The 52,562-nt window shown below is 41.9% G+C and overlaps 1 protein-coding gene across 5 annotated transcripts; it reads right to left on the reverse strand.

Annotated features, from left to right (window-relative positions):
• Positions 1-11,569: 11,569 nt before the first annotated feature.
• Positions 11,570-47,780, reverse strand: LOC139408547 (phosphatidylserine decarboxylase proenzyme, mitochondrial-like). Of its 5 annotated transcripts, none has more exons than XM_071152558.1 (8): positions 47,683-47,780; positions 44,224-44,294; positions 39,691-39,866; positions 15,483-15,719; positions 15,146-15,293; positions 14,764-14,913; positions 14,284-14,444; positions 11,570-12,784 (listed from the first exon to the last, which is right to left on the reverse strand). In XM_071152558.1, the coding sequence occupies exons 1-8, from the start codon at positions 47,745-47,747 to the stop codon at positions 12,509-12,511; spliced, it is 1,284 nt and encodes a 427-aa protein (XP_071008659.1). In that variant the 5' UTR covers positions 47,748-47,780; the 3' UTR covers positions 11,570-12,508. The 5 variants fall into 5 exon arrangements, with proteins under 5 accessions (XP_071008659.1, XP_071008658.1, XP_071008660.1 ...); XM_071152557.1 differs by lacking the exons at positions 39,691-39,866; positions 44,224-44,294; positions 47,683-47,780 and adding exons at positions 22,494-22,659; positions 28,998-29,606; positions 33,579-33,725; XM_071152559.1 differs by lacking the exons at positions 39,691-39,866; positions 44,224-44,294; positions 47,683-47,780 and adding exons at positions 22,494-22,659; positions 29,180-29,606; positions 33,579-33,722.
• Positions 47,781-52,562: the final 4,782 nt, after the last annotated feature.

The following is a 52,562-nucleotide window of genomic DNA, read 5'->3' on the forward strand; positions in this document are numbered from 1 at the left end:
GCTCCTCCTTGCACAAAGGCGGAGGTAGCGGTCCTGCTGCTGGGTTGTTGCCCTCCTACGGCCTCCACCACGTCTCCTGATGTACTGGCCTGTCTCCTGGTAGCGCCTCCATGCTCTGGACACTACGCTGACAGACACAGCAAACCTTCTTGCCACAGCTCACATTGATGTGCCATCCTGGATGAGCTGCAATACCTGAGCCACTTGTGTGGGTTGTAGACTCCGTCTCATGCTACCACTAGAGTGAAAGCACCGCCAGCATTCAAAAGTGAACAAAACATCAGCCAGGAAGCATAGGAACTGAGAAGTGGTCTGTGGTCACCACCTGCAGAACCACTCCTTTATTGGGGGTGTCTTGCTAATTGCCTATAATTTCCACCTGTTGTCTATTCCATTTGCACAACAGCATGTGACATTTATTGTCAATCAGTGTTGCTTCCTAAGTGGACAGTTTGATTTCACAGAAGTGTGATTGACTTGGAGTTACATTGTGTTGTTTAAGTGTTCCCTTTATTTTTTTGAGCAGTGTATATATACCCTATACCCCAGTTTAGTACCCCAGGGGGTACCCCAGTTTGGTAATACCTGATGTAGATGATCTAGCCATAGTCTAGGACAAAAGGTAATGTTGACTGAATGATCTGCATTCTGCTATTTAGTTATGCTATGCTTTTTAAAATATATGCTTTTTAAAAGAGCTTATCATCTATCCAAATGCCCAGATATTTGTTAGCATCAATTTGGGCACCATCCAAGATCCCTATGTTTAAATCATTAGAATAATTTTTGTGTGCCCAATTTAAAGTAAAACGTTTCTGTAAAACAATGAAAGCAAACTGTAGTTCAGACAGAGCCTGATCAACAGTGGGGGCAATGGAATAAACAACAGTATCGTCTGCATACAGGTGCAGGTAAAAAAATGTTTTACAGACAAACCAATATTGTTAATGTATACAGTAAACCAGGGGAGCATCTTTCACTGGGGATGGGGGGGTACATGTTTTCCCCGCATTCTGAAATTAAATTTTTGTCCCCCCCAGTTTTATCATTGCAATGTGATTTTTAAAAAACAGTGTGCTTTAGGACCATGTGGACGCCTCCGAGCAATCGGGTAGGCTGTTTGGAGTGTTTATCCAACTGGATAAAAAATGTAATAAATTATGCCCCCCCCACACACTTCTAAAACCAAAGTTGCGCCCCTGCAGTAAACATGTAAAGCCTGTTTAAGCAATACTTGGAATTTTGGTATCTACACAAGTTTCAATCTGCCTTTCACCAGCTACTGAAATACACTGAAACTGAAATACTGCTCACTCATGAAACTAGCAAAAATTCTGCACTGGAAGTACCTGTGATCAGTTCTTTCATAATAAAGTTTGTGAGGCTCATTCGGGAATGCTGTTAATCCAGTCAGTTGTGCAGTACAGGAGACAGTAAGGTTTGATATGGCCCGAGAGAAGTTGTCCGCAACCAACCACTGATCTAGGATGAGATTAACCTACCTCCCCAATCATCATTCCATCAGGAAGGTGTCAATATCTGATTCAAGACCAGTGAACAACTTTTACATATCCCCCTTGATGACATTGGCCAAATTTCAAATGAGACCCCATTTTCCATATTGTGCGCTGCTTGACCAGCAGTCCCCTGAGTAGCCCTTCATTAAGTAGTGCACTTTATGGGGATTAGGGTGTGATTTCAGATGCAGAGAGAGATTGAACTAGGCAACTCGAATCACTGATGATTATGGTGACCTATGTTGTTTTGTATTCAAATGTCAAACCTGACCTCATCTTCATTCCGACTCCTGCCACATAATTTGACAATACAATCAAGGCCCTGCCTACTGGCTTTGACATCACAGAAATTCATAACATATTCTAGAGGTTGTAGTTACGCTGATGGACTTATCTTCCATACTTCTCCACTAAATGTTGGTAAATGTTATCTTTCTGGGTTGTATGTGCACAAGCAAAACCAACTTCCCTAACAATGTTGTGTTGTATTGTACTTAGATTTCTGTGAAATGTAGAGATCTTTAGTGTATGAGGTTTTGCATGTCACGAGAAGTACATTGCATGATATTTCTGTGATTATTTTTAGCTATGACCTAACTCTATTTACACTGTCAACTATCCATAGGAAGTAAAACAAATACACTTACCGTCTCATGTTTCTTCTCAGTATCACTCACACACACACACACACACACACACACACACACTCACTCACTCACGTAATAACCTTTCTACTGTTGACCGAGGGGTGGGGACCTACAGATGTAGGATCTTAATTTGAGCCAGTTAGCTACAGCAGGAAAATAATTGTTTGGATTATAATTAATGGACATTTTTCAAAAGGGAAAATTCAAAGTGTAAATTACAAACTTCAGAAGCCTTTTTAAACTTCAAATGCACTTCAACTTTTAAAAAATTCTCCTGCAACAGGGTGATTCAATTAAGATCCTATGGGCAGAGAGCACCTGAGGCTGGGAGTGCCAGTTATTCCAGTCAGTACCTTGTAAGGCCTGCCCTCCTGTCACACCAGTTCCCTTCCAGCAGTGTCATAGAACACTTACATATGCCTGAAGAATCACAACCTCTAATGGAATGCGTGAGCTGGAACAGGTGCATGAATTGTTCTATGACACCAGTGACACTGAGCAATACACTCAGAACTGTTATTGGTCCTCTGACAGCTCATTCTTATTGAGGACCAATGAGGACAGAAATCTGTAAAGTGACTTGAATACATTCATTTAAACCCGCAGACACAGTAGTATGATGGTATATTGTTAACAAGTGATATAGTTACTCAGCCTGGTCTCATAGACTAGACATAACATAGTAAATGCAAATTCGGCACACTCAAATTATTATGATATGTTACATTTGGTGTAGGGTGGTTGGTAGGGGTTGATGGGTGGGCATATAACGCAAATCTTGGTGGTTGCTCAGGGTGAATGGGTGGGCGTATAACTCGAACGGGGTGGATGGGTGGGCGTATAACTCGAACGGGGTTGATGGGTGGGTGTATAACTTGAACAGGGTTGATGGGTGGGCGTATAACTCGAACGGGGTTGATGGGTGGGCGTATAACTCGAACGGGGTGGATGGGTGGGTGTATAACTCGAACGGGGTTGATGGGTGGGCCTATAACTCGAACGGGGTGGATGGGTGGGTGTATAACTCGAACAGGGTTGATGGGTGGGCGTATAACTCGAACGGGGTGGATGGGTGGATGGGTGGGCCTATAACTCGAACGGGGTTGATGGGTGGGCGTATAACTCGAACAGGGTTGATGGGTGGGCGTATAACTCGAACAGGGTTGATGGGTGGGCGTCTAACTCGAACGGGGTTGATGGGTGGGTGTATAACTCGAACGGGGTTGATGGGTGGGTGTATAACTCGAACGGGGTTGATGGGTGGGCGTATAATTCGAACGGGGTTGATGGGTTGGGCATATAACGCGAACGTCTAGCAACCCAAAGGTGAGTTTGAATCTCATCACAGACAACTTTAGCATTTTAGCTAATTAGCAACTTTTCAACTACTTACTACTTTTTAGCTACTTTGCAACTACTTAGCATGTTAGCTAAGTCTTCCCCTAACCCTTCAGCTAACCCTTCCCCTAACCTTAACCCTTTAAAAGAACCTTGGCCAGCTAGCTAACGTTGGTCACCTAGCTAGAACTCATAAAATATAATAGGTTTTGCAAATTTCTAACATATAATATGAATTATAATCCGTAACACATCATCACCAATAATGTGAATAATTGACTGTAGAAGTGCTAGATTAAATTTGACCCCGTGATGAAGTTCTTATTCATGACTTGCATCTGAAACTCCATCTGAAATCAATAGTTTCACCCAATTTTGACTAGGTCACACATTTTTATCAGTCGGGAAAACAAGACACCATGTTTGGTTCCTGACTCAAATATTCCCCAGAGCTTAGTCTCATGTCCTTGTCTTTCTTCCTTTCAAACCGGTCTGATAAGGTGGCTGATGAGAGCCAGAGGAGCTTAAGGCTGGAATTGAGTGTTTACCCACTGTCTTTATGCATGTCTACCTGCACAATGATTATTTGGAAAACATTAAGCATTTACCTGTGAAGGGAGTCTTGTATCTTGCAGTAGTGCCACATTTTTACAGTAACCAATATTTTATTTGACTGGGAAAACGAGCTACTGAATAAATACCACAATACAGGTTTGATTGAATTGAACACTAGCTGATTCCTAGGAAGTGTAGCACTACTCCCACTCTGAGAAATACAGCAGGTTCAACCTACACCAGTTCTGTCGTCACTGTTGTGTGACTGTTACACCACAAACTAGTCATGGGTAGAAAGAAGATTGCAGGAGTAACCCCATAAGACATTGCAGTACACACCATCATGAAAAAGGCCCATACTGTATTTGGACTGAACGATAATTACCTAAGAGTTTTGCCTCACCTTAGAGGTAACCTGGCCAGGAAAATCTCTGGGGCCTGCAGTTTTTCTTGGTTAAGTCACATTATCTTGTAAAACTCTAACAATAATAGTTATTCAATGTAGTTAACACAGTTGATAACACAGCCACACAACTCAATCAATTCACTATAATTCATCCCTTCTTCTTTCTTATTTGCACTTTCTTATTACAACAGTATATCATTCGTAGGTCTTTGTTATTATTCCTTGCTGTTTGACAGTGGCCTTTAAAGTGTTGCTCCAGAGGTTTTGAATAATTTCAGCCAGTAGTTCTAAAAGTAGTGCTCACGAGCCAAAACGGGTCCCCAATTTTTTTTTATAAAATTTTGTACGATGTCATTAATTTTGTGTGATATGTTACGAATTGCAAAAAAATAAGAATACAAGAAAATGATATTCTGATTCGTACAATATGTTATGAATTTGACTGGATCTTTAACTTTTGGTCCTAGTCACCTGAGTAGTTGCCACTGCTGACTGGAGAGAAAGTAGCAATTTATACTCATGCATGTGTTGCCATGTAATTCTGTTGGGGGCTTAGGGTCTAGTGGTTGGAGCGTTGGACTAGTAACCAAAAGGTTGCAAGATCAAATCCCGGAGCTGACAAGGTAAAAATCTGTTGTTCTGCCCCTGAACAAGGCAGTTAACTCACTGTTCCTAGGCCGTCATTGAAAATAAGAATTTGTTCTTAACTGACTTGTCTAGTTAAATAAGGGTAAAAAAACAAAGAGAGGCTTTCACACATGGAACCAGTTCATGATGAGGTGACCCTGATATGCTGTAGTAGCTTGCTAAAAATGAAAGATCATTTCTATAAGCTAACGATGCAGAGTAGAATTTTAGTAATGGTTTCACAAGGCTAAACTATGGATGGTTTTGTGTAACTCAAACAAATAAGACAGCATGTGTGTGATCACATTACATTTCAATTCTCATCCAGTCAGATGAATTGATGCCTCTTGTTTCAACTCTTTTTGTCCAGGAGGGACAGTAAGGTGCTGTCTACCACATACACAGAGAAGAATGACTGGGGTTGGGGCTGGGCTGCAGGACCTGTGGCCTGGTTTCCTGGGACCTAGTTGCACAAAGGCAGCATTGTAAACCCTCAGCAGCAGAGAGACCAGCCCAGCAGATGGATAAGCAGGACGGAGTGGTGTGTTATGGGTTGGGGTGGGGAAACTGGACTGATCAGTAAGGCCCATGAAAACTGAACCAGCTTCTAAGCTAGCTGCCCCTCTAGTTTCACCTCACTGGTTTGGCCAAGTCTGTCAGTGCCAAGCCAAAGGTCTGAATGTCATCTTTTGTGACGGGTCAGTTTAAGAGAAGATGTAAAGTGCTATTCACATTCTAATTCCTTGACATCTGTCTACTGTACCTCTTGTCATACTCTCTAACACTTCCTGAAAACTGGCTAAGTGAATCATTCACTCAAGGCTGTCCGTTTCCCATCATTCAAACACTGACAGACAAAAACAAAATCAGGCACAAAGACATTAGGGTATAAATAAAGCAACAAATATTTCCATAGCTAAATATAGCACAGTCGTGTTCGACAAGAAGAAAAAAAGCAAGCGTACAAAGTCATAAGTGAAAAGATTATGTGAAAGACCTCTGTTTCAAAGGTAGATTATGCCATGCTGGCTGTGAGGGCATTTTGCCTTCAAGAAGAATCCATTTCGGAATTGAATACAATTTAAACGATACCACTGATGAATCCTTCAATAACTATACATGTTTAGCCAGTAACGGCTTTTGGCTTTTAAACCAGCTGGTAACACTAGATTGGACAGTGTCTTCAGACAGTGTCCCTTGATTGTCTTAGTTCATATACCCAGAATCCTATGTGGCCGGGGAGTTGTAGGACTATTTCCTGATCTGGGCCTATGTTGCCGGTTTACTTCCGTCGGCAGCGAAAGCAGCAGGTACGACAGCGTCCAAACTCCTCTTCCGTGTCCTCCTTCACTGTGTAGGAGGTCTGGCCGTCATAATAAGGGGTGTTTGAGGCGCCACCATCTCCATTGCTGGTACCTTCTGAGGGGAATGGCGACTGCCCCCCGGGTTTGAAGGCACCGTAGGGGTTAAGGGAGTAATTGCGGTTGCTGTAGGTACTGTCCAGAGCGATGGGGTTGATGATGATCGTGCTGTCCTCTGCAGAATGTAGCTTGGCCCGAGGGATGGTCACGTCTCCATAAGGGTTTTCCAGAGACGAATTCATTATGACTGACTGATTATGGAAGGCTGAGAGTACGAAACACAGGCAGATAGAGTCTGTGGCTGTCAATCTCTTGACAGGCTTTTGGTTTGATGTGTTGGATCTCAGACAGGGTATTGAGGCTCAGATCTGAAGCTTTGCTGTCAACGTTTGTTCTAGTTTCCTCTGGTGACTTGAACTGGCTCCAAGAATACTCCTGTAAAAGACAGATTTAATCATTTTAATACAACTGTAGTTGTAAAGAGAATCCTGAAACTACAAAAGCTCTGGTTCTGTTCTGCTTGACCTTCACGAAATTCGGAGAAAAAAGTATTATCACAATGCAGTGAAATGACACTTGGATGTATCTCTTTTTCATTTTCATCTCGACTGCTTCATTATTTTCCTGCGTATTCCTAATCGTTCTCAATTTACGGTTTATCGATACCTCCTCATATTGCTAAAATTCGATCCCATTCTCTTTCCAAATAAAATTAATGATCATATGTCATGTCACCTTTATATGGATGACTACATCTTTAAAAAACACATCCTAACACCAACAGTGAAGGCAAAACTTCACCAATAAAAGCACTGATTGTTTATGCTTACCTTTTTAACTTGTGGAATCCCTCAGCAGTCAAGTGTTATATGATATCCCATGTAAAGTCCCCTGGTCTTCTGACGTTTCATATAATCCAGTGAGCACTTGAAGGTTGAATGGTTGTCTCTTGCAGATCTTTATTAGTGTACTCCCACTGTGTCTTCATTGGAAAAGGGAGCCACACCTGTAGCGATGTGTGTCAGAGTGAGGACTGAGGTGGTGGTGGCCACACACACACAGGTGCAACCTTGACTCAAGGATAGACGCAACATAGTAAACGTAAATCGGTCTCCCTCCATTTAGTATGATACTGTATGTTACTTTTCGTATGGTATGTATCAGTTTGTGGATGTCTATCATCCATTTCATATGATATGTTACGAATTCCACTTTGTTGTGGTTAAGGGTACGGGTTAAGGTTAAGGTTAGGGTTAGCTAACATGCTAAATAGTTGCAAAGTAGCTAAAAGTAGTTGCAAAGTTGCTAATTAGCTAACATGCTAAAGTTGTCCTTGATGTGATTCAAACACACAACAATTGGGTTGCTAGACGTTTGCGTTATACGCCCACCACTCCTCCCTTTACCAACCTTCCTTTCCCCCCCCCTTTTTTTTACTTTAGTAACATTCTGTCTTATGCAACCATACCAAACGTAACATATCATACTAATTTGAGTGTCAAAGATTTATGTTTGCTAAGTTACATTTAGACTTTGAGGCCAGGCTGTCAAGTGAGGAGGAGTGTTGTTGGTGTACCTGGGAGTCACCTGATCCAATCCCTATGTGAGCAGAGCAGCTACCTGAAACCCAAAGAGGGCGTGGTGATGACTGGCTGCCTCAGCCCTGGTTTATCATTCCCCTAGCTGCTCAAAACACAGGCGTATTTGTCATGGCAACCAGGGCCCATATCCACAAAGCGTCACGGAGTATGAGTGCTGACCTAGGATGTCCATATAAGCTCATTCATTAGGATCTAAAAGTCAAAACTGATGCTAAATCAGCACATCTACTCTGAGACGCTTTGTGGAAACGGCCTTAGTCTCTCTTTCTCCCCATGCCCCTCTTCTCTCTTTTTCTCTCACAATATCTCAATCGGTATCTGTCGCCTGCTGCTAACACCACCCATTGCAAATATTCACTTAAAAGCCCTAATATAATGTAACTGGTAAATGACAGTGTAAACACTCAAAGCTATAATCACACAGGTTGGTCATAAGGACAGCAACAAAAACCCTATGACAAAGATTTGTGTTTGTTATTTTTAGTCTGCATTTGTTGTATTTAAGAGTTTTTTAGTTGCAGGGAGTGGTTTATAGAAAATAAAAATAGAGAGCATTCTGTGTTTAAATCATGATATTTCAGTCAATCTGAACAGGACTGCCGACATAGCTGCCTAAATGGGTGTTTAGGCATAGTTCCAGTGTTAAACATTAACCTGGTTCCATATGAAACACATTCCTGCAGCCATTTCCTCTGCTTTCACCCAGAACCTTTACATTTGCATGTGTGTGCACTCAGCAAAAATTCCTCATACCAACGTTTGTTAAATGGATCAAAGTGAACGAGAGTTTGCTTCCAGACAATTCTATGGCCTTTTGTTTTCCTCGTCAACCCTTTTCACTTTAGTTAATAAGGCGTGGTACCTTTTTTGTGCATTTATGTTCTTAGCCTGCATATATTTGAGTCGTTTTTCACTTTCTGAATTGGCCTCAACCATGTAGACAGACATACATTGCACTTTTTCCCCATAGGTCGGTGCAGTACCCTCATTTCACCAGTGAGAGAAAGTAGCACAAGGAGCGCGAGCTTAGTTTAAATTGCTTCACCAGTGTCATATTTCTTCATCCTTACTATCAACAATAGGAATGGGGGTAGGGGAATCTGATCCTAGATCTGTGATTTACATTTACATTAAGCTAATTTACATAGCAGGGGATTGCTCCCATTACCCAATGTGACATTCCCCCCAACATTATCAGCATGGAGTAGCTTAGCTCTGGAGGTCATCTCTAATCCTATAAATATGTGAAGTACATACTTTCTCGTCACGCACACATATACAAAAACACATTTTTAAGAATACACAATTTATTAGACATGTTTTCTTGCTTTTCAAACAATTCAGGTTAAAATCTATGCAGTGTTGAATGATTCAAGTATATTACAATGTACATATAAAAACAAGTGTGCAACAGGCAGGCACCCTGGTGTTTGGTTTCTGTATGCAACACTTGTGGAACAACGATGTAGCCAAGGGGAGTTTGTGTCACTGGCATCGCCCCGGTCTGTCACATCTGTGACCCCCACTCCTCTGAGGCTAAAGTTAAAAGGTCCTTTACCCACAGGTCAGAGTCAGGTGAGGTCTCTACCCCCTCATGCAGAGAATTAATCCAGCAGCAGCAACACAAAAAGCACAAATGTCCACATTTGTTCAAAGCAAAACATATAAAAAAAAATACACTGAAAAACTAAAACCCCCAAAATACATTTTTGGCACTACTATAAAACGAACAGAACTACATAAAAAATGTCCTTTAAACCAGCTCAGCCCTGGGTATCACAATCATAATACATTAAGTGCATGATACATAGTTAGTATTGATATCAGCATAATTTAAGCTTTACAGTCTTAAATAAACTTTTGTTAACACTGTCATAGGCAGATAACTTCCAGTAACAACTTATTCCAATTGAACCGAACAGAAGAAGACAAAAGTATCAGTTGCCAGTATCAGTTTGCACATTCTCTCCCATGATCCTACCACCAGTGCTGCACATTGTCATAGGTTTGTTTTGGGAATGACGGTCAGAGGGCTGCACTGTATATTAGCATAAAAAGGTATGGCTCCATTCAGAGGAATACGTCAGGATTTAGTCCATTAATGGATTGGGTTAGATTAACACACGTCATCAATCATCTCAACATCATATGTTAAACAATGTGACATACCTTTTAGCAGTCATTTAGGAATGAAAGTGCCATGTGAGTTATGCTGGCATGCTAAACTGTAACACTACAATAGAACTCCATTAGAAGAGATCCACCTGGTTTGAACCCCCTCCATGTAGACACCTGTTAGCAGTGCTTGACTTGGAATGAAAGTAGTGCAGGAGCTGTCTTGTTCCAAGTCTATCCATTAGGTCATGTTCACCGAAATTCACAACAGGTATGCTACAGAGATTATTTTAAGAGTTCATAGACATTTTCCATTACTTCAGAAGTTTAACCAAATGTTCATGACTATTATTATAGCCTACATGAAATAGTAAGCATTATTGACACTGGAAGACTGCTGTGTCTGATCCCATGTAGGCCTTCAATCTCCTGCCATTGTGCCCGTAATCAAGGCACTTAACCCCCCACAAACTTGTCAACATGTGTTCAAACCTCCATCTGGAGAGCTCTTGGGTGTGCAGGCTTCGCTTTTGCTCCAGGCCTGAAACACTTCTTATCAAGGTTCTGTTGAGCAGCTGATGTTTATGCTACAATGTGGTTAGACTAGGCCTTGAAGAAAAGCCTGCACACCTAGTAGCTATCCTGGAGGATGGTTGCCACACTTCCTATAAAATATTGCAACACTACAACCAAATATCTTTGTTTTTAATCAAATGATTCCCTCATTAAATTAATCAGAGATCAAATGGATAAGGTAGGCTACTATACATGTTTATATATAAGGCTCAAATATTCATGCTTCAGGGGAGATCTATGCACAGCAAGTTATTTGTCAATTGTTATAATTGTTTTACGTTACCTGCAGCAGAAATTAGCACAGACACACACTGAAGGGTCATTCCGATAACGGCTGATGTCCATTTTTAAGTGTGCCTTCATGAATTACATTAGCAAAAATCATGAAATGCCTTTTCATGACCTGATAAACCCTCTTTTGGCAAAAGCCCTTCATGCGCATTCAGGCTGGCTCATTTTCAATAGGCACAATCTTGAACTGACATCCTACTGGCAAATAAACGTGAGCAAAGCGGAATCAGAAAATGAATACCCATTGGCCATTGCTAGTCAACGCAGATCCTGCCTTGCCACTTTGATCAAACTTTTTTGTCTCGGTGTATGAATCTAGACCGGTGACAGGCTACTTTGTTTTATATAGGAGCCGGTACGCAATTTATCAAACATTTGAAGTGTCGGTAAGGCCTCCGGGTAGCTCAGTCCCAAGTCAAGCACTGCCTGTTAGGCATCACTTACAGTAAAACAACAGCGATAATTGGCATCAGGCAGGCAACGCTACTAGCTACCACTAATGGTGATTAATAACGCATTGCTGGGATGGCAGAGATCGTACATCATGGGCTTACTACAACAGGGTTGTATTTATTAGGGCAGACTGAGGCAAAACATTTTACAACGGAAAGTCAAGGTATTCAGCCTGTTTTCTTCTGGCAGGTGCCTAATGAATAAGACCCAGACTTGTCTGACTGGGAGGAGTGGTGCCAGTCTGTACATCCATGACAGGGAGGGAAGAGTCCACATAATCACCCCCAACACAAGCACCTTTTCTGGGGATGGCAGAAGAGGGAGAGACCAAAGGAGAACAGAAAGGCATTCAGTATCAGAATGAAGGGAAATTAGAGAAGGAAGAGGGTAGACGTGTGGCTTCTGGTACATTCCTTCTTTGTGGTATGTGTACTGTAGGTGTGTGTATACTGTACATTGTATAGGGAAGCCTGTCCACATGATAGAGGCTGTGTGTGACAGGGGTTATCTGTATGTGTGGAGATGTGTCTTGCTAGCCTGGTCCCAGATCTGTTTGTGATGTATTGCCAAAGGCCATATGAGCTGGGCTACACAGCACTAGCCAGATCTGTAATCAGGCTGGTGTCTTGCTGCTTGTGTCTGAAATCTCAGGAGGAACTCCTAGTTGAAGAGGATACCCCTGACAAAAGGCAATATGGGCACAATTTAGTAACATTTTATTTTTTTTTTTTAAAGCTATGTCGTTATTCTTATGGAAAGTAAATGTAACTAATTGCTATAAACTATCTTTATTTTGCTGGTCAGGTATGTACACTAGTCGTAATCAACTGTCCAACTGACAAAATAAGTCAATTGTTAATAGAAACTCTAGTCGATGAAAACGGGGAGACCCCCTTGGTAGTAATGCAACAGTGGTGACTGACTTTTTTCTGTAAGTCCATCAGTGTGTGAATGAGTGTGTGTCTAAGTCAGCCTGTGCACCACCGCTCAAATCTGTACACACGTCAGTGTCCCCATCAGTTTATTTTAGTCCGTTTTCCCCCAGAAAGTGTCTCTCTGGTTGGCCATCTCGGCTCACAGTCCCCAGGGGTTCTCCGTAGCGGATCTTCTGGCCGGCCTTCAGGTTGAAGCTGAAGTCGTGCGGAGCCTCGAAGAGAAGGACTATAGTGGAGCCCAGGTTGAACTCTCCCAGGTGCTCCCCTTTCCTCATGCTCACTCCCTCCTGGTTGTTGTTGGACAAGTAGCTGAAGTCGTTGTACGAGCCTTTGCTGTAGCGTGGGCTGTTAGTGCGCAGCTCCTGGATACAGACAGAGAGAGAGAGACAGAAAGGATACAGTTTAGTAAATACATTATAATAATGATCCAATGCATACAATGTCAAGTGTTTTGAGCATCTGGTGGAAAGGATTTGATCTAAAGCGACTTAGTCACGCATATATTAAGTACACGTGACACATGGGGGAATCAAACCCATAGCCCTGATGTTAAATGCACCCTGCTCCAACCAACCCTTAACACTGAAAGGATATCTCATAACTGCCCCATTTATCCAGTGCCCATCATGTGATGTGTAAAACATTTGAGGAGAATAGGTAAATTGGACTAAGCCCCATTAGACGATGAGCAGCATGATAGCTGCTGAATGAAGTCATATCCTCCTGTTATGATGTTGACGGTCTGGTTGGGAACAGCTTGTGCCACTGGCCCCCCTCCTCACTTTTCATCTTTCTCGTCTCCCTCCCCCCTCCTAGTTGTCTTCCCTCCCCTTCCACCTCCCCCCTCTCCTCACCCTTCCTTCGCTTCCCCCTTCCTGATCAGGCTCTTCTTAATGACGGTGATGGAGTTGGCTTACAGTTAACCGCCTCACCTACATATTAAAACGACCACGTCATCCTAAGCCTCTTGTCTAATCAATGGAAGTATATGGCTCCTATGGGAAATCAGTCAGTTTAAACACAGAGTAGAGAGATTAAATAGGCCTATCCGGTGTGTGTGTCGGCAGCTTAGGGAAATGGCCTGACGTACAGGTAAGTGGGAAGCAGAGGGAGCTGAAGGGAGTGAAAGCTCATACTGCGAGAAGAAGTGTAATAGGAGTCAGAGTGACAATGGGTCAGAACCTCTCTTAAGTCAGCATTATTTCTACTGTATGTACTGTTATGTCCTAATAATTCATCTTTGAGTAAATACTATGGCACAGTACCAGAATAGGCTCAGACCAGGCCCCCAGTGTCTGGTCTGGACCAGCTCTGCTGGTTGGCTACTGCGTAGCTACCTAGTGGTGTCAAAAGTCCTGGTCTGCCCTAGAAAGCCTATGTAAATTACGATCGTCAGAACAGCCAAACTATTCTTTATTTTTACGTCTGTTTTGGGCTCTAAAATGTGTTTATTATGATCAAGTTCGATCCCCAACGTGAATTATTTTAAAGTTCGCTACAAATTGAGATATTTAGTTAAATAGTGATCCATTCTGACTACTACATTTGTCGTCACACAGGATCACGTGCTGACACAGACTAAACACGGGCTGGCAGGTTACGAGGAGGCTCTCACCCTCATGCACTCTTTGCGCGTCTCTTGGGCAGGATGACCATGATCCTTTGCTAGTTATGCCCACTTTCACCATGATCCTTAGCAATATTTTTGTGCCAGTCAGCAATATGGCGGGCTTCAAATACTTCTATGAAAATCTCACGATGACGCGTGGATGACGTCTGCGCTATCACTATCTACTGGTTTTAATGTCTATGGGTCAGACTAGTAAACATTCACCCTAAGTGGGCTGTAGCGCTAACTAACCTTGTCAAAGTAGATACGTATGGAGCCCACGTTGGTGGCCCCTACAGCGGTGAGGGAGAAGAAGCCGTGCGTCCACTCTCCGCTCAACACCACCCTCTCGTTATGGCAGAACAGTTCTTTGATCCAGCGGGCCACGCCAGGGTTCACTGACATCAGAGAGCCTGGGAGGGACACAGACAGGGAGCAGGAGGTAAATACACAGCTATACAGACATGACACAAAACATGAGGTATAATACAAACACTGCAAGCAGCACCATATTTATACACCAAATATGATTTTTAGGACTGTGCCATTTTAGATCAGATAGGAGTGAGGGTGCAAGGTGCAGCATGGCAAGTCTGAGTATGTAGAATGATTATGGTGTGTGTCCTGGACATCCTGGGATTGTCCTAGCATCATCCTACCATAGCAGAGTAATTCTGGTGTTTATATATGATGCGTATAGTAGGAGTAGGACAGTCCTAACAGGGTACTGACCAGGGAAGTGTCTTCTGTGGGCCACCCTCCAGTCTGTGGGGGAGTGGAAGCAGTGGTAATCTCCTGGAGCCAGGTACACCACACAGTGGAACAGCTCATTCCCCTCTTTAGTCACCAGCAGGTCCTGAAACGAGCTGGGGTCCTCCTCATCTGGGAAAACACACATACATCCACCGTTCTGGTCAGCAGGCAAGGTGTGTCAATCCAATCCTAAACCAATCCTAAATGAGCCCTAATCTCTGAGTCTATTAGGTCTATAACATACGTGTAATATTTCCATCCAATCCTTTGAGATCAACAAGTCTAAAGGAGGTAGGGGGGATTAAGGGTCAAATTGGGATTGGGCATTAGACCAGGAGGGGGAAAGGGTAGAGGTATTCACTTGATGGCTTGATGGTACTGTTGATGGCCTCAGCCCAGGTGTGTGGTCCCAGGAAGGTCTCCAGAGAGTATGTGACTCCTTTGACTTGCTCCACCTCACAGTTCCGCACCCGCCCAAAGTGCAGGATCTTCCCATCTGCTGGGCTGATCTGAAAAGCACACAGACATTATGGCTTTAGCCAGGGATCTACTCCTCTGTGTGTATAAAAGCCAGTAGAGACAACTCTGATCAGACACAGAGCAGGAAGAGTAGTTCAAATTCATACACACCGTTCACACACAGACAGACAGTTCACATATACCTGTGAACATGCATGCACGCACAAACACACACTTACCACGCAGTGTGAGTCACACACGGGCCGGATAGCCGGTTTGAGTTTCCGTCTAAAGAATTCTCCCAGGTTCCTGTATTGAATTAGGTCTTCCACAGCAGCCTCCTGCATGTTGACACCAAACGTCCAGATATACAGACTGTAGACTGGCTTCCTCAGCCAGGTCGGCAGCTCCACCTGGTTCAGCCGACCCCAGGCCCGAGACAGCAGCCGTGTCGGGATGGTCTTGTACAGAGCAACCTGAACGAAGGAGGAGGAGAATGTTGGGTTACACTACACATAGCTAAACTCCATGTTCTCACATTGGCTACATCCTGGCTCCTTGTTTTTGTGGTCTGGCCAACTCCTATGGTCATTGTTACACCAAACGACCATAGGAGTAGGCAACAGTGCACAAACAGATCTGGCACCGGGCAACTTCTTCTCTACTGGGAGAACTCTAGAAGGAGAAGCTAGAACCCTAGCAGACAAGGCTATTGAAGGCAAGGTGACATCTTGAATAAAAATATTAGTCTCCCATATCACTAGGTCAATTGCATCAAGACCATGTGCGGGACAGGTAGTATGGTTGAGGTGTTGACAGCGTTTTAAGGTGCCTGAATAAATCAAACTTTTGCACATCTGAAGTTCTGTCTTAGTTTACAGGTGCATTGTAAAAGCCTAAAGTGAACAGGTAGTTGCAAATTAAACTTTTCCAGATAACTGCAAAGTTTCAGTCGCATACAAAGCCATCAATTCACGGCTTTAAGGATATCTAAACATAAACCTAGCCCTAAGCTGCACTCACCAAAACACAACCACATCTGAGCAGCAGCATCAAAAAAACCCAAATGAATCGAAAGTTCATTGATTCCTACATCTCCGTATCCATGAGATGTGACCAGTCAAGTTGAAGGAGCCGCCTGTCACTTGACTTCTCTGCACAGGTGTAGAACATCCATCTGCGACTCACGCAGAGACACTTACAATGTGAAGCACGAAATTCAGTGTGCGTTGAAGTGAAGAGTGACAAAGCGATCTGACCCTCCTAGCACCTGCAAGCAGTCAGGACTGTTTAGACTCCTCTATTGCCTGAGCGATCCATATGATTTGCTGCTTGACTTGCTGCTGCTGCTGCTTCTAGCTGTTCGCTGGGCCAGGCTGGCATCATCAATAGCTTCTGCCTAGCTAAGTGGATTAGTCAGGTTCTGGACCAGCTGACATGAGGAAGGAGGAGAAAAGGGCTCTAATAAAGCTTACCTATCCTCCCCTTCGAAAATGTTGCGAATCGGATGTTGCAAGATATCTGATGATATAGATGGGGTTAAATACGCAAAACATGATTAATTTAATACCGGGCAAATCATGATGTGTGGAAGCAAGCCTTGTTAATTATAACGGATCAAATCCGTCCAAGTCCAACACGGCTACGAACAGACCGCGGCACAATATATATCTTTTTTACATGGCCTCAGATGCGAGGACAGAATAATTAATAAACACAATGGCAGATTTAAAATAGACTTAAAATAGAATAGGAGTTAAACAGGTAGGTAGGTAGGTAGGTAGGAGGGGAAAGGGCCTAGAAAATCCATTTGATCCACAGTGTGGCTCAATCCACATGGAGTTCAGGGCTAAATTAAAAACCATGAAGGTGATCAGAGTTCAGACTGAACAGAAATACAAACGTAGGGAGAAATACTGGGGCTTAATTAATGTGGGTTACAACCCAAATTATTTTCCAATCATTTCGTTCTGAACAGAACCATTATTTTTTTTCCCCCTTCCAGCCAGCAAAATTAAGTTCTGAACTGACTCAAACCCCCCAAAAGTGAATGTTTATATCGTTCCTTTCTGATCCAATCAGTGCGCATAGAGCAGCTTGCTATGGAGGAAGCAAGTCATAGTTGTTCACATGCATTGGAGAGACAAATTTGGGTGCGAGATGCGACAAGTTTTGCGAGTGGGGAGGGAGCAAGAAAGGGTGGAGAAGGAGGCTTGGTTTGAAGTGTTGGGCATCTTATGACATGCACTATCTGAATTAGGCCCAAAGAATTATACCTACGGAGGAGCGGCTTTTATGAAGGAACTTTGAATGTCTTCCACCTTCAGAGAGTTGACTTAACGTTGGACCACAGCTAGCTAGCTAACAAGCTTGTGGATGCAGAGGCACCAGAATTTAAATAAAAACACATCTTACCTTTTAGTAGTTAATAAATCCAATGTGAAACGTTACTATAGTAACTATAGTATCTTTAACGAACATTGAAAAAGTTAATCCATTCTAAATCTAATAAAAAAATCTGTCCCTAATTTCTGTACCACGCTTGTAACGTCAGTAGGCTACAGTAGCCTATGCTTTGGAGGGGGAAGCGCAGGTAGCCTATACACTCACTGGCAAAGATTTGAAGCTGGCAGGCAGACATTGGAACAAGTTTGAGTGACAGAGTGAGGGCTTTGCATAGGCACTTTGTTGATGAGAAAGAAAGTTCCCGGAAAGTAAAATAACATTATTCCCAAGCTTTTAAAATAACGGTTCTGTTCCGGAACAGTATAGTTCACTTCCGGTTCCGATTCGGTTCCTCAAAAAATGCATTTTCCAGTTTTCCTGGTCGCAACATACGGAACATTGCAGATGAACTATAACGTACAGATCAAACTGATGAAATGAGCTGACAAAATTATTCAATATGATTGATAGAGAAGTACCCTACATTACCAAAAGTATGTGAACACCTGCTTATCAAACATCTCATTACAAAATCATGGGCATTAATATGGATTTGGTCCCCCCTTTGATGCTATAACAGCCTCTACTCTTCTGGGAAGGCTTTCCGCTAGATGTTGAAACACTGCTGTGGGGACATGCTTCCAATCAGGCACAAGAGCATTAGTGAGGTCAGGCACTGATGTTGGGCAATGAGGCCTGGCTCGCAGTCGGCGTACCAATTCATCCCATAGGTGTTCGATGGGGTTGAGGTCAGAGCTCTGTGCAGGCCAGTTAAGTTCTTCCACACCGATCGACAAACCATTTCTGTATGGCCCTCGCTTTGTTCACGGGGGCATTGTCATGCTGAAACAGCCTTCCTCAAACTGTTGCCAAAGTTGAAAGTACAGAATCGTCGAGAATGTCATTGTATGCTGTAGTGTTAAGATTTCCCTTCACTGGAACTAAGGGGCCTAGCCCAAACCATGAAAAACAGCCCCAGACCATTATTCCTCCTCCACCAAACATTACAGGTGGCACTATGCATTGGGGCAGGTAGCGTTCTCCTGGCATCCGCCAAACCCAGATTTGTCCATCAGACTGCCAGATTGTGAAGCGTGATTCATCACTCCAGAGAACGCGTTTCCACTGCTCCAGAGTTCAATGGCGGCGAGCTTTACACCCCTCCAGCCAACGCTTGGCGATGCAAATGGTGATCTTAGGCTTGTGTGCGGCTGCTCGGCAAAGGAAACCCATTTCATGAAGCTCCTGACTTTGCTTCCAGAGGCAGTTTGGAACTCTATGGTGAGTGTTGCAACCAAGGACAGACGATTTTTATGCGCTGCGCACTTCAGCACACAAAGGTCCTGTTCTGTGAGCTTGTGGGGCCTACAACTTCACAGCTGAGCTGTTGTTGCTCCTAGACATTTCCACTTCACAATAACAACACTTACAGTCGACCGGGGCAGCTAAAGCATTGCAGAAATTTAACGAACTGACTTGTTGGAAAGGTGGCATCCTATGACGGTGCCACGTTGAAAGTCAGAGCTCTTCAGTAAGGCCATTCTACTGTCAATGTTTGTCTATGGAGATTGCATGGCTTTGTGCTCAGTTTATATACACCCGTCAGCAACAGGTGTTGCTGAAAAAGCAGAATCCACTAATTTGAAGGAGTAACCATACTTTTGTATATAGAGTACGTCTGTTCTACAACATTACTATCCGAATGCTCTGGAACGTAACACACCGTCCTGAATTTAAGCCACCGGTGCTGCCTGCTGAGTCTAGATCCGCCCACATAACTCACAGGTAGTTAGCTACTGTAGCTAAAGATAAATCACAGATAATGTCCAAACTGCAGAAAATGAGATCAGCAGACGCTATGGATGGCAGACAAGTTCCATCTCCACGACTGAGTTCCCCCTTTGAAAAATGGTCCAGGGGAGGTGGAATAGATCAACATTTCATTAACATTAAATGCTTATTGGCTGATGGTAAGGGAAAAACAGCGTCCATTGAAACTAAGTGCACTCAGTCACCCTGTGACTATGACAGCAAGAGCGAGCAAAGCAGAAGAACAAAACAAAGCATTTCTCTGTTATTGTGTGGCCCACACAAAGGGCCTTTGATAGGCTGTACGGTAGGGCCTGTACAGGGAAGCTCTGCAGGTCCATATGGGTCCAGCCATCTGTGTCGGGGGGGGGGGGGGGTTACACCTCACACAAGGATGGGCATTTTAAATGATTTCACTATTCGTCTCAGGAGAGGCAGTGCACTATGTACAGGCGGGTGGGGGTGGGGACTGTGCCCTCAGCACAGACGGGTGGGGGAGGGGAGCGAGAGGACCAGGGGCGGGTGTGTCTGACATGGAGGGAGATAAACAAACTTGTTGCTGCGATAGGTTCTCTATCCTCTCATCTGGTAGTGTGTGTCTTGATGTAAAGGAGCTAGCTAGCTACGTTAGTCAGCTAAGTTAGTAAGCCAGCTAGCTAGCTGGGCTAATTGAGGCCATTTTGTTGTGCGTCCTTGATGACAACAACTCTTTCATATTAAACAGCCTACCAGTTGGTTGATCATTGAAGCCTACTCCCAATTTAGCCAACTTAATTCCATAATTGTAAATCCATTTTACATTGATTAAAAATCTCTCACTTCACTTGCTACACATGGAACCTGACGGTAATGCTTTGATTGACAAGAGTGAAAAGTGTGTAGGCTACCGATACATTTTATTATTATTAAATGGGGCGCACTCATGAAACTATTGTTTTATTAAAATGTATAATGGCATAGTCTAATAATTTTATTACATTTCATACAAAGTCTTTACATTAAAAAAAGGCAGACAGATACAGTACAGGTCAAAAGTTATGACACCTACTCATTCTATGGTTTTTAATTTTTTTATACTATTTTCTACATTGTAGACTAATAGTGAAGACAAAATTATGAAATCATGTGGTAACCAAAAAAGTGTGAAGCAAATCAAAATAGATTTTATATTTGAGATTCTTCAAAGTAGCCACACTTTGATAACAGCTTTGCACACTCTTGGCATTCTCTCAGAGCTTGAAGGAATGCTTTTCCAACAGTCTTGAAGGAGTTCCCACATATGCTGAGCACTTGTTGGCTGCTTTTCCTTCACACTGCGGTCCAACTCATACCATCTCAAATTGGGTTGAGTTTAGGTAATTATGGAGGCCAGGTTCTGGCGCAGCACTCCATCACTCTCTTTCTTGGTCAAATAGCCCTTACACAGCCTGGAGGTGTGTTTTGGGTCATTGTCCTGTTGAAAAACATATGATAGTTCCACTAAGCGAAAACCAGATGGGATGGTGTATCACTGCAGAATGCTGGGCAAGTCATGCTGATTAAGTGTGCATTGAATTCTAAATAAAATCACAGACGGTCACCAACAAAGCACCTCCACACCTCCTCCATGCTTCATGGTAGGAACCACACATGCAGAGATCATCCATTCACCTACTCTGCGTCACAAAGACACAGCGGTTGGAACCAAAAGTCTTTAATCTCAGACCAAAAAGACACATTTCTACTGGTTGAATGTCCATTGCTCGTGTTTCTTTGCCCAAGCAAGTCTCTTCTTATTATTGGTGTCCTTTAGTAGAAATTTATTTGCAGCAATTTGACATTGAAGGCCTGATATCACACAGTCTTCTCTGAACAGTTGATGTTGAGATGTGTTTTTTACTTGAACTCTGGGAAGCATTTATTAGGGCTGCAATTTTTTGAGTCTGGTAACTAATTAACTTATCCTCTGCAGCAGAGGCAACTCTGGGTCTTCCTTTCCTGTGGCGGTCCTCGTGAGAGCCAGTTTCATTATAGTGCTTGATGGTTTTTGCAACTGCACTTGAAGAAACTTTCAAAAGGTCTTGAAATTTTCTGGACTGACTGACCTTCATGTCTTAAAGTAATGATGGACTGTCGTTTCTCTTATGCTCTTTGTTTCTCTATGCTTATTTCAGCTGTTCTTGCCATAACATGGGGCGGCTGGTTAGAGCATTGGACTAGTAAACTTAAAGGTTGCAAGTTCAAATCCCCGAGCTGACAAGGTACAAATCTGTCGTTCTGCCCCTGAACAGGCACTGTTCCTAGGCCTTGAAAATAAAAGAGAGCCGCACACTCTAGGAGCTAAGATGCAAAAATGTATTTACCAACGTTTCGACAGCCAAGCTGTCTTCATCAGGGTATAATCACAAACACTGCGGGATGACTCGATTATGTAGTGTCAAAAGACACAGGTGTCTGTAATCGTGGCCTAATATCGTTGGTTAATTATCAAATATTAAAATAGCATACAAACAAATGGATAGCATACGATCATAGATTATTTGACTACACAAGCTTACAAACAATTACAATGGCAAAATCACAAGAATGGCTTCAGATCAAAGTCTACGCTGTTCCTAGGCCGTCATTGAAAATAAGATTTAGTTCGTAACTGACTTGCCTTGTTAAATAAAGGCTCAATAAATAAATAAATAAAAGTAATCGAATGCTGTTCAGATATTTAAATAACTGTGCCCATCCCTACACACCCACATCAGTGCCTCTGACAGACCACCTCTAGCCGAGAAAACCTAGCGTCACGACGCAGGGGAAACTAATGACCATAGGGGTTATTAGAGTGATGATATTGCTTTTTAAGTGTTCACGTTGTACTTTACCTTGTAAGAGAGGAACTCTCAATCTACTCCACAAGTATTCTAAGAGTTGGTACCCCTGGATGCTGAGATTGACATTCACACACAAACACCCAGATATACACAAATAAATTATGCAGCATCTGTTAGCAGGTAAATACTCACCCTGCTGGTTGGTCTCCAGCCAACCTTTGCCAGGGGCTTGAGTGCACCGAAGGTCAGGAAGTAGTAGAGGAAGCTGAGCGGCCATGAGCGCAGCCGCAAGGCGGGCCGGGACATGCAGCTCAACTGGCCAAGACGACGCCGCAAGGCCAACTGAGGGAACTGCAACCTAGGCAACCATACAAAATGCTGGGTTGGCACAGGTATGGCCGTGTATACATACAGTGCCTTGCGAAAGTATTCGGCCCCCTTGTACTTTGCAACCTTTTGCCACATTTCAGGCTTCAAACATAAATATATAAAACTGTATTTTTTTGTGAAGAATCAACAACAAGTGGGACACAATCATGAAGTGGAACGACATTTATTGGATATTTCAAACTTTTTTAACAAATCAAAAACTGAAAAATTGGGCGTGCAAAATTATTCAGCCCCTTTACTTTCAGTGCAGCAAACTCTCTCCAGAAGTTCAGTGAGGATCTCTGAATGATCCAATGTTGACCTAAATGACTAATGATGATAAATACAATCCACCTGTGTGTAATCAAGTCTCCGTATAAATGCACCTGCACTGTGATAGTCTCAGAGGTCCGTTAAAAGCGCAGAGAGCATCATGAAGAACAAGGAACACACCAGGCAGGTCCGAGATACTGTTGTGAAGAAGTTTAAAGCCGGATTTGGATACAAAAAGATTTCCCAAGCTTTAAATATCCCAAGGAGCACTGTGCAAGCGATAATATTGAAATGGAAGGAGTATCAGACCACTGCAAATCTACCAAGACCTGGCCGTCCCTCTAAACTTTCAGCTCATACAAGGAGAAGACTGATCAGAGATGCAGCCAAGAGGCCCATGATCACTCTGGATGAACTGCAGAGATCTACAGCTGAGGTGGGAGACTCTGTCCATAGGACAACAATCAGTCGTATATTGCACAAATCTGGCCTTTATGGAAGAGTGGCAAGAAGAAAGCCATTTCTTAAAGATATCCATAAAAAGTGTCGTTTAAAGTTTGCCACAAGCCACCTGGGAGACACACCAAACATGTGGAAGAAGGTGCTCTGGTCAGATGAAACCAAAATTGAACTTTTTGGCAACAATGCAAAACGTTATGTTTGGCGTAAAAGCAACACAGCTCATCACACTGAACACACCATCCCCACTGTCAAACATGGTGGTGGCAGCATCATGGTTTGGGCCTGCTTTTCTTCAGCAGGGACAGGGAAGATGGTTAAAATTGATGGGAAGATGGATGGAGCCAAATACAGGACCATTCTGGAAGAAAACCTGATGGAGTCTGCAAAAGACCTGAGACAGGGACGGAGATTTGTCTTCCAACAAGACAATGATCCAAAACATAAAGCAAAATCTTCAATGGAATGGTTCAAAAATAAACATATCCAGGTGTTAGAATGGCCAAGTCAAAGTCCAGACCTGAATCCAATCGAGAATCTGTGGAAAGAACTGAAAACTGCTGTTCACAAATGCTCTCCATCCAACCTCACTGAGCTCGAGCTGTTTTGCAAGGAGGAATGGGAAAAAAATTCAGTCTCTCGATGTGCAAAACTGATAGAGACATACCCCAAGCGACTTACAGCTGTAATCGCAGCAAAAGGTGGCGCTACAAAGTATTAACTTAAGGGGGCTGAATAATTTTGCACGCCCAATTTTTCAGTTTTTGATTTGTTTAAAAAGTTTGAAATATCCAATAAATGTCGTTCCACTTCATGATTGTGTCCCACTTGTTGTTGATTCTTCACAAAAAAATACAGTTTTATATCTTTATGTTTGAAGCCTGAAATGTGGCAAAAGGTCGCAAAGTTCAAGGGGGCCGAATACTTTTGCAAGGCACTGTAGTACACACAAAACAGTCTCAGTACAGAAACACTGAAAGACGACAGACAGACGACAGGCAGGCAGGCAGACCGACAGGCAGGGACACCGACAGGCAGGCAGGCAGGGACACCGCCAGCAGTCCACCCGGCAGGCAGACAGCCCAGCAGGCAGGACAGAGGCTCACACATTCACCACAGACTCTCTACCCCACAAACACCCACACAGGCAAAGCACGCGAATAATGTGCATACCTATGTCCACACAAGGGACATGACACAATGGTCCTACACAAAGACATGTTAAATACCGGCATAATGGGAAAAACAAAATGACACAATGATGCCCTCTTACTTTATACTGGTCAAACACAATCACACAACACATTCCTATCAGGAAATAGGCTACTGTACGCTCACATGTTCTGACTGCACACATCCTCCCCACTGTATACCCAAACTCTTTTCAACAATGCAGATGGTACTCTTCTACAGTATCTCATCCAAACCACCACATGGTTAGTTTCCTAAGAAACTCCTCATATATTCATATTTCACACAGAATCCACCCTACTCTTCAGACTGCTTTTAGTCAGGCCAACTGTGTGTCTTTAAAATATCCTAATGCCTAACTACCATCCATCCAGATCTCTCAATATGCCTTGTTAAAATGGCTAAAAAATAAGTTAGCCTTCGCTTAGCAGGATTTTGATGACAAACCTTGTGCTTGTCATAGTGTGGATGGTCAACACACCGCATAAAATGCATAGAAACAGCATATCCACCCAACAACCAAATCAAATCATCTGCGCATGAATATGCCTGGCTGCACTGTAAAACAGTCTATTAAAATAGGCTTAAGTGGCTGTGATGTATTGCCCTGGTTCTGTACAATAGGACCAACTAGGGCAGCAGTGATGCAGCAGTGGACTCTAAAGGGGGAGGCCAATGTTACCGCAACAAGGGACATCCAACACACGCAATGTGCAAAACCACCGTCTTTGTCCAAAACCACAGGCCGTGTACGAATACCCGCACTTGCGTTCTAAATAGTAGGTATTTGGGTATGTAGTAAAAAAAAATAAAAAATAAAAAAAATTGTACATTCATACATATATTTATATTTTTTGATTTTTTTGCATACCCAAATTATTTATTTTATAGTATATACATTTTCAAATAATAATGAACGAATGGCTCTGCTATGTCCACATAAGCTTCAGCATGTCAGGGGAAGTGGATCATACTTGGCCCTGAGAGTGATGAGCCAGAGCTAACAGGCCTGAAAAGGGAGGGAAGGGGGAGAGAGGGGGTATAATACATTCTGCTGTACAGCTATCTATAGGCCTAAAGAATACCAGTCCACTCTAATCAGGATAAGAGACAAACACTGACACCCTAATAGACAGTCAGCAGCACCTTAACACCTGCCACTGGCATACACATAGACACTGCCGACTAGAGGTGACCTGTAGGCCAAACCGAGGAGTCAAGTCTAATGACAACAATAGAGTAGAACTGGACACGTTCAATTACAACAGTTGATCCTGAAACACTAACATAACTAAGCTAAGGACCCTGGGACTAAACACCTCCCTCTGCAACTGGATCTTGGACTTCCAAGACGGGCCACCCCCAGGTAGTGAGGGTAGGCAACAACACATCTGCTACGCTGATCCTCCACACCGGTTCGCTTCAGGGGTGCGTGCTTAGTACCCTCCTGTACTCCCTGTTCACCCATGACTGTGTGGCTAAGCACGACTCCAACACCAACATTAAGTTTGCTGATGACAACAGCCTGATCACAGACAATGACGAGACAACCATTAGGGAGGAGGTCAAAGGTCTGTCAGCGTGGTGCCATGCCAACAATCTCTCCCTCAATGTGAAAAAAGGAGATGATCGTGGACTACAGGAAAAGGAGTACCGAACAGGCACCCCATTCACAGTCACTGCGGGATGGGGCTGAAGTGGTGCGGGTCGAGAGTTTCAAGTTCCTTGGTGTCCACATCACCAACAAACTATCATGGTTCAAACACACCAAGACAGTCGTGAAGAGGGCACAACAACACCTTTCCCCCCCTCAGGAGACAAACTATTTGGCATGGGATCCTCACAAAGTGAGCCCGTAGCATCCTGACCGGTTGCATCACCGCCTGGTATGGCAACTGCTCGGCATCTGACCATAAGGCGCTACAGAGGGTAATGTGTACGGCCCAATACATCACTGGAGCCACGCTTCCTGCCATCCAGGACCTATATTTTATTTAATTTTTTCATTTTACCTTTATTTAACTAGGCAAGTCAGTTAAGTACAACTTCTTATTTTCAATGACGGCCTAGGAAGTGGGTTAACTGCCTGTTCAGGGGCAGAACGACAGATTTGTACCTTGTCAGCTCGGGGGTTTGAACTTGCAACCTTCCGGTTACTAGTCCAACGCTCTAACCACTAGGCTACCCTGCTGCCTCATATACTAGGCAGTGTCAGAGGAAGGCCCCATAAAATTGTCAAAGACTCCAGTCACCCAAGTCATAGACGTGTCTCTCTGCTACCGCACGGCAAGCGGTACGGGATCGCCAAGTCTAGGTCCAAAAGGCTCCTTAACAGATTCTACCCCCAAGCTATAAGAATGCTGAACAATTAATCAAATGGACACCCGGACTACTTACATTTTTTACACTACTGTTACTCGCTGGTTATCATCTATGCAGTCACTTTACCCCTAACCTACATGTACAAATCACCTTGACTAACCTATACCCCGCACATTAACTCAGTACCGGGCCCCCTGTATATAGCTGCATTATTGTTATGCTATTCTACTGTTACCTTTTATTTGATTTACTAAATATTTTATTAAACTATTTCTTGAACTGCACTGTTGGTTAAGGGCTTGTAAGTAAGTATTTCACAGTAAGGTCAATACCTGTTTTATTTGGCACGTGACAAATAAATATTTGATTTGATGACACACTCACAGGTCGGTCAGTGGCCCTGTTGTGTCTTTAATCCATGTGTCATTATAGACCTGTCTTGCATCAGAGCTGAATCAGATCAATTGAATGGTGCTTTACAGGTTGGTGTTGATGCGCCCTTTGTGAAACTACAGACAGTGCTTAACGATTGTCCCCAGCACAGACAGAACACTGCCCATATTGTTCCACACACACAGATCTGAGGATGGTTTTTAGATCCGGAGCAGTGTGTGGAGCTGTGCGGTTCAGTGGGTCTACACAGACAGTCCTATCACCATCTTTTACGGTCTAATTTCTCAAGGGTCTGATCACCACAACATAACAATCAGAGGGAGAAAAAGGTCATCAACAAATCTAATGATCCACAGCAAGAGATCTAAGATACACCTGATTCTAGAAACCTGGAATTATTGAGTCATCAAGGAAAATCACATCTCTGATTACTTTGGCTACACGGATGGCTGGGTAGGGGATGACTTCCACTGAGGCATGCTGCTGATGTGGCTGCATGGTGCCGTTCAGTAAGTAGTGTATTGGAGCTGGCGACTGCTCTCCTCACAGTCACCGCTGGTTGGCTGGCCTGGTTTGGACTGCAGAGTGTGACACTGGGCCACTCATCTTTTCTAAACTCTAAACAGGAGAGCAATATTTACTACTCACAGCAGCATATAAGAGTAGAGCTAATATAGCTAATTTTGCCTAAACAAAGTTATTTGCATAATGTTTAACTCCTTTATAAAAGGATATAAAAAAGGCAAAGAAATAATTTAAATGTAATTGAATCTCAATTCTCATAGAAGTCTACCAGTGCAGAACATTTTAAATACTTAAAATCTTTACCATAACCTGTCATATGCCTTGGTTTCAGCCATCGTACAGCTTAAACATCCCAGCCACCCGGATAAATGCCACAAAAGTAACAAAGTCAACATGTAAAGAATACACTTCTACCCTTTTTTTAAATTTCCTGGCTATCCCGTCTCTAGCTCGCTCTCTACCACACAAAACGCACGCTCCAGCAGCACCCCCCTCTCTTCCTCAATGCAGGCACATATTAGCCAATCACTGACTGCATAGCATTCTCTCTCTCCTGCCTCTATGTCTTAGCCTTCACGCAGCTATTGAAAACTCCATCTTTCCGTTACTTCTTTCAGGACCACTTCTGAGGCTGGCAGGGTAAGGCTGGACCAGATGCTTTGTTCAACCCTTTGACTGGCTTGCCTGTTCAGGGCTTAAGGACATTACGTTGCAATTAGGCCAAACAGAGGCTTTGTGCTGCCTGGGACACACAGAGAGAGAGAGAGAGAGAGCGAGACAAAAAAACATTGAGGAGTGCAGACCAACTGTACCCACTCAATAGTCACCCCCTTGGCTCACACTTGTCCCCATGCTCATGAAGCAGCCAGGACACAGCTCAACACAAAGTACACAACACAACCACCCACTCACAAACCACACCTTCAATCTCACGACAGAACATTACATTAATAGTTCCCTCTATGCTCGCTCAAGTCATCCCTCTCAGGCTCTTTCAATCCATCTCTACCACTCATGTAATGTAAACAGTCCCTATATAGGCTAAGTACCATTCATTCCCTCTCCATGTCAGTCCTCTCTCTCATGTACAGCAGGCATGTTATACACACACGTCAAGTCATCCTGTAGTCATTCATCTCGTTCCCTCTCTCTCTCTCAGCATACCTGAATCGGTTCCTGTGGCTGAGTGCTTGGGCCCCCTGGTTGCCCTGGCCTGAGCTGTTGCCGCCGCTGACTCCCCCCTGCTCCCCAGAGGAGCTGATCGGCCGGAGCCGGCGCACATCAACCCTAACTCTGTGGAGATTGTAGCAAGACGGAGGGCTGTGCAAAGACTTGCAGCATCTCACCATTTCCCTGAGCTCCGCGCTGCTGCCCGCTGCAGGTTCCTGCTCTGACACATTATCACTGAAGGTGTGGGGGGGATTACAGACACTTCTCTCACTGGGGCTGCCTCTCTCTCGCTCAGTGTGCACACGTCTGTTCTCTCGCTGGATCTTGTTCTCTCGCTCTGCTATTCTCAAGCCCGGCCCCCTTCTCTGGTAGGATGGATGTGACGTGGTGAAGGGGGGTAATCCGTTCGCTCCCTCTCTTCGCTCTCTGTCATTTCTCTCTCTCGCTCTCTCAGGGTTCCAGGGGCCTTATTTTGTACCAGAGGGCAGAGCCTGGGTGCCAGAAGGTGGGGTGACTGTTTCACAGCTGATCTGAGAGGAGCTGCAGCAGACTGGTGACAGTGAAAGACTGGAGGAGGACTGGTCTGCCTGGGGGGAGGGGCAGCTTGATGAGAGAGAGTAAAAAAATCCCATCAGCTATAGTGTTCATGGACCCTGTTAAAGATTCCTGGCCGCTCCCCTATACTGCTAATAAGTGTTGTGTAACAGTATAATTCGGCATTCTTTCCATAAGGATGCTTGCCGTACCTTGTTTATTTAACTTAGGTTTTGGCCTGTTTTGAAAGCCTGGCTAGACTCCACTGCTTCCTACTTTATCCAATCCTACCCTACAATCAGCTGATAGGGGGAGGCATCTGGACCCTTTCTCCTAACCACAGGAATAACAGAAATTAGCAGATTATGACAATTAGTCTATCTATTCATTCCCTGTTGTTTTGTTAAGAGTGAATCATTTCAGAACGTTAAGCATTGGTTACCATGAAGATAACGTGGTTAAATGAATGTCTATTATTAAAGCCCATCAGCTTTCTTACTTGTCTGACTTTTCCAAAATAGCCTATCGACAAAATCTCATGTCTTGTTTAACACAAAAAATTGCTTTCACGCACTTGCAAATAATCCCTTTGGTTTGGTGTCAGTTACATTAATTACGGTTCAAAGGGCTGAAATGCATCTTCAGTAGCCTTTTAAAACCATCCATAAAAATACCAGTCAGACAACAGATGTCTAACAATGACACTTAACATTCTGAAATGATTCACTATTTACAAAACAGCAGGGAGTGAAGAGATAACAGATCATGATCTTATTAGCTAGGTTTCCATCCAATTGGCGACAGATTTTCATTTGAATGTTCAAAAATGTGCATTAAATTGTTTTTGCATTTCCTCACCAGTGGTGTTTACAAATCTGTGCATGATGACGTGGTGTGCACAAAATGTACTTTTTCGCTTAAAAAATTTCATGCACTGAATAAAAATCTAAAAGTTCAATGTGTTACCATCACATTTTCAATTGCACTGATATTTTTGTCACAAAAACTGTTAAATATCAAATGTGCCTGCTCTGGTCCTGGCACCTGCACTCTAGCCAACAGCTCACAGACAGTGTGGGTAGGCTGTGTTGGTTGGCTAGTCTACATGATGAGATTATTATGGATAAGAGCTAAAATATTGTTATTTGTCAAATGGCAGTCAAGCTCCACTATGGGAGATCCATAAAGGGCTTGATGTGGCCAGCCGGTAATCCACTCGAGTGTCCCGGCTACCGGTTCGTACTTTCTCCATTCAGGCTGCAAAGGCTTCAACTTCCTCAACTTTATTACAGTTGAAGTCGGAAGTTTACATACACCTTAGCCAAATACATTTAAACTCAGTTTATCACAATTCCTGATATTTAATCTTAGTAAAAAATCCCTGTCTTAGGCCAGTTAGGATCACCACTTTATTTTAAGAATGTGAAATGTCAGAATAATAGTAGAGAGAATGATTTCTTTCAGCTTTTATTTATTTCATCACATTCCCAGGAGGTCAGAGGTTTACAAACACTAAATTCGTGTTTGATAGCATTGCCTTTAAATGGTTTAAATTGGGTCAAATGTTTCAGGTAGCCTTCCACAAGCATCCCACAATAAGTTGGGTGAATTTTGGCCCATTCCTCCAGACAAAGCTGGTGTAACTGAGTCAGGTTTTTCAGTTCTGCCCACAACTTTTCTATAGGATTGAGGTCAGGGCTTTGTGATGGCCACTCCAATACCGTGACTTTGTTGTCCTTAAGCCATTTTGCCACAACTTTGGAAGTATGCTTGGGGTCATTGTCCATTTGGAAGCCATTAACTTCCTGACTAATGTCTTGAGATGTTGCTTCAATATATCCACATAATTTCTCCCTCATGATGCCATCTATTTTGTGAAATGCACCAATCCATCTTGCAGCAAAGCACCCCCACAACATGATGCTGCCATCCTTGTGCTTCACGGTTGGGATGGTGTTCTTCGGCTTGCAAGCCTCCTCCTTTTTCCTCCAAACATAACGATGGTCATTATGGCCAAACAGTTCTATTTTTGGTTCATCAGACCAGAGGACATTTCTCCAAAAAGTACGATCTTTGTCCCCATGTGCAGTTGCAAACCGTAGTCTGGCTTTTTATGGCGGTTTTGGAGCAGTGGCTTCTTCCTTACTGAGCGGCCTTTCAGGTTATGTCGTTATAGGACTCGTTTTACTGTGGATCTAGATACTTTTGTACCCGTTTCCTCCAGCATCTTCACAAGGTTCTTTGCTGTTGTTCTGGGATTGATTTGCACTTTTCGCACCAAAGTATGTTAATCTCCAGGAGGCAGAACGCGTCTCTTTCCTGAGCGGTATGACAGCTGCGTGGTCCCATGGTGTTTAGACTTGCATACTATTGTTTGTACAGATGAACGTGGTACCTTCAGGCATTTGGAAATTGCTCCCAAGGAGAAACCAGACTTGTGGAGGTCTATAATTCACTTTCTGAGTCTTGGCTAATTTATTTTGAGTTTCCCATGATGTCAAGCAAAGAGGCACTGAGTTGGAAGGTAGGCCTTGAAATACATCCACAGGTACAACTCCAATTGACTCAAATTATGTCAATTAGCCTATCAGAAGCTTCTAAGATCGTGTCATGCACAAATCAGATGTCCTAACGGACTTGCCAAAACTATAGTTTGCTAACAAGACATTTGTGGAGTGGTTGAAAAACGAGTTTTAATGACTCCAACCTAAGTGTATGTAAACTTCCGACTTCAACTGTAATGGTGAGAAGGTGAAAAAAAAAAGTGGACTTTATGAAAACACAATTTTCTCCCACCGTGCTAGAGAGGCTAAATGCTAATTGCGGATGTTGCATATCATGTTCAGCCATTCAGGTTGCTGCAGTGTTTTTTCACGTCTAACCTAAAGTAGCAAGCGTAAAAGAAACAGGACCCCTGGTCTGATTGTTTCAAAATAAAAAAAGTTGTGCTTATTAAACATAGTTTTTGTATTGGATTTGTTGGCATGAACTCGTTTACAAAACATTATTCATCGTTTTAATAAATAGTAAATATTTTGAAGTGAAATAATGCATCTTACCGGCTGTATTTCTATATTATACATCTTGAAAACTTGATTGCTGATATGCAACAAAAATAAATGGCACTATATCAACAAAGTACTAATGAAACAAATACCAAAAGATAGTTTTGGGGTGGAATTTTCCTTTAACACTGAGCAACATGGGCCTGGTATCCACAGTACTCCACTAATTATACAGTTACCAACACGATAACATTTTGTATCCACCCCCCCATTTCATTGTTTTACCTAAATGTACTGTAATTTAAGATATAAAACTGCAAAAAATTTCAGGAAATTCGCTTGAAAACGGCAAAGTTCTCTCTCCAATGCCAAGAGGCGGGCCTTTAATATTGGTTGATCTGGCCATGCACTGCCAAAGTTATAGTAAAACTCATATGCTATTTTTATCTAACACGAGTTGTGTGCTGATGAGGGACTCAATAATGAATTTGCTATCACAAACGAGGTCCCCGCCGGTCCCAAAAAGTATGAAAACACGACCCAGAAGGCCTCTTTAGAAAAATAGCACACTATACTCCCAGAGCGTCCAACTATTTTCTCAATATTGTTTATCCATCAGTCTGATGTTGCACTTTTTTTGGTGGTGAGTCTTCAGTTAACACTATTAGTCTCTCAAGCAACGCATGTATTCACCAAACAGGGAGCCGGTCCCTAAAAGCAGGACAACACCCACTTCCTTCCTTATCTGACACACTGATGCTACGGACTACTGTTATGAGTAATCTACTCATAACAGTTACTGTAAAGACATAGGAAGTGTCAAAGTAATACTTAAGTACAGATTCTGTTTATCCCAAAATTCACTTTGGATTTTGTTACCACTTCCTGTAACAGTTCCCTATTAAACACTATTCTGTTGAATTAGATTACATTGAACACTTCCATAAACATAGTTACATATTTCAGATAATGCATTATACAACTTCAATCTAAAATTGTGTTTTTCCATTTTCAAAAAAGAAACTACGAACATTACCTTCTGTTGTCTGAAGAGTGAATCAAATTGACAAAGGGGAAGTTAAGTCTCTCACTGCGTGCTAGTTAAAGGTGAAGGCTAGTCAGTACCCTCTATTCTCACACAATAAAGTCCTGCGTACAGGCTGGACAAGCCCTTTAAGAGACTAGAGGGTGGGCGGGCAGATATCACGTTCAAGGGACTATAATTGCTGGGTGATGTCATCTGACTCACCACATGCCAAAGTAGCCTAATGGTCCAACTGCACAAATCTACTGCAGAATCTACAGCAGTAATACGATAATCATCTCATCATTCATCAAATTGACAGTGGGGCCATCTTAACGATAAGTTTGGTGATGAACTAGACTTCACAAATATTCAAATGTGTACAGTACAGATAGCACTGTGTAATCAACTAAGCCTACAAGCAGCCATGTACATGTAACTGCCAAAATAAAGGAAACACCAACACAAAAATGTCTTAATAGGGCCATTGGGCCACCATTTATTTGAATGGTAAATCTCTTTATAAAATGGGTGTATTATATTTCCATTCAAAGAAAAGTATCTATTCATGTTAATGTTTTTAAAATATATGTAAACTGAAGTTTTTTGTCTGTAATGCATTTGTGCCAATCATTTATGTTGTGACAAGGTAAGGTTGGTATACAGAAGATAAACACATTTTACCAAATAGGGATAACACTTTTGGTTACTACATGATTCCATGTGTGTTATGTAATAGTTTTGATGTCTTCACTATTATTCTACAATGCAGAAAATAGTACAAATCAAAACCCTGGAATGAGTAGGTGTGTCCAAACTTTGGCTGCTATACTAAGCTTACTAATGACAATGACATTATTATAATAACAACAAGATCAGGGAAAAAGAGGGTTATTATTATTATAAATATATTTTTGACAATTTGGAAGTGTAAACAGTAAATCAATTAGAAATAATACCAGGGAGGCTGGACTAATTTAAAAAAAAGTGCAAAGTGTTAATCACAGCATAGTAAAGATTAAAAACTGCCGAATTTGTGAAATTGTTGTGTGAGACTTGGTGCTCACGGAATCAGTAGGCTTTCAACCAAACACTCAAACAGTCAACATAAATCAGGATTGGTCTTATTTCTGTAGATATATATGGATGATTTCTAAAGCCAGGCACATTTAACAGTTAGGCTATTGATTATAGAACTAATTAAGTTGGGGTTTCCTCTATCCTCTCTTTTCTTAGACAATTAAGGCAAGGGCTGTTTTCGTCTCCGAACTCTGCTGCTGCCTCCGCCGCATTGCTCTTAACACCAATATGGTGGTTAACTTCGCTAATATGCACATAGCAACACAGTCAAGGAAAAGGCGCCAATTCAACAGCGCACTGATGTATTTCAGAACCGTGGACAGCAACCACTATGCAACGCGAGAGAAAGTGCATTAGCTTATAAAATAATCTTATTTGTATTGCACCATTGTTCTTACATAATATGACCATATACAATTTCAGTTGCATATGTCTTAGACTGATGAACTGTGCCATCCAAATGGATCAGTCCACTCAGACAGAATCAGAAAGGTATCTTGTTTACCATGATTTTTTGTTTTGCTACTGTTAACTTAAGAAATCTTCATCAACCAACAGCCTATCGACCAAACAGTCGTCTAAATCTGGTTAGCCTTACAATTTATGCACACAATTGCGGCTGGTCAGATCAGCACACCAGTAAATAGCTAACATTACACCGCAAGTCTGATGGCTCATTGCCGAAAATGGTGCATGTTCAAAATGATAACCAGCTAAAGCTAGCTACGTTTTCTATTACCTCCCATCTAATATCTTAGGACCATCTAAAATCTAGCCAACTAGCATAGTAGCTAATATAGCTAACAGCACAGATGAAAGGGTTTGTTATTGTAATCTTTGCTAACAGGTCACATAGCAATCTGGTTAGCTAGTTTGCTTATTGCATGCATATCCGGGAAAGTCGACACGAGCCTTAATATTAGTGAATTAACTAAAACTAATATTTGCAATAGGAGTTTGATTTTGGTCACTGTGTCAGTCAACCACTTCTCAAAACTGCACCTTTCTGTTGGAGAATGAGCTGGTTTGCTGCTGCTGGTGATTTCCACAGATTGACATTCCTTGGCATGGTGCAGTGCTCGTGGCGAGGCGGAGAGTGGCGACTGGTGTAAAGGGACTATCGGCAATATCGGTCCGAGTCTTCATTTCTCAGAACAAGAATAGACTGAAGAGTTTCAGAAGAAAGTTATTTGTTTCTGGCCATTTTGAGCAGGGAATCAAACCTTCAAATGCTGGTGCTCCAGATACTCAACTAGTCTAAAGAAGGCCAGTTATTGCTTTTTTAAATCAGGACAGTTTTCAGCTATGCTAACATAATTGCAAAAGGGTTTTCTAATGATCAATGAGCCTTTTAAAATGATACACTTGGATTAGCTAACAACGCTGCTGATAATGAGCCTATGTATATATTCAATTTCATATTTTTATTTTAAAATCAGCCATTTCCAGCTACAATAGTCATTTACAACATTAGAAATGTCTACACCGTATTTCTGATCAATTTGATGACATTTCAAAAACAAGTGACCCCAAACTTGAACAGTAGTGTATATCTGCATTTATCCATACTACAATACCTCTGTCTTTACCCAAAGAGGAACTGATAAATCTGTCTGTAGAGAGTGTGAGACAGGAAATGCTCCTATCCCCAATTTCCCTGTAGCTGGCTCAGAATGCTGTCTTTGGCTTGTCGGAAGGGAAATTGAGAGCCCCTGTCTAGTCTGCTCATTACCATTCCATTTGCGTGTCAGCCCAGATTCACCCTGAGAAGAACTCAGGCCATTGTTAGGAGGTCATATGCATGTGGGTCTTTGAGAAGCCAAATGAAACTTGTGAAGTGTGAGCCTAACTCTCTGACAAGTGTGTGTGTGTGTCCACAGTAGTGCTGAGCAATAAGTGCTTTTTGAGGTCGGTTCATATAAATCACGGTTTTCAATGCTGTAACAAAAAACAAATGATGGTAGTGATTGGCCATTACAGCAGATCACTTATTAATAAACCATCCTTTATTCACATTACTTTAATCAAATATTTCAGTTCTGTATATAACATTTTTTTATTTGATGACTTAATATTTTATTCAAGTCCTCATATAATCTCTGCTCAGGCTGTAGCTCCCCAGAGTCATCCTTCAGGCTAACCATAGCGGACTTGCTGCCTTTTGTCTGACAAAAATCACAATTTCAGTAGTTCTTCAAAAGTAGATCAGGCATACTTTTAACACGGCTAAATAACAACTATCAATCAATTACATGTACTGTCGTGTAGAGACCTAAACAACCGCTCTTTATTCCCCTTGTGTCGCTCTATTGCTCTTCCTCTCCATGTCTGTCTGTCTGCTTGCCCCACAGGCTTGCCCAGAAAGAACCAATGAGAACCAATGAGAACAGGCACAATGGATTCTGGTCATTGTAGTTAATTACCATCTTTCGGCGCTTAACTAAGATGAGTTGGGACAACATATCCCAGAGACAAATCTCTAAAGAAACAGCACAAATGGTGCGTTGAGTGCACAAAAAAACATGGAATTCAAATACTTGGACTTCAGTCAGTTATTTAAAAAACAAAATAAACCAACATTTTGGTTAATTGCTCAGCACTAATATAAGGTGAGTGTGTGTGTGTGTCTTCATAGTCACGGTGGGAAGTTGAGATGCCATGATGACAATGCTGACCTTGACAGTGACCAGGGGACCTTGCCAAGTCACTTTCTGATAGTCGCATGTTGTATTGGACAGTTCAAAGGGGGTGCGACCAAAAGTCCACCACGTTGACAGTTCCATGCTTATTTACAATATAGCGAGACAAAAACTTCAACTTAAGTCTGGGAAATTCCCTAACCCAATCCCCAAACTAGCCAATGAGCTTCCATTTGCACTGTGACAGAACCTCACCCCACACTCAATTCATTGCAAAGCCCTATTGAGAAAGTCTGCATACCAGGCCCCCAAAGGGTACACATCAAAATAGGCAAGTATTTATTACAGTACTGCCGTATAAATATTCACCCTTTTGTAGCTAAAGCAAATAAGCCCACCAATCTGTTCATTTACATAAGATTAGTTCCTTTACATACAGAAGTGAAACAGTTTACAGGGGGTATTTTGTCAAGGACAATTATGTCAAAAGAAATTCTCTCTGGGTCACAGTAGTATAACAGTATAAAAGTGACTATGGTGCATAAACAACAGCACTGATTCTACAGAGTGAGAGAGGATAGAAATGGCATAGGATACATTTTTACAGGGTTGGGGGAGATTCCATTTATTTTCTGTATGTTATTTGGTTAATGAATGTACATAAAATGAAGAGAAGACAATTTGAAGTGATGCCTTCTGTGCTTTTTTCAATTCTCATACGGTCCCATGGTATCTCTAAAATTACATAATTATGTGCCAGTGGCACAAGTCCTTGACCAGGGGTCCAAATCACAAATTCAGCTGTGGGACGATTTTTCCTTGAGCAGATGGTCGGAACATAGGTATAAATAATTTGTACACTGCAAAACGACTGCAAGAAACCGAAACAGATATAGTATGAGAAAAACAGAATACTTTCAAACCATGAATACTTTGGTATATGATCACATATGCCCAGAGCTTGACTTAAAAAATTATTTATATATTTATTTATTTATTTATTTATTTAACTAGGCAAGTCAGTTAAGAACAAATTCTTAAATACAATGACGGCCTACACCGTCCAAACCTGGACAACTTGGACGACGCTGGGCCAATTGTGTGCCGCCTTATGGGACTCCCAATCACGTCCGGTTGTGATACTGGCTGGATTCGAAACAGGGTGTCTGTGGTGACGCCATCTGGCACTGAGATGCAGTGCCTTAGACCGCTGCGCCACTCGGGAGCCCCAGACTTGAGCCCCAGTTTATATTTAGGTGCAGGAGCTCCACAATACTTTTGAGATGATATTCTATAAGATGAGCAGGAGCTCAAGCACTAGAAAATGTGAGGTGTCGGTACTTTGCTCCGGTGAGCTCCTGCCCATGTCAAGCACTGCAAATGCCTATTTATGCGTGGGAATACTTGTGAACAGATTTCCTAAATAAAGAAAAAGCACTGAGCTCATTTCCTGGTGATATTACAATCATGTCCAAGAACAAAAATGCTAATTTTGTAAGTATTATTTTATTTAACTTATTTTTTGCTCAGAAAACTTGGGGGGACCCCCAAATTAAAATCACCAGCAGGCCAAATTCAGGAACCCTGTTTTAGACTCTACAAAGTCATGATTTAGCCTATATCACTTAAACCTTTTCCCTTAGGCATTCAACATGGACCTTTCAGGCTACCCCCTGACCTCAAAACGTACACAGTGCCAACACCTGCAAATGCAATATTGCAACCCTGGGCTTTCCCCATGATAATTTGTGCTAGCATAGAGCTCTATATTGCTTCATATATAGGCTACACAGGGCTTTACAGTGCAACCATTTAACTCGCATGTGCGCCTAAAAGACTCCCAGTGATTTGATAGTCTTTGACTTGGTCTTACAGTATCTAACACATGTATGGTAAGACACTACAGAAATAGAGGGGAAAAGTCACAGAAATGGCATGAAAAACAGGCGTACGCTTGGTCCTTCTGATCGGTCTGATCTTATGGTTGTTGATTATCTGCAATGACATCATCCATTTTGACACTTGGCCGTCTCCCATGTTAAATAGCCTAAACAAACAATAGGCTACGTGGAGCTTGTTGCGCTTACTACCATGACACACCGACATTGGGCCTGTCGGGATTACTCCTATGACACTAACACTACGTACACTTAAAAGATCACTATTCCAACAAAATCCCACGGAATGAGCCTCCGTATCACTTCTGGAATAGGTTTGCTAATCCAGCTGTTTGATTAGGTCAACAACTTGTAAGGCATTAGAGACAAAGGGATAGACCAAATAAACCTAGTTGACGGCAAGCATACGAACACCTGTGATATTGTTCTCCATAATACCCATCCTGCTACCTGGGACCATGACTAGATCCAAAGATACAGTAGATTGACACCAGAAGTTCTCCCTACCTGGGTTTCATTGGCGATGCGTTGAGGCACCTCGATACCAATCTTTGTTAGCTCCCGGTCCTTGTAGTGGCCGTACTGGTCGTATCCCATGTAGCCTCCGCCTGTGGCGATGAGGAGAGGAAAGGGCCTGATGCGAGCCTGAAGGCCGAGAGAGGCTGCATTGAACCGCTGTCGCCCTGCACCATGCATATAACACAAGGGTAATATTACGAACAGTTACAGTTCTTTCCATAACAGGTCTTGCATATTCAGTACCAGTCAGAAGTTTGGTCACACCTACTCATTCAAGGGTTTTTCTTTATTTTTTAAAAACTATTTTCTACATTGTAGAATAATAGTGAAGACATCAAAACTATGAACACATATGGAATCATGTAGTACCCCACCCCCCCCAAAAAGTGTTAAACAAATCAAAATAGAATTCATATTTTTTATTCTTCAGAAGTAGTCACCCTTTGCCTTGACAGCTTTGCACACTCATGGCATTCTCTCAACCAGCATCATGAGGTAGTCACCTGGAATGCATTTCAATTAACAGGTGTGCCTTGTTAAAAGTTCATTTGTGGAATTTCTTTCCTTAATGCGCTTTGAGCCAATAAGTTGTATTGTGACAAGGTAGGGGTGGGTATACAGAAGATAGCCCTATTTGGTAAAAGACGAAGTCCATATTATGGCAAGTACAGCTCAAATAAGCAAAGAGAAACAACAGTCCATCATTCCTTTAAGATATGGTCAGTCAATCCGGAACATTTCAAGAACTGCAGTCGCAAAAACCATCAGGCGCTATGATAAAACTGGCTTTCATGAGGACCGCCACAGGAAAGGAAGACCCAGAGTTTCCTCTGCTGCAGAGGATACGTTCATTAGAATTACCAGCCTCAAAAATTACAGCCCAAATAAATGGTTTCACAGAGTTCGAGTAACAGACACATCTCAACTGTTCAGTGGAGACTGCATGAAATCAGGCCTTCATGGTCAAATTGCTGCAAAGAAACCACTACTAAAAGGACACCAATAATAAGAAGAGACTTGCTTGGGCCAAGAAACATGAGCAATGGACATTAGACCAGTGGAAATCTGTCCTTTGGTCTGATGAGGCCAAATGTGACATTTTTGGTTCCAACCACCGTGTCTTTGTAAGATGCAGAGTAGGTGAACAGATGATCTCCGCATGTGTGGTTCCCACGTGAAGAATGGAGGTGGTGTGATGGTGCTTTGCTGGTGTGCTTTATTTAGAATTCAAGGCACACTTAACCAGCATGGCTACCACAGAATTCTGCAGCGATATGCCATCCCATCTGGTTTGCTCTGTGTGGGACTATCATTTGTTTTTCAACAGGTCAATGACCCAACACACCTCCAGGCTGTGTGAGGGGTATTTGACCAAGAAGAAGAGTGATGGAGTGCTGCGTCAGATGACCTGACCTCCACAATCACCCAACCCAATTGAGATGGTTTGGGATGAATTGGACCGTAGAGTGAAGGAAAATAGGGCCCTATGATTTCCGTGATGCGGAAAATGCGGATGGAATATTAATGTAGTAACCTAAATTATTTCAAAATTGTAAAATTAGACGAGTATGCCTAAAGCCATTTTTTGATTGGGGTATTTTTAGGGGGGGGGGGGGTTGTGAATGCATGGGACCATTACTTCACCTCACAACTTAGCGGTCACTTTGAGAAACATGTCAAAGAGGCCATTTGAGACGGCCAAGTTGTCTCATTCATATATATGAGACTTTATTATTTTTTGTATTTTTTAAACCTTAAACCCTAAATTCAGAGCAGAGCAATACCCAAAGGACTATGAGTCAGGCGATAAGCTGTTCTACAAATTCTGTAAACATACTATTGATTTGACCAGTAAAAATGTGTCATGACCACTTAAAGTCTAAAGCCCATGTGAAGAACAAGGAAAAGCACCATGTTAGCCAGAGCATGCCTCTTCAAATGACCATTACTAGTGCAAGTGCATCAGCAGATTCAAGACGATAATTTATTCAGGACTTTGTGGCTGTGTGCGCCGAGTCTGACATCCCCTTAGAAAAGCTAAGAAAGCTACAGCAGTTTCTAGTGAAGCATTGCAAACAGGGAGGAGCGTTGCCCGAAAATGAGAGCAGCCTCCATCAAACTCACCTGCCCCGTGTGTTTGACCAACATGACTGCCGTTCTACAGAAGAAGTTTGCGGTGGTTGTTGACGAGACAACAGAGGCAAGTGATTCTAAAAATCGTCATTGGTGAGTTACCAGCCTATTTATATATCGTTGCAATAGCCTACATTTACATTCTGCAATGTGAACTGTCCGCATGCAAATTGTGATATTCCAAACAACAAGATATCGTGGTGAAATATAGCGATGCATAATGTCAGCAGCTATCTGCCTCTCCATCTAGCCAATTATCGCTGTATAGTGTTTACACTTGAAATGTAAATAACTTATTCACAATATTATTTTAGGTTAAAACATAATTAAAGTTCTTCCTTATCTTTCATTGCAGGTGTAGAAAACCAGTACTTTCCGGTGGATGTCATTTTCATGGACCGATGCAACTACTCAACTTTTCCCAAGCTATACTAGCCTCCCTCCACAGCAACGATCTGAACCTGAATGATGCCTGGGCTTTGGTCACAGATGATGCCTCCTACTGCCTCAAGGCATTCAGAACCTCCTTGTAAGGAGTGATGCCCAACAGTGTCCATGTAACCGGTCTCTGCCATGTCATCAATCTGGTGGGTGAGACCTGGCAACACTACAAATACTTATCTGAAGTTGTGAAATGGAAAGAGAAGATGGGTGAGCTTCCTCATTATGAAGGAGTTTGTGCAGGCCAAGGCTCCTCCTGAAGCAGTGAGCTCCAGATGGAATAGCTGGTTTGAGGCAGTGAAGTACCATGCAGAGCATGTTCATCTGTACAGAGAGTTTTTGTTGGCAGAAAAGTTATCATCCCAGGCAGTCACAAACATCCTCAGCCAGCTGGAAACAGAGAAGGTTGCTGCATTTTTACCTAGATTCTTGCATGACTTTTTAAAAATGTATAATGAAACACTTAGTAGAACGCTGTATTGAAGCACTTGACTTTATTTAAAAAATAGTGCACTGTTGAGTTGCATCATCTTATTCAATTGTTGACGTTTAATTCATTCATATTAATTGACATTCTTTCTGATGATAAAATTAGTGTAAATCGTAAAACACAGAATTCAGAAAATGTTTAAACAAAAAAAACAGAATTTGGAAAAGACTAAAACTGATTTCAAAGGGCCATAGGAAAAGCAGCCAACATGTGCACAGCATATGTGGGAATGCCTTCAAGACTGTTGGAAAAGCATAGAGAATGCCAAGAGTGCGCAAAGCTGTCATCAAGGCAAAGGGTGGCTACTATGAAAAATCTAAAATATTTTGATTTGTGAACACTTTTTTTTGGTTACCACATGATTCCATGTGTTACTTCATATTTTTGATGTCTTCACTATTATTCTACAATGCAGAAAACAGTACAAATAAAGAAAATCCCTTGAATGAGTAGTCAAACTTTTGACTGGTACTGTATATATATATATATATATATATATATATATATATATATATATATATATATATATATATATATATATATATATATATATATATATTTTTTTTTTTTAAATCATAATTCCTATTGTAGCTAAATGTGCACGTCATGTTATTGTAAATAAACCATAGAACCGGGTAGACTAATTACTGAGTTGAGACAATGGCCTAGGCTACTCGCTGGATAGTGTGATAGAGTTGACTCACAAATTATGTAATTATTTGTGTCTGAAAGTTTTTACTGATAATGTACTGGCCAGAATGAGAGAAGCTCTAATATGAACAATGAATAAACCAGTGTTTGGCAATCCCACAGCCCAGGGTGGTTGCGCCCAAACGTAGAATAATATCTAGGCCTACCAAGTTATGTCTCGATTTTTTGCATCAATGCACACTGAAACCATTGTGGTGTAATCAGAGGTGTAGTAGAGGGTAAATGTTTACCAACCTTTTTTTATTTTGCACAAGCATTTACACACATTTGTTACCCACTACATTACAGCGTGTAATCCTTTAGCGCACAACTTAAGACTCAAATGTCTTGTAAAATACAAAAAAATATATGGATTTGTCAAAAGAATACTATAGCAACTGATTGATACACCTACTAAGGCCATTGGAATGTTCAGTAAGTTGGTACTACAATTTGCACCTCAGTTTCTGAATTTGCTACACTGGTGTCAGAGGAGAGATGGCGCCCCTGTGACGCCATTGGAGTAATGCACTTGTAAGGGTCTTTCAGGTGTTTTAAAGAGAGTTTAAGTGATACAGGATAGCAGTAATGCCACTTTACTTTTGGTTAACACACTACTTACTACCACTGAGCATGTTCATCTTATTAGCACAGAGACTACTGGGAATGTAGTCAAAGAGTGTTTGACAGCCCCAGTCACCATGTTGGTTGTAAAAGCCTGGGTCTTGTCTGGGACTGTTGTGTGAGGATGTCAGTGTGAAACTCACCACTGGATAATGAACGCCATGGCCCTGGATGAAACTGTCCAGCTCCTTGTGCTCTGAAGCGGAGCCAGCCACTGCAGGCAGACAGAAGAAGCACATACTCTAGTTATATATTTCAATAACTATCCCAATACCACATTAAGAGATCGGAGCTACAATATACAGTACCGGTCAAAAGTTTAGACACCTACTCAAAGGTTTTTCTTTATTTTTACTATTTTCTACATTGTAGAATAATAGTGAAGACATCAAAACTACGGAATAACACATATGGAATCATGTAGTAACGAAAATAAAGAAAAAAAAGTGTTCAACAAATCAAAATATTTTAGATTATTCAAAGTAACCACCCTTTGCCTTGACAGCTTTGCACTCTTGGCATTCCCAGAACCAGCTTCACGAGGAATGCTTTTCCAACAGTCTTGAAGGAGTTCCCACATATGCTGAGCACGTGTTGGCAGCTTTTTGTTCATTCTGCAGTCCAACACAACCCAAACCATCTCAATTGGGTTGAGGTCAGATGATTGTGGAGGCCAGGTCATCTGATGCAGCACTCCATCACTCTCCTTGGTCAAATAACCCTTACACAGTCTGGAGGGGTGTTGAGTCATTGTCCTGTTGAAAAACAAACGATAGTCCCACTAAGCGCAAACCAGATGGGATGGCGTATCACTGCAGAATGCTGTGGTAGCCATGCTGGTTATAAGTGTGCAATGAATTCTAAATAAATCACACAGTGTCACCAGCAAAGCACCACCACACCTCCTCCTCCATGCTTCACGGTGGGAACCACACATGCAGAGATTATCCGTTCACATGCTCTGCGTCTCACAAAGACACAGTGGTTGGAAACAAAAATCTCAAATTTGGACTCATCAGACCAAAGGACAAATTTCCACTGGTTGAATGTCCATCGCTCATGTTTCTTGGCCCAAGCAAGTCTCTTCTTATTGGTGTCCTTTAGTAGTGGTTTCTTTGCAGCAATTTGACCATGAAGGCATGATTTCACGCAGTCTCCTTGGAACAGTTGATGTTGAGATTGGAGCTGCACAATATATCGGAGAATATATTGGAATCAGACGATATTTGCTAAAAATGACAACATCGGCCCGATGTCTAGTTTAACGGCAAAGTGCAAAACCGATGTCAAAGCTGACGTACCTACATTATATACAGTGGGGAGAACAAGTATTTGATAACCTGCAAAATCGGCAGTGTTTCCCACTTACAAGTAAATAATGAAACATGTTCAATTTCATTTAAATAATGCAAAAACAAAGTGTTGGAGAAGAAAGTAAAAGTACAATATGTGCTATGTAAGAAAGCTAACGTTTCAGTTCCTTGCTCAGAACATGAGAACATATGAAAGCTGGTGGATCCTTTTAACAGGAGTCTTCAATATTCCCAGGTAAGAAGTTTTAGGTTGTAGTTATTATAGGAATTATAGGACTATTTCCCTCTATACCATTTGTATTTCATTAACCGTTGACTATTGGATGCTCTTATAGACACTTTAGTATTGCCAGTGTAACAGTATAGCTTCCGTCCCTCTCCTCACTCCTCCCTGGGCTCGAACCAGGAACACATCGATAACAGCCACCCTCGAAGCAGCGTTACCCATGCAGAGCAAGGGGAACAACTACTCCAAGTCTCAGAGCGAGTGACGTTTGAAACGCTATTAGCGCGCACCCCTGCTGTTTGAATGAATGCTTACGAGCCTGCTGGTGCCTACCATCGCTCAGTCAGACTGCTCTATCAAATCATAGACTTAATTATAACATAATAACACACAGAAATACGAGCCTTAGGTCATTAATATGGTCCAATCCGGAAACTATCATTTCGAAAACAAAACGTTTACTCTTTCAGTGAAATACGTATTTTATCTAATGTATGGCATCCCTAAGTCTAAATATTGCTGTTACATTGTACAACCTTCAATATTATGTTATAATTACGTAAAATTCTGGCAAATTAGTTTGTAATGAGCCAGGCAGCCCAAACTGTTGCATATACCCTGACTCTGCGTGCAATGAATGTAAGAGAACCAACACAATTTCACCTGGTTAATATTGCCTGCTAACCTGGATTTCTTTTAGCTAAATATGCAGGTTTAAAAATATATACTTCTGTGTATTGATTTTAAGAAAGGCATTGATGTTTATGGTTAGGTACACGTTGGAGCAACGACAATCCTTTTCTGCGAATGCGCACCGCAGGACACGCTAGATAAACTAGTAATATCATCAACCATGTGTAGTTAGTTATAACTAATTTTTTAATTTTATAAGATAAGTTTAATGCTAGCTAGCAATCTAACTTGGCTTCTTACTGCATTCGCGTAACAGGCAGGCTCCTCATGAGGTAGGTGGTTAGTGCATTGGACTAGTTAACCGTAAGGTTGCAAGATTGAATCCCCGAGCTGACAAGGTAAAAATCTGTCGTTCTGCCCCTGAACAAGGCAGTTAACCCACCGTTCCTAGGCCGTCATTGAAAATAAGAATGTGTTCTTAACTGAGTTGCCTGGTTAAATAACATTTTTTTTTATTATTATTATTAAATTAAAACAAACAACAAAAAATGGTCGAAATCGGCATCCAAAAATACCGATTTCAAATTGTTATGAAAACTTGAAATCGGCCATTCCGATTAATCGGTCTACCTCTAGTCTTGATACAACATTTTGAACAGATATGCAATGGTTCATTGGATCAGTCTACAACTTTGCACGTTGATTCCATCTAGTGGCCAAAGTCTAAATTGCACCTGGGCTGGAATAACGCATCATGGCTTCTTACATTTCAAAGATAATGCAAAGAAAAAATCATTCTCCTACATTATTTTCACATTTCCAAAAACTTCAAAGTGTTTCCTTTCAAATGGTATCAAGAATATGCATATCCTTGCGTCAGGTCCTGAGCTACAGGCAGTTAGATTTGGGTATGTCATTTTAGGTGAACATTTAAGAAAAGGGGCGGATCCCATTTAGAACAATGACGGTCTACATCGAAGCAGGATGTCTAAGTATGGGTGGTCCCGGGAATCAAATCGACTACCCTGGCGTTACAAATACCATACTCTCCCACCAGTTCAAATTTTTGCGCCAAAAGTACTTTAATATTTTTCCTGCCAGCATGTTCGCCAAACTACTAAACTGTTAGTGGCACTGTCACAATGCAGAATCATGACATAGTAGGTGGGGTTGTAAACAACACAAATATTACTGACTAGTAGTAACGTTAAATATAAAATGTTCTTGACACGAGTGACAAGACATTGGCATCATAAGAGCTAGGTAGCTAATGCTAGCCGCAAGAACTTTTGAAATTCGCAAACCGGTGTTAAATTTTCTCCCATCAACACAATTATATTATTACTCTTCCAATGGTGTGTAGCCACCATGCATTGGAATAGCAACATAATTCTGACAAATAAACGTTCACAAGCAAATTACAACATTACCTGCTAATTTTCCTCGCTGTCAGTGGCAGCTGATTACAGCACAACTTTCCGAAGGACGCTGCCATCTTGTGAGTGTGTAGAACGATCGTTTAAACAACCAATCAGAACTCGGTATTGAGGAAAGCTTCTTCGTCTTCGCAAGACGAATATTAATCCTAGCTGGAGGTCTTTGTCGCCACCTAAAGGATTGTGATACTACAACACTGTGTCTGATTGTGCCAAAGAGTATGGCAAAGATTTGTATAACTAACCCAAGATAGACCACAGACTGTTGTTTCCTATGGGAACTAATTAATCATAGCGGGCAGAACGAGCAAGAAGGTGGGCAGAGCCAAGCACGAGCTAGTGAGAGCCTATTGGGGCGTTCTAGCATGTATTTGCATATTTCCGTTAGGGAACGCATACTCTGTGAGGTGCGCGTGTGCCATTTCTTAATTCGCCCTTGCATTCCTTCTGAACAACGACATTTTTTCAAACTTTGACAAAGGGTAAAGTCTACAAAATTGAGTCCACTCTACTCGTAACGTATTTTAGTTTTCGAAACAGAAAACTGTATTTAGATCAAATGTTTAATCGATGGGGAAAATTTGCAGAATGAGGGGCAAAATCCATCTTGCTCTATCTCACTTCACATCCGATTAACATCCGGTCACATCCGGATATATATCTTGTCTCATTGTTCTACATTTGAGTGTGGGTTGTGGCGAGATTTACAATTGAAATTCCGCGAGAGTTTGGACTTCATGGAGTATTATGTTGCTATGACGATAGCTTCCAAGAGTTAGGACCTTTGGCGATGGTAGAAAATATGCTTTTATTTATAGACTGTATATTGGTTTGCTCATTCATCTGTGATGACAGTTAGTATTCATAAGGATACATCATAACGATGCAAGCTAAGGTTAAATTTATGCTTATTTATAAAACCCTCTTAGGCCTCACTCCCCCTTATCTGAGATACCTACTGCAGCCCTCATTCTCCTCAAACAACACCCGTTCGAACTGACAGTCACATTCTGTTAAAGGTCCCCAAAGCACACACATCCCTGGGTCGCTCGTCTTTTCAGTTCGATGCAGCTAGCGACTGGAATGAGCTGCAAAAAAAACAACACTTAAACTGTTGTCTCCATCTCTTCATTCAAAGACTCAATCATGGACACTCTTACTGACAGTTGTGGCAGCTTCGCGTGATGTATTGGTATCTCTTCCTTCTTGCACCTTTGAGCTGTTTGTGCCCAATCATGTTTGTACTATGTTGTGTTTTCATGTGTTGCTGCCATGCTATGTTCTTAGGTGTCTCTTCATGTAGTGTTGTGGTGTCACTCTTGTCGTGATGTGTGTTTTGCCCTATATTTTATTTTTAATCCCAGCCCCCGTAGGAGGCATTTTGCCTTCTGATAGGCCGTCATTGTTAATAAGAATGAGTTGTTAATGGACTTGCCTAGTTAAATAAAAAATAAATAAAATGTCACCGTGGAATGCCAATTAGCTAACATCACTGTCCTCGGGAAGCACGACAAGAAGGTGCACCGCTATAGCGTTGGTGTTGTACTTGTACGGAGGTGCTTACCAACTTTAAGTGCGTCAACGTGGCAGATGTATTCACAGTTTGGCCAATGTTTTCTCTGCCATGATTTTATTTCACGTAGTATAGAAACAATAAGTTATTTAGATCTGTGATTCCCAAACCTTTATTCTCGGCCCCACTTCCAGCATTGGTGAATATCCCGATTTGGTCAAGAAGCGCGAACACGCAAATATATACTGAACATAAATAGAAACGTAAAGTGTTGGTTTCATGAGCTGAAATAAAAGATCACCAACATTTTCTATATGCACAAAAAAACTTCTCTCTCAAATGTTGTGCACAAATTTGTTTACATCCCTGTTAGTGAGCAGTTCTCCTTTGCCAAAATAATCCATCCATCTGACAGGTGTGGCATATCAAGAAACTGATTAAACAGCATGATCATTACACAGGAGCACCTTGTGCTGGGGACAATAAAAGGCCACTCTAAAATATGCCATTTTGTCACAGATGTCTCAAGTTTTGAGGGAGCGCGCAATTGACATGCTGACTGATGGAATGTCCACCAGAGCTGTTGCCTGATAATTTAATGTTAATTTCTCTACCATAATTTGGCAGTACGTCCAACCGGCCTCACAATCGCAGACCACATGAACCACGCCAGCCCAGGACCTCCATATCCGGCTTCTTCCCCTTGCGGGATCGTCTGAGACCAGTCACCCAGACAGACAGCTGATGAAACTGAGGAGTATTTCTGTCTGTAATAACACCTTCTGTGGGGGAAAACTCATTCTGACTGGCTGGACCTGGCTCCCTAGTGGATGGGCCTATGCCCTCCCAGGCTCATCCATGGCTACGCCCCTGCCTATTCATGTGAAATCCATATATTAGGGCCTTATAGGAACTATAACAGAGTCAAATTGTTGCGTTTATATTTTTGTTCAGTAAAGGCATTGATTTACATTGGATTTGTGCCACAAATGCTAAAAAGTTATAATTTGAAGTTGTAACAGAGGCCAGGTAAACAAAACCAAAGCATGGATTGCTGTCATACCTTGTCCATAGACTGTTTACCCTATGTAACTGGTGTGAAATGGCTAGTTAGCGGGGTGCGCAGCTTTTGTGGAGCGATAGGTAACAATGCTTTGAGCGTGGCTGTTGTCGATGTGTACAGAGGGTCCCTGGTTCGAGCCCTGGTAGGGGCGAGGAGAGGGACGGAAGCTATACTGTTACACCTACATGGTCTGTTTCACTTCCAGATTTCTCAAAAGGAAATATGGTTATTTCAGCCAAACAAATAGATCAGTTTGCATATCCAACTAATTAATAAATTACACAAATACACTATTTTATTCGTAAAATATATTACAATTAAAATGATTGACAATACTAATCTTTAGTGTTGGCCTGTGAGATGCATGTCTACGGTAAGTGCCCATCACTTAACATAGGATGAAATAAGGAATTAAAAAATAAATAAAAAGCAATATAAAGTTTTATTTTCAGACATGGGGGTTCCCAAAATGTGTCACGGTTTCCACTACACACCAGTGTAAACTAAAGAATCCTGTTATTGTCAAATTAAAATAAAAAAATATTTCACATCACTCACCAATAACTTTGTCACATTTTTCTACCATTCCATCTCTGGCCTCAAGAGCAGAGGTCAGAGTGAGGAAGAGAAGGGGCACTAGAACACTTCACAGGGTCTGGCTCTTTGGGAGTAAATATGTGCAGACTTTTGCCACACTAGCAAATCTACTGGCAAATAGGTCCAGGGCAGTGGAGGAGTATATAAACAAAGATTGCAATCCGCATGAAGGCTCTCTTAGAAAGTAACCATACAAAAAAATACAAGAGAAAATTAATGACACACGTTTTATAACGGCAGAACACTGTATAAGTTATGGAGAAGTTTGAACAGTGGAATACTTGGGTGTTAAATGCAAACCCCATTAAATCCATCAGGTAATGACACTTGAAAAATTGTTCTGAACAATTCATGAAAGGATTATGTCAATGTGTGCTGATGCTGAGCTGAATGTTTCTACTTGATTCAGAACAAAGACCTATCTGATATGTAATGATGATTGACCCCAGATAGACAAAGTATTCACTTCAAATGAGTGTTCCATAATAAATGGTCATGATTTAAAAATAATGCATGATGAGAATGATGGTAATGAATTGAACACTACAAACTATTTCATTGCTGGTTCCTAGATAAGGATTTTGTTAAAGCAGAAACTTATCTCCACAGTCATTATTCAATGTAAAAATGAGATTGCAATAAGGACAGGCTGTTTGGTATGACAATGCTAGACGTTTAGAAACAGATCGGGAAACCAAGCTAGGTCTTCCAATCTAAGGCATCAGAGTTCTTAATGGACCTATTTACAGGCCTGATTTAACTTTATATGAAAGATTAACGCACACTCACAAAGAGAAGATGGGTAAATGCTGTTGTAAGACAGACCAGTTAGTGGATCCATATTTTGCTCCACATCATGTGGCATGGACTGATGTGGATTTTATGGATCACATGTAAAAAATAAAAAAAATAAAGTTTTTAAATAACAAAACAAAAAAATCAATTCTGAACTTTAACATCTATAATATACATTTTGCAATATAATATACTAGGTAGGCGGTTTAGCAGCAATAGGAATTAGGACAATATCTACAGGCACGCAGCCCACACTCACTTATCCAAGCACAGGACCACTCAGTGCACATTACTTGTAATCCTCAAACACATTCTTATCCATTGGAAAATGGTTAGAGCCAGGAGTTTTTCCTGACCATGTGACCACCTGAAAGATTCTGTGGGAAGATCTCAATTGAAAACGCCTCACATTGTCTACTTCTTAAAACCCATTGGAGGGCAGAGGGAAGGGACCTCTGGCTCTCTCATCCAATGGGTTTTGAAAAGGAGAAGGACACAAGGAGTATGCAATTGAGATAACTAGGGCCCAGAGTTTTTCCAGGACACATGTTCAGGAAAAATCCTGTCCCTAGAAATGTTCGGCAGCTATTAGAAGATGAGGCCATATCACAGCCAGACAATTGAATAACCCTAACCTGTGACCATCCAGCATTAGAATACTGGGAGACAGACATGGTCAATGGTGTCAAGAGTCCCAATGCAGAGGAGTTTGAAGTCTATGACAGTTTAAACAAAAAAGGGGCTGCCTACAAAAAAAATCTAAACACAAAGATGTTGCATATTTCATATGTCCAAAGAAAAATGATGCACCAAAAAGGAAAATCAATCCACAGGAAGAAACCGCAAAAAAAAAAAAAAGATTCCAGTTTGTGATCAAAGATTAGGTCCATTTCTACCAAATTACCA

This window comes from Oncorhynchus clarkii, chromosome 5, assembly GCF_045791955.1.
Source record: "Oncorhynchus clarkii lewisi isolate Uvic-CL-2024 chromosome 5, UVic_Ocla_1.0, whole genome shotgun sequence".
In the NCBI taxonomy this organism is placed as follows: Eukaryota; Metazoa; Chordata; class Actinopteri; order Salmoniformes; family Salmonidae; genus Oncorhynchus; species Oncorhynchus clarkii.

What these genes read in the sequence shown, in the direction of transcription:
- LOC139408547 (XM_071152557.1), bottom strand. Translation starts at nt 29,182, where the DNA reads ATGGTGAGATGCTGCAAGTCTTTGCACAGCCCTCCGTCTTGCTACAAT. An exon ending in AGCCACAGGAACCGATTCAG is followed by an intron (nt 22,660 to 28,997) that starts GTATGCTGAGAG and finishes ATGGTTGCCTAG; the next exon opens with GTTGCAGTTCCCTCAGTTGG. An exon ending in TACGTATCTACTTTGACAAG is followed by an intron (nt 12,785 to 14,283) that starts GTTAGTTAGCGC and finishes GTCTGTATCCAG; the next exon opens with GAGCTGCGCACTAACAGCCC.